This window comes from Polyodon spathula, chromosome 16, assembly GCF_017654505.1.
Source record: "Polyodon spathula isolate WHYD16114869_AA chromosome 16, ASM1765450v1, whole genome shotgun sequence".
Taxonomy (NCBI): Eukaryota; Metazoa; Chordata; class Actinopteri; order Acipenseriformes; family Polyodontidae; genus Polyodon; species Polyodon spathula.
The window spans coordinates 16,188,981-16,261,069 of record NC_054549.1 but is presented as its reverse complement, the minus strand read 5'-3'; the positions used below and the strand labels follow the sequence as shown (position 1 = coordinate 16,261,069).

Genomic DNA, 72,089 nt, shown 5'->3' with positions numbered 1-72,089 from the left:
GTATAGATTTGTGTTCCTCTGTGTACATTTGATACCCCCTGGCCATTGAGTGACGTGCTTTTCATTTTGTATCAGCCGCACGCCAACCCAAATGGTCCAGTATTTCTGATGTTTCCAAAGCCCCTCAGAAAAAACAATCAACTTAACAAACACATTCATTATATTACTAAGACTCCATCATTGTTATTTGTTCGGGGGCATCTGTATTCAGGTTAATAATACCACAATGTCCATGCTTGCGAATTGGGAAAAACTGCTTCTGGAAAGACTCCTCATGAATTATGTGGCGAGAAAGTCTACTCCTATTCATCTGCTCAATGAAAAGTAGCAAGATAAACCTTTTTAACTAAGTTTGTCTAACTTTCATACAAGTTAGAGGGCATTTGTACAGTAAAAATCTCTTCTCAGCTATCTGAGTTGTAATTAGCATTTACTGGCAACTTTATAAATGCATGTTTTTCTTTTAAGATCGTTTTCTCCAGAGTAGTACTGTGTAAGGAAAAACACTTAAACTCTGTCCCTTAGACAGACTTTAAATTAAAATTTCTAAATTGCTGGGGACGTTCAATCTGATTGTAATTAAAGCAGGGATCCCTGTTAACTGAAGGCTGGATGCTTGGGAGATGTCATGTGAAAGAATTATCTGAACAGGAGGGGCCAGGCTGATTTTGCTTTCCTTGCCCATGGCAGTGCCAGAGCAAATGCACTGCTCCATGTGGAAAATCCCAGGAAAGCCCTTATAAAAGTTTTGCATAGTAAAATCATAGCAAAGTGGAATAAAACACAGTGGAAGTATGTTAAAGCAGAATCAAATCATGGCAAATCATGATAAAGTATGGGAAATAAATGGCAAATCATGGTAAAGTATGGGAAATACAAATAAAGTATGGACGGGTTAGAGGTTGGGGTCTAATGTGCCTTTAAATGAAAAATGTTCTATTAATGCAGAGCTGCAAACTTTTTAGGATTCTAGATCCTCTGCACAGATATATCATGAATAGTTTATGCATTGGGGAGCAGGGTGTATGCTTAAGGATGTCTCTGCTGGAATGAGGAACACCAGCAGACATGAACTTCTTGGCACTGCTGTGATCTAGTGGGATGTAACCCTTTCAGTCCTGAATAATTTTTGTCGCCCTGAAGAATAAACACCTTTATTGAGTGTAAGAAAAGGACACATTTTTTTCCATATATTTTGACACTACCTCAGACTGGGACCTAAGAGTCCCGTGAGGTCCCAACGTGATTTCGATAGCATATGTTAACATACGGCGCTAAGATAAGATGGGACAGGTCTGAAAAGGTTAAATACTCATTGTTCTATGGACTGCATTAATGGCTAACCAATATAAACTTTCTTAGTAGCACTAGCATTTGTTCCCTAATGCTTTACGTGTGATAGGCTTCCGGTCTGAAGGATCTATGGAGTCATTTCAGAAGTGGCCCTGTTTGAGAGGAAATCAAAATTGAGTGGACATTATAATTTTGCTCCCAGTGGGAACAAATACAACATTTCACCAACCAGCTTCACCTAGTGACTGACACCTAGTTTCAGCCAGTAGCATGCTTTGACCCCAAAGACACAGCTGTAACAGATTTCTTGGGTAAGGCGTAGAAACTGAGAGCTTTAAACCTACTGTATTGTAGCTGATAAAAGGAAAATGACATGTGTTTCTTTCAAAACTGCACAATGTAGACCTATGTAGCTAATGGAAGTGTAAAACAGTTAAGATGTATCTCCTGGAAGGTGATGCAGAAAACACTACAGAGGCAGAGTTATTAAATGATGCGCTACTGTATGAACAATAAGAGTGTATCCCACCCTGCTTGAACTGACGAGAAGGTAATTTGTCAAGTGCAAACCTGCTTGGCTTTCGTATTTGAATTTTAATTCATGTTCTGTTTTGTTCAGTTATGCAATGTTGCTTAGGTTAATACGCACACAATGTGCTTTGTTTTTTGGAGTTCAAATTATTATTATTGTTTTTTTTAGATTTCAAAATAACTCCCTTAGCCTTTGATGACTCAACTGTAGTTACATAATCTTTCTTTGTTTGAGCACAATGCAATTTGACCTATATTTAAAAGATAACAAGGAAGTGTATATGTATAAGTGTATAGAAATAATGTATTTCACTAAATCCAAATTCTTTGGTGTCAATTATCTCAACAGGAACACAATCAGCCAAGGCAACTTGATTTCATAATTATAGGTAACAAAATCATCCCATACAGAGGGGCTCCCGAGTGGAGATCGCCTGGAGATCACTGGTGAGAGTCCAGGTTATGCCGTGGACAGGAGTTCCCAGGGGGCAGCATACAATTGGCCGAGTGCCATCCGGGTGGGGAGAGGTCAGGGTGGCAGGGTAATCCTCGGTTCACCGCGCACCAGCGACTCCTGTGTCCAATAGGGCACCTGCGGGTCTGCTGTAGAATCCACTTAGATCTGTGTTGTCCTCTGGCACTATGGGTCTGGTGGCTTCACTGTAAAAAAAGATGGCTTGGCAGGACACATTTCGTAGGACATGTGTGTCTGCTGCTGCGGAGAACTGGAATAAAAATCATAATTGGGCATTCCAAATTGGGGAGGAAACCAGGGTAAAAATCATTGCTGATAACTAAATTTCCCGTACATCTTTTGTTAGCTACAATTACTTTAAAAAATACAACGGCCATTGACAATAGTCTGTCGGTTCAATTGTACAGCACTTCATGGTTGGCTGGATATAATTAAAAGATGTAGGAATACAGACTTGCCCTGGAATTGCAGCCTATAGCAGGCACACTCCTAAAGACACCCTGTTAAGTTTAACTCATAATACTGTAGAGTTCTTAAACATGCTCTGCCACAACGTGCTCTGAAAGGCAAATGAGGACAGATTTTATAACAAACACGAGAGGAGATGAATTCTAACGTATAGCTGCATATATACTGGGGAATTATCCGCATAATAGTTTTCTGAAGTATCAGAGGGTAATTCAGCTCATACAGTAAATCTCTCAGCAAAATGAAACCGTGGAGTAATTGAGAAAAAGAAAGAACACACTACTCTCCATTGGTATGCTTTCATGGGCATCACATTAGTTTGAATTAAAAGTCACATGTCGATTCAGAGGACCTGAGTGCATCTTATTAATAGTATGTGTCATCTTGTGCAAATTACTTTAAAAGAATTCTACAAATCTCAAACATTCTAGTAATAACAAAGGCTTTGAAATCGAAAAGCACAATCCATATTATTACACCTTTGAAAACCTGCTTTCCCTTTTATTAATTTGAGAAATACAGCACAAAGCTATGGATATCTTTAGCTAGACCAACCAATCGAAAGAGACTGGCCCACGCAGTGCACAAGGAGGTTCCAGGAGGCGTATGTGTAGGTTTATATCTTGAATAAAATAATGAACAAAAAACTCAAAGACCTTCAACACACGAACAAGGGGCGGTATTAATGGAAAATAAGAGGCAAGAACATTTGAAAGTTTAAGGTAGAAACCTGTTGTAACAGTTTTCACAATTTGTTACAATTTACAATATGTTTGTGGGTGTGGTAGGATGGCAACAACTGTTTAATGTTCTCTTGTGACATTCAATCAAACAGTATTTATTATGCAACTTTGTATGGATATGAAATATTACCTGAACTATAGTCCTTGTTTATAATTATTTTATATATCAGTCATCACATCCATCACTGAAACAAATAATTACCGTTTGCTCGGAGTCTGATCTACACCTGCATTTGTATCTCAGGGATACAATTTAAGTGGGTCGATACCACAGTATTAAGATAAAGCCGCTCAGTAATTCCCTGCTTATCCTCCTCAGCTCTGTGAACGTGACTGGTTAGAGGAGGCCTCCATTACAATATCCAGCCTTGTCAGAAGAGATCACGTGTTGAGAACAGATGGAGAGAGAATTCTTTACACAGCTCAGGTGTTGACTGAAAGCTGAGGCAAAGCATTGAGGAGGGAAGGCTTAGTCAATAGAATCCAAAGCTCTTAACAATATATACAGAAAAGTATAGAAGAACTGGCAATGAATAATTGAAGCAAAACATTATTTAAGATGTCATTAAATGTAAATAAATAAGGTGTTGGGATCATTGTAAAATATATTAAAAAGACAGTTATGGGAACATTTTTATTTTGTTTTCTCAGTGTGCAAAAATGTAATAAAGATGGATGAATAAACAGACAGAGAGACACCTCTACATATCCCTATAATCTATTAATCTCAATATCTAATGCTAACCAATGTTAAGTCTTTGCCATGACAATAAAGTCTAACTAACCTTGTATTAGTGCAACGTGTCTTTGTAAATCTGCAAGCTGTTAGAAGGTCAGTGTTACTGATTTACTTTACTCCTGGTATGGGGTTATTAGAAGGCCCGTTCCTACACGTCCCTGACACGGGATGTGTCTTAATGAACTTATCTGTCTGTCCCCTGTCTTTAGGAGGTGTCTCCCTAATGCCTGCCGAACACAACTGACTTTCATGACTTTAACTACATGTATGTGTAAATAAAATCAACAATGGTTAACTATTTTTTAACATAGTAGTTGCTTAGTAAATACATGTGTACTTGTACATGATTACAATGTTATTATGCATAGTTACAATGTGTGTGAGTTTTAGCCTCCGTAACCATCTCTCTGCTCCCCCAAAGCTGTAGCGTAATTAATCCTGAAACAGATTGCAATTGTATTTTAATACATAATTACGTTTATTTAATCAACCCAAAGCTCATTAATCAAGTTCTGAAGACAAAGCCTCTATGGAGTGAGTTCATAATCAAACTATTTTTAATGAGAAAAAAATCCTTCTCACATAGCACAGGTATATGCATCTTATTATGAGGGTTATTCAATTTACATGAATGTTGAGGTTGTGTGTCCAATCAATAATAAGTATGGAATGTTTTCTTATATTACTGCTCTACAAGCAATGCAATGCACTTTGATGAATATTTTTAACACTGGCTCTATTTCATTAAATAATACATTAAAACCAAGGCTCTAAGTGACAGGAATTCAAAGGCAATTACTGTAAACAAAATTATTGCATTCATTTTTTACAGTATAGTGTAGATTACAATATACTGGAAATCAATATTAAGCATGCAAATTAATTGCAAAATATGTGCCAATGTATTCAATTATATAGGGTCTCCTATCTATTAGGATTCATAGGCAATACCATATATTATTCCACTGCGCCGCACACCAAAATGATCTGAATTCCTCCTCCTTGCTTAAAGACATTTCACAACTGAAAGAAACAGACAGAAATATATGCTATTCCTATGATGCCCCTTTCTTTTTATAGCACATGACTCAGTGAAACACACACACTTTTTTTTAAGTAAGCATCCTCTTATTATCTGTAATTAATTATAGTGCAAATATGCAACCAGAGGCGATGGACAGAAACCTCTAATTCTAACTGCAAATACATCTAACTGCACAACAAAGGGTTCTCATTGAAAGTCTGAATCCAGTCCTGAAACACTGGGGGCCAGGAAATGCAGTTGGCTAATTCACTAGAATGGATTCAAATCAGGATCAGCTCACTAGTGAAATGAATAAAGACAGAGCTGTTCAACCTTGATGTGATTGAGAGTCCTATTGATGACCAGAGACTTCTTAAAACCATAAAAAGGATTTCATTGGACTACAGCACATATCGATTCAGGGTTTGTCAAACATGTTTAAACACTTCCACATTTGTTTTTGCACTTTGGCTTCTTCCTAAAACTACCCAATATCCAGCCTTCACCTCTGAAGAAAGATTAAGTGAAGCGGTGGTCCTGGCAGGGAACTCTCTTTAACCTTAGATCAAATCTATCCTGCCTCCCTGCCCAGGGCTTTTCTACAGTCAGCCTCTCCACTCTTCTGCGAGCTAATTTATGGGCAGGGTTACCTTGAAAAGTGAGGTCAAAGAATGTAATTTAAAATATGTGTACTGTAGTAGTGTTGTCTGTTCTATGCTTTAATAAATAATATAATGCATTTCCTTACTGAAATAATGTGGAGCTCAATAAGCCTGTTATAAAAGTTTACCATTGCAAAAGCATAGAGTATTAAAGTATAGGTGAGCATTGTACCGCATATTAAAAGAATGGTACAGTACACTATGGTAATGCAGAGTAAAGTGATGGGAAAAGCATGAGAAAACTGCAAAGCTGTCATGCGAATTTACTGCGGTAGAGTTTTGTGAGGGTCAGTGACCCTTACATGGCGAAGCAGAGTTCGCATCATAAAAGCACCACACAGTTTTGATTGTGTTAGTTTTATAACATTAACATTATAAAGGTTATATTCCTGGTGCCCTCTCTTGAGTTGTTGTTGGTGGTACTAATGGTATCTACTGAATGTAGCTAGTTTCATAGCCCCTCACCTCTCATATCTGCAATAAAATCACAAGAAAATGAAAGAATAAGTCAATAAATTAATGCTCCCTTTCTTTTAATAATCTCCAGGTCAGGAAATATGAAGTCAAAGAACCCTTAGGGAATTCCAAAGTTCCACTGCTGGTGGGTCACCGTGATGTATATTTCATGAAAATGTAGTTATGTGATATAAATGTTTGATGAAAACCGAGGCCAGGAGGAGAATATTGTGCCCCATGAGGTGTGAGTGGTGATGAGGCTACTAGCATTGCAAACAACTAAATGCTCTTTAAAAACACTGGAAATTATTTATGCAAAAAGTTAGCCCTTGCCTGAATACGAGAGAAACAAAACCACACACACGTTCCGAGCAAAGAGATGCAGCATTGGAACGGTGGCACCTTCTGTTTTGCAGTATTTTGAACCATGAAATCGGTATCTACCCCCTCCTCCCAGAATCTACCCCACCAGTATGTCTTGAAGGTTGTAATAACTGAATAGAGCTTACATAATCTACCCCTTCCCTCAATCTCTCCCAATACCTTGATTTAGTGTAATAATAACAGCAGACAACTCTCTTTAAAATGATTTATTTGAAAATAAATGCAATTCGTAAAAACATTTTAAATATACTGTAGAATATATTTAAAAATAGCAAAGAAAATATATGATATAAACCTGAAGACAATATATCTAACAGTTTCCAAGCCATGTTTGATATATACACATCCACACATGCACATACAGATATATAGATGAAATAAAGAGTAATTCTAAAGTGGGTACTGAACCCCCAGAAACGATGTGGATTTTATTTTGTGAATTTCAAAACAGATTATCATGCTCTCTCAGTAATTCATCTCATGTTTGGCTTATGTGTTACTGTTTAATAATATTTCCTCCTTATAGGTGGGGTAGATTCTGGGAGGAGGGGGTAGATACTGGAAGACTTCAGACTCTACCCCGGGGTATAAACCAGAGTGTACCCGGGTATAATCTCAAAGGAGGTATAATTGAGGAGGTTGCACCCGGACTGAACACCCTTCTTCGTTCCACTCAGACCATGTGATAGTGTCACTTTTCAACTCTGCTCAACATACATCTATAGATTTGGACTGACAGAGTTGAAAAGTTACATTACTCTACCAAGCATGCACATTTAAATTTGATTTAGTGTTTTTTTTTTATTTCCATGGCAACGGAGACTATTCACATTAATGGATTTGCATAAGGGTGATATGGCCATTGCTCTTTGCAGGATCACTTGAAGCTGTGTTTACCAGCTTTCTGTCTGTCATTGCCCAGGTTCTTCTGCGTTTGCTGGCAATCAAAATGAGAAAAAATAAACTGAGGATTAATAATTAAAGAATTTGCCTAACCCAGTTTCCACCTTGGAACTCGCACAAGGGATTCTAGAAGTGCTTCCGGAACATTCCGCTGTACTCAAGATTCATTTTGAATGCTTCTGTTTCATTTAACCCCCTGTTAAACCCCCTGTTAATAATGTTCTTTTTTTCACAGTAAATGTACATACCATTACACTGCTGGTGCAATACCATGTCAATATTATAACACACAAATAAGACCATGGACTTAGCTATGTACTGTTTCATGTAAAAATTCAGTTGCTTCCCGTGTAAGCTTGTGCAGCTGTCCTCTTGCACCCATTGCTGAAGATGAAAGGGGCTAAGATGTTTATAAAATCACATTATTTTACAACAGCACTGGGAGTTTTGTTTATAAAACTGTTCCGTTAACAAGCCAATAGGCTTATCACTTTACAAAAGTGCATGCCATTATACAGTATGCTCCTCTCCTTGCTTTAATTTCATTTGTTCACATTTTTTAATTCACCCCTTCCCCTGTCTAAGCTCTCCTGGTTGTATGTGAGTCTCTCCATCAAACCATGACCACTTTGTGCTTATGGCAACTGATTTACGATTATGTTCTGCACACCAAAATGAAGGGAATTTACATTTCAATTACAGGTTAGTTTTAATAAAGCTCCAAAATAAATATGTTACTCTAAAATGCAGGTGATTTATTATGGTATTTTGTGAGCCCTGAAAAACCGATGACAAAATGATTTGCCAATAATGTACAGATGGAAAGGTGATTGCACTCCATCGCTCCATCATCAAGGACATGCAAGTCCGCAGAGGACAATTTATATCCTATCCATACTGCAGTTTTTTGTGTCCAGAATATTGATGGTGAATAAGCTCTTTTAAGCTCGCAAGCCTTCGTTCAGAAACTTCAAACAAAGAAGAAGGACTCTGATGGTGTTCAAAGCTCAGCATGCAGATAAAAGTTTCAGTCTCTGTAAAGAAAGTGGCCTTTGATGTCAGCAAGGCCTAGAGCCAGATAAAAAAAAAAAAAACACTACCAAAACAATGACTGCCCCTCTAACCTTTCCAGTGCTGACGTTAAGAGACTGCATCAATGTGATGCTGGAGTCATGAAGTCCTGCTTTTTAAGCCTTGCATTGCTCGAAATGCATGCTGTGCTTCCGGGGCTTTTATGAAAACACAACCCTTTCCTGGTCGCTTGGGGTCCTGCTTTGATTCCGTTTGGCACAGCATGCCTTTGCTATTGGCAGGTTATCGATTTGTACCCTGAAAAAGGCTTTGGTAGCATCCACAATTCCAAGGGCATCTCCACAGAAATGTATCACTCAGGGGTTTTATTATTGCGGTGAGCCTCCTGGGCTTCTTCCACTGTGTAAAACAAGGTTCCTGTCTCGGTTGGGAATGTGATATTCTTAATTTAGTTTGTATAAAGCCTTTATATTACTAAGAGTTTTGATATCAGTAAGGGTCTATTCTACAGAAGTGTATTGCCAGCAATATAAAAGCATCCCAAGAAAGCTATAGCCCTTACTTCTATAATGACACTTTGGCTGATCTGGATAATGTTAGATGTGTCTATGCAGACAACTAGAACGGGTGAGCAGCTTCTGTGCTCAGGTAAAAGCACTTTGACATAGATATATCATTCACAAATTTAAAAAAAAAATGTTAATATCTTAGAGAAGGGAAAATGTATCCTTAATTATTGTACTTAAAGTATATATAACTAACAAAATAATTCTGGTAAATCATAGCACTTGGCAGATCTTACATTTTCCCATATGAAGGAGGCGCACATTGAGTTAAGCCCAACCTAAGGAAATATTACTGTTCACCCACAAGAATGAAGTTCAATATAAATAACAAGGAAAAATCAAGCTGCACCTGAACAAACAGCAATTTTAAGAATATGTGGTGCAGTTTGAGCTTGAACCTTGAAAAACAAATCACTGAATCTTTCTCCAAGCCTGTTCGTTGGTTTTGGATTCCAACTGGATATTGGAGCTTGCATACTCCCTGCCTGAGAGAGGTGTGTGTGGAATACGGATGGGACAGGTTAATACCCACTCAGATCAGGAACTCTACCCTGGGAGTGGAGAGAGGGATGGGACATACTAAAAAAAACGCAACAAAATATGAATTGCTTGAGTTTATTTTACTTTTTCTCAATTTCTGCATTTTAGGCAATGGGGCATGACTGCTGTGTGGTGGTTTCCTGAAAGCCTTGTTATTTGAGGACAATGGGAGAGACACGGGAGACTGTATTGATGACATAGTTGTGCACTACAAATTTAAATACAGGTCTAGTGGATCACATAACACCTTGTGTGATCATATTTGTGTGCAGGACCTAGTATATCTTAAAAGGGAAAAGAAATCTGCTGCTAAATCAACTCTTGCAAAGCCGCTGGTTCAAATCTAACCATCATCAATCTACATAGGATAATTACTTAATGTCCTATTTTTGTTCTTCATTGCATAGTGTGCACTGTGCAGGCTGGCATTATATTATACCACAGGCAATAGCAGGTTGAAGGAGGAAGCTACTTAAATGTGACAAGTCTGTGATCATACAAAATTATACACTTTTTTATGCAGGCAGATGAGCCAGCTCCCATAAATAATAACAGACTAGCTGTTGAAAATGATTTCTCTAAATGCTATTCCAGGCAGCAAGCCAAATGAATGCACTTAAGTGCCATAGCATAATGCACAGGGTATAAAATATGACAGCCTAATGGGCAGAGTAAGGCTGATAATGAATAGGTCAAATTGGAGTTTATTTTGCATAAAGCCATTAAAATAAAAAAAAAATGATTAGGGATGTATGTTTGAATATTACATATATATATATATATATATATATATATATATATATATATATATATATATATATATATATATATATATATATATATATATATATATATATGCTCCCTAAATTAGCGTGCATCCACTTCTCCACTGTCTTCTTAGAAACGGTTAAACAGTGAAATCACAAAGTCGTGTAAGCTGCTTCAAACAATCAATCGAAAGACTCAAAGTAAAAGGAAAAATGCCCACTCTGCAATTTAAAATATTTTAGAAACTGAATTTAAATGAAAATTACTTTAATTATTTAATTACTTAAAATCCCTGGATATGTTAGAACTTAGTAAATGATATACTTTTAAGCAACTAAAAAGTTCATACTTTCATGTAAAATCCAGTATTTCAGTAACCCAAGTATTTCCTTGATTGTAATCTATTTGTATGCCTTTTTCCTTTAATTTGTTATAAAGCAGCTCTCAAGAAGTTGCTCAACATTTGCTATCTCAAATTACTAAAATATGACCTCGACAGAGCAAATTAACACAGAGCCTCAAAAGACACTCTGTAAGAAAATCTAAAAGACAGACTTTCGTTCAAAGTTGGGATTCTAATTTTCTCAGTACTCTTTATCACTGGTACAATCCCTGTTAAAAAAACCTCCCCACTAAATCTAATCTTTGCTCTGGCTGGTACCATTCATTTGGTTAGTAACACGCTTGTTCAATAAAGAAATATGATCATATATTGAAGAGCATGTAAGACATTTTGAACATTCATCTACAGGCTGGGTAATGAATTTCCTCACAGCAGAGTAGCAAATAAAAATTGTAAGTCATGACATTAGAAAAATGAATCTGATTTATCACTTGCGCTGCCCCCAGTGAATGGATGTATTTATATCTTATTGAGTTCAGAGAAGGATTGGTGTGCTTTCAGAAATAAAAATTATTCTTCCTGCAGAGTCCCGCTAAGGGGACACATCTGCAGCCTGTAAAGTAGAAATGAGCTCACCCTTCAAAGCAGGCAGGTGCATGCTGTACCCTGTATAATCTGCTTATCAGAAAATACCCCCCCCCCCCCCCCCCCCCAAGGCTAATAAGGGTTCCCTTGTCTTTTCTGAAGTTTGCACTGTTGATCTCTGTGTTTGCAGATGCATTTCCATGGCGACTCTTATACCTTCCTCTTGATAAGCAGCCTCTTTTTATTTTCAAGCAGCACCTTCCTGCATATGATATTTTAAAGTGGAAAATAAAATACTTCAGAGTGCACTTGCTTTTTAAGGATTGCCATAGGTTTTGTTACCTCACTAACCAATTGCTGCTTTACCTATAACAGGTTTCAAACGCTCTCTGTGTTCCTTCATGAAATCTTTTGAATATGAATGTGGGATGTGGAGGATGAACAGCATTGGAATATCTGCAAGGAGAGATCAGTACATTCATTAATAGCTTAAAAAAACCACATTAAAAACACAGATGTGCGTTTACCATATCGTGAGGTAATTACATAGGTGAGATCTATGTCACATGTTGTTTAAGGCAAGAAAGCTTTGAAATACAAGAACATACATCATCCAAGCACTCTCAGACCTTATACAATCAATCAAAATCAGTCTATAAATAAAGTTTAAGTGTTAAACAGGCCCCCTGTGTATTTGTGAAACACTGTAATTAGACGGTCCTGGAAGAAATTAAACCTCATTACAAAGTAATTATCAGGAAAGACGTTCTTGAGCCCAAGTAGATGGGTTTATCTTGTGACACTGTTGCGGTTTGCATCCACCATTCTGTCAGGGCCTGTGTCTACCCCCACCCCCCCAGGGAACGGGCCTGTTTAATGGGAAACTGGTTTTGATTTGGTAGTGAAATTTTTGCTCAAGAGAAGTGCAAACTGCCAGCGCTGGAATGAAGAGCCATCTATTGTGGAAGGTTACTGTGGCTTATCATTATTGTAGTAAAACACAGTAAGGAGAGAGTTGACTAAATAGTGGATAGGGAGTTTCTGTGGTGTATAAACTGTGGGCAATCATGTGTCATTTGCACTGCAAATGTTTCTCAAAACAATAGTTAATTTAAAAGAATAATCAAAATACCTTTAAGAAAAAGAACCACAGAACATTTAACAAACGAGAAGGCCATTCCACTCATCGGTTCCTAGGTGACTGATTGATAGCAAAAATGTGTCAAGTTGCATCTTAAAAGATGGCAATGATTCAGTAGCAACAACATGGCCAGGTAACCCGTTCCATACCTTCATCACTCTCTGTACCCTAAGTCTGTCTCCACTTACAACTATGTTCTCGGATCCTGGTTTCTGCCTTGGGTTAATTATGTCAACCCCTTTTACAATGTTCATGTTCTAGACTAAATCAACTGAGTTCACTCAATCCATCGTCATCGATTACCATTACATTTTACTTTCTACATGCCTAGTTTCTTTCCACCCACTTCGAAGGATGCAACCCACTCACTTAGGAGAAGGGAAGAGCAATGGGTGAGCTCAGCTCTTACTGTGGCTTCTTTTCAACAGCCAAATGTCAAGCTGTAAGGAAAGAGTTAACGAAAAGAATATAAGTACAACACCAGGATTGAGATGCAGCTGTGCTGTTATTATGTGGGCAAGTTGTGCTGCCATCAAGGAAAACATGCTTTATTGCCTGGGAAAGGGGCTATACAATGAACAGACCTGACCTGGTGCAAGTAAGAGTGGTCTAGTCAAAATGTTGGTAACATACAGAGATAAGCCAGCAACGAAGTTGTGCATGCAAAGAGAGACTGTATAAAACAGCAGCACTCAAAGATATATCCAAGTTACATACCTGAGTCCTGACGATTGACCATCCCGTGCTTTTTTCCAGAGGGTTAGGTTATTGATCACTACATGATTTCTGTTTATAACCAAGTGCTACAGTAATATGTACAAATGATAATGTGTAGGCAATACGTGTGTAACTTTTTTTTGTGATTAAATCCTTGTTGTATGTTCCTTCACATACACATCCATAAATAATGTAGTTTCATTGCAAAGCTACTGAACCCTGGAAGTAAGGACTAGCCTGGACCAGCAGTGATTGCTGATTTCATTTTCCTCTCTAATCCCACAGGAGCAAGAAGTGCAACTTGGCAGCATCTGGTTTTATTCAATTTTTGTTAACTGAATTACTTATAATACATTCAAAATAAAGCACTGCTATAGAATTGCTCTTATACCTTATTTATGCTGTAAGAAATAGGTCCTGGCCAAAGACAGGCTCCCAAATACAAGTTTAGTTGTTTTTTTTTTTTTTTTTGTGACACAGTATTTGAGATAAAAGGAAATTTGGCTTAAATAAAATGCATTAACTGTTGCGATATCAAAATTGCTAAACTCTGTGCACTATGCATTCCTCATACAGAACAAACACTCTACTGTAGATTATATCGTTTTTGCTGTACACTAATTATTTGATTCCATTTTTTTTCCATGCATGCAATATTAAGGCTTGCAAGCAGCTTATCACAGTTTGAAAGTAGTTCAAACTACAGTAACATTACTAAGAAAAATCCTTATAAAAGTTTACCATTGTAAAAGCACAGCAAAGCTTAATAAAGCATAGTGGAAGCATAGGTAAGAATTGCAAGGTATAATAAAGTATATTATTCAAGCTGGCAAACCAGTGTAATGCATGGTATAACCATGGGAAAAGCATGGAAAAACAAACCTACCTTGGTAAACTTTTCGAAGGGTGGAGCTGAAGGAGTTAGGGCTCACGAGCCCTGCATTGAACAGCACTGCTGTAATCATTATTCTACACCCAGCAAACGAGGAGAGACCATTAAAAAGTCAAAAAGAACGATTGGCTGTACAGCCTCAAACAGAGCACAGAGATTGAGGTTTACAATAAGGGTGTATAATGCTGGTGATACCACACACTATACTGTGTTCAGTTCTGGTCCCAGTACTACAAAAGGATATTTTGGAGAGAGTTCAGCAATGTGTGATGAGAATCAGTTGTCAGACAGATAAATGTAAGTGATATTAACAACAGCGTGATAACAAGTGATGTTATCACAAGCTTTGCCCCATTGACTCCTATTTTATTGTGCCCCGGACTTTTCAATTTGTGACATTAACATGTGACATGAATCGGGTTTGTCCAGCGGGGACACTAGGAAAACAAGCTAGCAGAAAGGGATTCAAATCTCATTAGACAATAAACAGTTTACAAAGCTTGCAACAATACTCAAGGTAAATATTTGAAGCCTGCTTCCAAACATTGCTGGTGTTTAGTTTTTCTGCAGAACAATGACCCAGGAAGCTGTTCTTTTAAATCGTATTGTGTGTGTGTTTGTGTTTTGTGAGTTCTCACCGTCATCCTTTGAAGCTTTTATATAACCCTTTTTTGGGCTTCTTGGAATCTCACAGGACTTAGCCTTTATAAATATTTAATACAAATGATAATACTAAGAAAATAAACCGGCAGGATTCCTCCCCCAACATCAGAAGCTGTGGAGAATCTCATCTGTCAGGAAGTTTACATGACAACCAGCTCAAGCTTGATCCCTAATGAATTGCCTTTGTTTCTGTAGCTAACAAAATACCTCCATAAATCAGTAATGCTCTACTGTGTATTTACATGCTAGTTACTTAGTAAATACATGTGCACTTAAGCATAATTACAATGTGATTAATGTGGAAATATTTGTGAACGATATATGGAAGCACACAATCAGAAAAGGGTTGGGGTTAGGGTTAGGGTTATAATGAGCAAAAAGATATACCTGTTGTGCACTTGCATTGACTATAAAAATCATAGCAAACATGTGTTTTCATTTTAAAACATCTGCACTGCACTAGCTAAAAGACTTTTGTGCCTCCAGGAAATGGCCTTGCACTTATTTGTTTTCTAATTAAGCTCAATTGTAATTGTTTTTTTACATTTCCCTTGCTCCTTTATTGTTTCTGAGTGGTTCTGGGTTCTGTTGCTTCCATACTGAGTTACTGTCATAAAACACTACTGTATAAATGACTGATATGAAAAGGATCATTTTTGATACGGTAATTCCATTGTGCCTGAAATTTGCATTCAACCCAACCCCCAGCAACAGTTCTGACAGCATTCTCAGCTGGGCGACTGATGTACTGTCAATCTTATTTGCTGTTTGCTAATTACTTGACATTGTTGCCATCCTAATCAGATTTGCTTCATGTTTGTCTCATTAATGTTTAATATGTGCTGCCAGATAACGAGAGTGAGGTTTGTACAGCAAGATAGTGCTTTGCTGCTTTGGGACTAAATCTATTCGAATCATGTGACACTGTGACTTGCCAACTCTGCCGTTTTATAAGCTCAGTAACACACTCCAGGGTGTTCAAAAAGTCCAATATCTGAGGGGTTAACGACACTTGGCTTCACCTTGTGAGAAATCAGTAATGGATGGACGCCTGTCTCTCTCTGGTTCCTCCAGTGATGCAGTCCTAGCTTGCTGAATCACACTAACCCCAGGAGGGAAAGGCTCTGACCTTATCTGGAAGATAATAGAGTGATTCACTGCTTGTTACTTCCTCATTTTCTTTTATACAGACTCTTGAATGTCGTGTGTCAGCTTGGGGCAGAGCTGTTTACAGTCAGCAGCATGTATAGGGGTGTTCAGGTTAGGATTAACATGCACTATTTCTCTCTCGCTTGCTGTCTCACTAGTTGGTGCCAGTGTACCTCAACTATTATAGAGCATGAAACTCAAATGAATAATGATCATAAACAGCAGGTTACATATCTCCTTCAGTCACTGTGTCCACAATTGTACCATGTTAAGTTTCCTATCTATGTATCTATTTTATAATGCATATATGTAATTTTTTTTAAAGTTATGGCAGGGCAACTTCTCAAACTCCATAGAGTTCACACAAACTGTTATAGTTTACATTAAACAAAAATGTATGATTTTACATACTACCCGCCCTATATATATATAGGGATATATATATATATATATATATATATATATATATATATATATATATATATATATATATATATATATATATATATATATATATATATATATATATATATATATATATATATATATATATATATATATATATATATATATATATATATATATATGTTGTCCAGTGGTTAAAGTCCAGGGCTTGTAACCAGAAGGTCACTGGTTCAAATACCACTTATCCCACTTAACAAGCAAACTCTCCCACTCACTGTGTGATCCTGAGCAAGTCACTTAACCTCCTTGTTCTCCGTCCTGTGGATGAGATATTAAATCAATGTCCTATTGTAAATGACTCTGCATATAATGCAGCCTACCTCTGTAAAGTGCTTGGTGGTCCACTATGTAAGGCACTGTATAAAAATAAAGATATTATTTGCCCCCCTTTTTGTGCCAAATGTCACATACAGACAGTTTTGTTAATGGTATCATTAATCACCCTCTATAGCACAAAGCCTTTGGGCTGGTTTCTTCATTACCTAATAATCTGTGAATTTAGCATTTGGTTAACTTTCTCTGTGTGTGTGTTTCTGTTATTCTTTACTTGATTTTGATTCAGAATCACGAGTCATCGGGCCGCCATCTAATGAGGTGCTGCAATACTCTTGCTTTTAAGTCAGTGAGCAACTGTTTCACTTGCTTCAGTAAGCAGTTTGATTGCTTAAGTTTTCAAGTGTACATTAAAGCTCCCTGTCTTGTCAGTATTTTTTTTTTTTAAATGATGAATTAGTGCAGAATTGAACACATTTAAATGAAAAGGATCTTTAGTGGATTCAGTTTGGCTCAGGTCTGAACTAATACTACAATATCTGATACAATGCCAAGTTCTGAATACACTCTGATGGAAATATTTTAAAACTTCAAACTAAACTTGAATCATTTAGCAAAGTGTTTGTCGCTGTCAAAATAATCGCTTCCATTAGTTACACAGGGCTCAAATGTGCGGTTTTGAAAGAAACACATATTATAGTAAAAGCAAAGTTTATTTTAAACCTTTGCAGGTATCTTTCCAGTCATAAACCAACCAGCTGCTTTCCCTACTGACTGACGTGCTTTGAATGATCCAGGAAGCACAAGTATAACAGATGACCTGAGAAGTTTCTTTAACCTGTTAAGATGTAGGGATATTATTTTACTTTAAATTAATGAACCAAATTAATGAATTATCCCACTGTGAAATAACTGGAATCCACTATGTTTGGTACCTTATTTTGTAACTGTATTAGGAAGAAAAATGGGGAAGATTGAGGAAGATTTCCACTGAGGAAGATTACCAATGCAGATCCATAAAATGTGACAATACAGAAAACCTCAGTCACAACACTGAATGCTTTAGTGAAATTGCAGGTTTGTTTGGTAAAGGTGATGAAGTATATAATTACATTGAAAGTATATTAATTGTGCAAATGTAGAAGAGGTATAGACCGTACCGTACTGTTATTATATATTTGCTAACAGGGTTTGAATGTTTTTCTAATGCAAAATACTTTTTTACAGAAATCTCATATTAAGAATCTATACAAAAGGACAAAAAATAGATCTGCTTCAACCAGACTACACTACAGTATCTCTGCCACATCCCCTTCTCAACCCTCAACCTTTCAGCGTTTTAATGTAGCATAACCACAAACACATCAAATACATTGCTTTAGGCATGTATTGCATTGTCCTGATCTATCTATCTATCTACATATATATATAATGCTAGCTGTGGTAACACTAGATTTCCATGACTGTAGTCTGTGCCAACTTTGTAGACTGAACTAGGCCAAAAGAAGGACACTCAGCCTAGCACTTTCATTTAGTTTCTATAGCAACAGAAACTGTAATTTTTTAGTTTTTTTGCGGACCTGCGTAAAAAGTAATACAAATAGTTTTCTGTGCAGTTTATTTGTTTTTCTTTGAACAATTTTACATTACAAAAACATTACAATTTGGGAATACATTATAATTACTATCTGACTCTTCCCTGAACATTAATAACAGGTCTGACATTTTTAAGAATGGATTTATGCAGCAGCATGGATTTTATTATTTAAGAGTAGGAAAATATGCAGATAATTATTATAGTTAAAGTCATTATAGATGTAATATTCCTAAGAACATTTCTAAATGAGAAGAGGCTGTTCGGTCCATCAGTGCTCGTCCGGTTCCTAGTAGCTGGTTGATCTCAAACTTTGTCAAGCAGGTGCCACCTTGGCAAGGACAGTCACGTTGGTCGGCTGCTCCAAGACATCAGTCACCACAGTGTATCAGCAATGAGTAATCGGAGGGAGAGAGGTCACCAAGAGACAACCGCGGCTACAAACAGTTAGTGGTGTAAAACACTATTAGAGAGGCTTGTCAAATATTAATGACTCAATGGATTAACATCCTTCGAGATACCTTCCAGCACCGTATGGAGTCTAGGCCATGTCAAGACTGTAATCAAGGCAAACAGTTACCCAAACTGAGGTTAGGTACAGGTCCTAATAAAGTGATCAGGCACTCATAAAAATATTAGGTAAGAATATGAGTCCTGCGGCCTTGGTTCTAACTTTGTTAAAAGCACAACACATTGGTGCTGAGGTAATGCCCACTGTCTCTAGGACTGAGGAATTGTGACAAACTGAAATCCTTGCAGTCTTTATCTGATCACAAGAGTATATGCAATGAGAAGAGGAGCTTTGAAGAAGAGTCTGAATCAGGCAGACTGCTCCCCCCCTCCCTCACCAGAAGACTTCATCAGATTAGTACTGATTGATAGAGATTCTCTGGGCGGGAAATGAACATTTATTTGGAGGCTGACAAAGCCAAAAGATGAATCAAAGCTATGTCATTTGATCTTGTAAGCAGAGAGCTACAGAAATGGGTTCAGACAGGAACAAACTTGCAATGGATTTTCTTTAGTACAAGTTATTGACAGTATCATAATCTGGGTCTATCTGGAGACCGTCTGTCGAAATGTCACACTTCCATTTCTGCATATATCTAGAGACCCACTAGTCTTGTCCAATGAGAAAGGAACTTGCTAAGGACCTTCTTGAACAAAAGTTATTGAGTGCATCACAATTTGTGATTGGATGAAGGCTGTCTGTCTGATTACCTGTCTCTATGTCACACCTGTGATTTTTACATATATACATACAGCCACTTGCTCAGTTTTAATGCAACTTGTTAAGGACCTTCTTCAGTGCAATTAAGGTTGTATGAATGTGTGTCACACTTTTACATATATCTAGAGAAATGTGCATTGTCCTAAAACATGATGTCTAGTACAGGACTTACTTTCAAGTAGTCTTGCACTTCTTTGGTCATTTTACCTGAAGATTGAAACTGTCCCCATCTCTTTCAACATATTCTTTCCTGTCATTACCCAGACCGCTGCTTCCTCTATTGACTGACATGCTTTGCAGACAGTAACAGGATTTGACCCAGAACACACTGCTGAGGAAGTAAAGCAGTAACAGACTTCTCGGACGTATGGCAAGCACACTGAGACCATGGCAATGGCTTGGGATCTCAGAGCCAAGGCAAGCACACTGAGAACTGGTAATGGCTTGGCATCTCAGCCCATTGAATTGAATTAAAAGGCAAGGAATGGACATGAACCGGTAACCTCACAGTTTTAGGAGAAACATCTTATTGTTCAGTTAACAAGCAAACTCTCTAGTGGAGAGGCAAGTACGTGTCTTCTGCTGATGTCAGTATTATTAACTCATCAACCACTAGGAGGAGATCCATCACAAACGTCCTTCAACCTTGTCTACTGCCAGATACCATGTTTTAAATGTTTTTTTACAACTACGTGCCCATTTGAGCCCTTATTGAAATGCACGACAGGTAACAGGTAACAGCCACTTAGTCTACATGCAGCACTGGGATCCAGAAAGAGGAAGAATCCGTTTTGAAATTCAACAGTGCCTGAGGCAATACTATGTGCTTTAGTGAAGTAACTGCAGATTAGATGTGACATCCTTGCTTTACGGATAGGCCAGTATGTGGCTGGACGAGAAGAACATTGAAGTGTCCAGTCAATAGTTATAACCAAATGACCTCTTGAGTGCTCTCACACCATTGGGCTGGCTTCCTAACTGACAATATGATCGGACAAAATAGGTGGAGGGACCTTTTATCATTTTTGATATATCTAGTTGTACCTAGTATATCGATCATAGGAAAATGTATCATTTTTGGAAAGAAAAAAAATATTCTGCATACTGAACTGTAATTGCAAATTTTACTGAGTTGTAATTGCAAACTGAACAGGCGGACTAATAATTCCTATGCCAAATCCAGTCTTTGTATCTAGGTTGGTATAAAAAAGTTTCATGAATATCAAACTTTAAATGTGCTCATGTCTAAAAAAAACAAAAACAAACAAAAAAAAGCAACTATTAAAGAGAGCCTGGAGTAAACGCCTTGGCCCAGAATTTGCAAATCAAAAAACATTCCTCACCCAGTGTTGTCCTGTGTTGTCTATTCTGCTCTGCTGTCTTATTACTAATTCTTTACAGGGGTGCTGTATGAGGAACAAAGACCCAAAGTGGCAGATCACTCATTTGTCTGTTTCAAGGGTTCGAACGTGTACAGGAGAATGATCATTTGCATATCGACTCCGGAAGATGCGAAACTGTTTCCATCATAGTATGAAGATGGAATTGTATTACCTTTCCTTCTCTGGGTTTAAATATCTTATTTGGGAACTGCTTAGAACCCCCTGCCAATGCTTCTCCTTCAGTTCACATTAACACACAGATACGTCTTATTAACACACAGATATGCCTATATCTATGGCAGGCTACATACACTCTATCTATGAAGCTACTAGCTCATTAAATTAGAGGCGCCAACAATATTCAATTATTTCCCAAATGAAAGATAGAAACCAGGTTCCACCAGGAACAACAAAAGAGAGTCTTGGTATTCTGTAGATTGCTGCTTCAGTGGCTGCTTTTAAAAGCCTCTAGACAGACAGGAGGACCAATTACCATTGACAACAGTGGCTGATTTTGAACGGCAATTTCTTCTGTCTGCTAGGAATAGTTTCACTCTTAGGCCTCAGAATAGCGGAATCTTTTCAGCCAGGACCACTTGCTTTAACCCAACAGTGTGCTGTGGTGTTCTGTAGTTACACGTTTGCTATCTTGCATGTCAGGGGAGTGCCCCAGTTTTTCTCCCCTTGTCAAATGTGAATTGTCCTAACAATTGTTAGCATATGCCCGGCCACTTTATTAGGATCGGTAATTAACATTAGGTCTGTTCCGTGAACATAACATGACAATGGGCTGAAAGCTGTCAGGAGGAAATTGAATCTATTCAGATTGATATTTTAGCCTCTAACCGTCTTTTCCTGTGTCCATCACTAATTGTTTGCAGCCACAGTTGTCTCTCTTGGTGACCTCTCTCCCTCTGATTAGTCATTGCTGATACACTGTGATGAATGATGTTTTGGATTGATCTGTTCTGTGGAACCTGATTGACAAAGTTTGCGATCAACCAGCTGTTTGGAAGCAGATGAGTACTGAGGACTAAGGGGATGAATGGCTTCCTCTCGGTTGTACATGTTTCTACTGATCTCATGTTCTTACGACTACCTCTTACTTGCGCCAGCTGTGTTTGTTCTTAACTGCACATGTTTCTGAACCTCAGTCACCTCACCTGGCCAATGAGCTTATTCTTTTTATTTGAATGGGAGTCGTGTTTCTAAGCCCTGAATTTTTAATTTTTAAATATTCAAAGTGAAAAGGAGGTAAATCAAAAGCAAATGACCTGCTTTTGCATGAGTCTGGTTTTCAGGTATTAAAAGCGCAGAGCTCTTTTGTTTTTTATGTCTGATGGATCTTAAAGAGTAAGCAGTGGGGTTCTGAAAAATATAGCAATAATATTGTTTATGCAGTGAGAGTGAGCGGTGAACACAAGCAGATAATTAATGGGAGTTGCTGAGCGAAGAAGCTAAGAAAGCCTGTAAAGTTGATAACAGGCAGAAAGATGTGGTAAGGGATTAGATGGAACGAACAAATAGCTTCTTTAGGAAGAAAAGTAATGAAGGGGCCTTCCTGGGAGATAGAGGTTTTCTAATATCTTGTTCCCATAGAAAAAACAGACTGCAGAAGGACTGAAGATCAATGGACTACCTTTGTTCCTGCTGTCAAACCAATCCTCATTTCATCCACTGAACCAGAGCAATGGATGTAACCAAGCAACAGAACCCTGGAGGCCAGGCCCAGACGGGAATGTCTCTAGCTGGATTAGTCAGGCAACTGACCACTAGGGGTCGCTGTCTGATATAGGAATAAGCTATCCCCATCTGACCTTCCATCCTAACCTTGTAGGGGTGCACAGACCAATACAGGGCTCAATAAAGGTTCAGAACAAGTTTATATGACTCTGGTTTCACTCTAAATAACAGTGCCTTTACAAGATGAATAGGAGGCCTCTAAAAAATATCCAGTCTTAAAGATAACTCACACCTGTAAAAAACAGAAGTTACAGGTCAGAACTGAAGCACTGGAAAAAACTGAAGCAAGACACCGACGGTGTTTCTGAGGATAATTTTATTCCAATACACTATGAGAGCAGAAGATTGCTTCCAGCTGCACCCCAGTTCATTGTGACGAGTCACTGCTCAGTTTTCAAGGATCATTTGCTTTTGGTTACATTGAGGAGAAAGAGTGACAGGATGTGTCACTCCAGGCAAATGCACATGCAAACAAAAAAAACAGCAATGAGATTATAATGAAGGACATAGTCGATATGACAAGCCATGCTCTGTGAAAGTCCTTCCAGTTAAAGCACATTATTGCAACATGCTAACAATATCACTGGAAATTATAAAACAATACCACTGGAAATTATAGAAATGAGAGCAGAGAAATGACTAGGGGAGCAGGTGACGGAAAGCTGATGATGGTCATTAGGGTGGAGGAAGTCTCCTATTGCCTCTGCTCCTCCGGTAGCCAGATTACATACCAGCTGAGGGAGGGTTGGGTATTTGGCTGGCACATTGTGAGACTGGCACAAGTGCCACTGTGTTTGCCAGAAGCGACTTTAACTTTATACCATGTAGATTATTTTTATTTTTTGTAGTTGTAGTAGTAGTAATACGAAAAGAAATTTGAACTTTGAAATAAATTTGGAGTCATGTAATCGTCAGGGTGATGTGAACTCCACCCCCAAGGAGTAGCGTGTGAAGGATCTCTTAATAGTCACATTAAGGGGACTGTGACTGATTTTGCACCTGTTTGACATGAACCTAGCAGTGGTGTGCATAGGGCTGCTTATGGCAGGTCATGCAGAAAGGAACGTGGAAAAAATAGGTAGAATGAGAAAAAAGGAGAGAGGATTGCACAGAACTGTAGGTTTGGCGATCCCTTAAGTGGCACTATATTCTGGTATAATGCAGTTATTTTGTTAATTCTGAGAGAACTTTATGTTATTAATATGTTATTAATTGTTACTTTTATAGCTGAGTTCACCATGTTCCTAGGCATCTTTGATATATTTTAATCCTGCCTGTACAGCTGCAATATATCAGATCATATGCACATGTGCTTGATGAAATTCATTAGAATTATTTAGATTAAATTCTACTAATTATGTCAGCTGTGTTTTTCCATTAATAGCGCTTTCATTTTTCTTCTAAATCTGGCTAGCCTGCCCCTGAGCCTTTAAAGTCCTTCACATCCTATCTCACAGTCGGTCAGTCCTTGGCTGTCCCTTCAGGATACATATAAATAGAAACGGTATAGAGGTTCAGCAGAGCTCAACAATGTGTGCTCCTATTAATAGCAGGGTAACTATCCAGGCTTTTATTGTATTGCCCTGGGTTTAGTTTTCAACTGGGTATTTAAAATGTCAAACAACATTTCATGAATCTGACCTATTTTGCTATTCCATTAGCTGTGTAAAAGGTGCCCTTCTGAAAGAAACACATGCTTTAGTAAAAAAAAATCATTTTAAAACATGATATCTGACACTGCATTAGGTTAAAGAAGGCTCTCTGGTTCCATGCTTTACTAACAGGAAATCTGTTACACATGTGAACGCTTTAAAACGAATGAAAGTGCAATGTAAGTTGTATGAAATAATCTGGTTTACTACAGTCACGTTAATTCATTGCAGTACTATGATACTATATAGGTAGCAATGTGCTGCTGTGTAAAGAGTGTATTGTGCAGTATTATCCACTCTGCCACTGACTAACTCATTGTGTGACCCTAAGCAAGACACTTAACCTCCTTGTGCTCCATCCTGTGGATGAGATGTTAAATCAATGTCCTATTGTGAGTGACTCTAAATATAATGTTTACCTATGCTTTCACTGTGCTTTAATACACTTTGTCATACTTTTACTATGGTTTATAAGGGTGGCCCCAAATGAAAGTAGTTCCTAATGTGTCACTCCCACCAGGTTTATGTGAGGACCACTTGATTAGAGTGTCCTTGGTGACAAAAGTCATGTTCCAGATGTCACGAGAAAACAGCAAAAATAAATAGCTTGTCTTTGTACACCATGGGGAGGGCTGTCAGCTTTCTCTCTGCTAATATTCATCACTGCACATCTACATTGCTTCCCTGCAGCTGTATTGCTGCTGTGAGAGAGACAGAAAGTGGAGGGAGGCCTGCTCTTGCTCCAGCTGCCCAAGGTGTTCCTAGACATGTCCAGTGTGATTATTGGTGTTGTTGGCTGGCCTGTACCCTGGCCAATGTTGCAGTGCATGATGAGATGGAGTCTTATTTTCCACCAGTAGTAAGACTCAAGAGTAAAACCCGTTTCTCTTCATCGCGCTACAGCTGACCCTAATGGTCAGGTATTTGGTGAGCACAAGTGGACACCTGCAGGGCTGGCCTTTGTCCTCCAGAGGCTGCTAGCTCCCTGGCATCGGCTCTCAAGGTCCTGGGTGCAAGGAGGCTATTTGCTTGGTTGTGGGATCAGAGGGCAGCCACTAAGCTGGGTGGGGAGTTTCTTGCCATGAGGGAACGTAATTGGAGTTAAAGTATTCAGGCACGCTAAAATTACAATACATAAATAAATGAATAAATAAATAAATGTGACGTTTATGTTCAAAGAAGTTTGGCATTCTGATCTTCGGCTCCTGCCATCTCTTCCATTTCAATGTATTCTTTCTGTTCAGATTCATTTTGAATGACTTTTCGGTTTCAGTCATCACAGCCTGGGCACTTTTTAAAACTTCGAATTCTGTGGCCTCAGTAGAGCTTTCAGAATCATATCTCAATTATAAGTACATCGGGTACACCTGAGTGTACGCTGCCCCTAGTGGATGTAATAAGTATTGCTCAATGTTGTAATTCGTATTCTTATAGAACACGTGGCAGTCCTTACATGCACAAGGGGCAGTGGGGGCAGGTTAACAGTTACACTAGAGTGTTCCCACTGTAATGTTAGGCATGATTTTGAGAGCTCTAGCCAGCAGGGCTGCTTTAGAGATGGAAGAAAGTGTTGGTTATCACCATGTGAATGGATTGCTGATGACCCCTGTGAAGTGTCCCACCCAGCCCATTCCAGATGGTTGCCATGCTGAGGCGTCAGGGAGGCCGCAAATAGTCTGATCCCTGGAGCCAGCATGACGCTTCAGCCATCAACACAGTCTTGCTTAGTCCCCACCACTATCTCATTTTATCATGGTGAAAGCTGAGTCCAATATTAGCATGAAGTTGCTGTCATGTAATGAAAATCCTCTGTTCCATCCATAGATGGATACCAATTTCATGTAGGTATTTTAACCCAATCCCTGCCAAACCATATACACAACATATATCAGGCATCTCACTGCCACCCTGCTGGTTTACTTTGTTAAACTATGAATTAAGACTGTGACCGAAGAAGCAGCAATGCATGTAGATGCCCATTGCATTGTCATTGAAGATGTACTAATATAAAGGGCAATGGCATCACAATAGCAATGTAGTGGTTCCCACTTAGGGGATAAATGCAGTCTTTTGTAATTGGATCCCAAATCCTGTTATTGATTTGTGTTGTGTGAATTGTGTCGCTTATTGTATAAGATCCTCTTGTGCAGTTGGGGGAGAGAACTGGGAATTTGAGTACCTTTATAACTATAATGATGAAATGATTGGAGGTTATCAGTCTGAGAAAAGAGAGCTCTGATTTGATAAACAGGTTTCAAGGAAGGAATGGACGCATCTGCAGCTTGAGCTCAATAATCTTACTTTAGTCAGGAAATATTTGCCTCTGTCTCTGTGCTTGTTCTTTATTGGTGCCCCTGCTTGCTTACCTCTTTCAACTGTATCTGATGCCAGGGATGAATCCATTTAAGTGCAAACAGTGCCATCTTGTGGCAGAAGTAGAGCAACACAGTTTTTTTAATCAGATAACAATTAAGTTTTTTATGAACTCCTACATTTATCTGGTTTCATAGACCCTGATTAGCAGTAAACATGAATCACCTAGCCTTAATCTAATTAAATTCACAAACCAGATAAGCACAGTGAATGGCATTAAGGATAAGGTTTACCACAGTTGTACATTTTAGAGCGACAGCATTAGGATGCAGCACTGTTTGGATCATTAAAATAGCCCCCAGCAACAGACGCATATGGTCAATTGCAACAAGCTACCAGTAGCGCACTAAATGTGGATGTTCCCGTGGTTAGTACAGAGGACTGTACTAATGAAAGACTGCAGGATAGTTTCAATTGTAAAGAATCGAGTGCTTCTGAGGCAGCAGATTTTAAGATGTTCTCAATTGCAATGAATACAGTGTGTCAGTCATCTGCCCCCTAGGGCAGTGGTTCCCAACCCTGGTCCTGGGGACCCCCTGTGTCTTCTGGTTTTCATTCCAACTGAGCTTCAATTACTAAGCTAGTCCCGTAATTGAACTAATAATTTGCTTAACTGGACCTTTTCACTTGTTTTCAGCTCTTAAACAGTTGCAGATTTCAAGTCAGTTTTATAAGTAAATTGAACTCTGCAATTTTATAGGAGCTGAAAACAAGTGAAAAGGTCTAATTAAGCAACTTATCAGTTCAAGTGTGGTTCTAGTTTCTTGTATGAGGTAACGCCAGATTTTGACATGAGAAAACAGGTAATGCTGTAATCTTTAGTGTCACATGACTAATTTATACCCTATCCACACTGCCTGCATACTGAACAATCAACACCAGCTGCCTATGAGTTAATAATACTAACACCAGCAGAAGATTCGTACTCACCTCTAGACACTGCTGATCCCTGTGAGCTAATCAACTTTTTGGTACAATGAAATAGGGATCATCAGTGATGCTAGTCTAGGGATGGCCAAAGTTGGCTCTTCCACTCCTGGTCTCTGTTCCAACCATGTTCTAAATTGTTTAATTGAACCAAGTAAACCTCCATGTTACCTGTTAAACCTGAAATGGAATGACCCTCCAGGACCGGGATTAGACAGCTCTGTACCAGTCCAATCAAGTGGATAAAAATCCCCCTTTGGGTGTATCGAATGGACTAATTGACCCATAGAGGCCTTAAAATAAAACCGTTTTCACACTGGCTCTTCAGAGCAATGCTGAGTGTGCACAGAAGCAAGACTTGCAACCTGCTTTTTTGCACACACTAATGCGTCTTTGAGTGCAAATGGCTACTGGACTCATCCACCTCCTGGAGGAGTTTTGACTCCACATTTTACCCCCATAAGTGTGGGCAAACAAACTAAGCCCCATTAAAACAAAACATTTTTGATTTTTTGGGGTTCCCCCACCCGTGTGTATTTTATGTTTTATGTGGTGTGTTATTGTAGGTATGGATGTATTGGACGGGGTGTTTTGTTTGTTTGTATATTTTTGGCCCTTGTGCCGTTTTGTTTATTCTGTGTTTTGTATAAATCTGCACAGCAGCACCTTCACTCAACGTATTGTGTCTCTGCACTTCCTGGCATCCCCCACAAGCTAGCCTGTTCACACGCTCCCAAAGATGCGATCTACACATACGCAGATCAGAGAACTGCACTGCAGAGTCAACTCCAGCTTAGTGTGCCTACACTGATGAAAAACTAAACTACCATATTCCTTCAAATTTAAGACGCAGACCAAATTTCCCCCCCTCAATTTGAGGAAAAAATAAAACATCAAATAAATAAGCATTTACAAAGATACAACATCAGTTACACATATGGCGGCAGTCTGCGGCCGTCTGCTCTCACACAGAGCATTACAGTTATGTGCTGCTTCTCATTTCCAGTCGTGATTACTCACGTTTTTCTCCCAATTTGAGAACGGTGGTATTGCTTGGCACGTCAAAAAATACAGGGGTCTGATCAGCATTTACGATCTGTCCAAGCTGGTACTGTGTCAGAAATATTAAAATTGTTCAACCTTCTCTTCAAATTCCTCAGGAAACTAATAAGCTTCTTTGAAAATTATGTCTTTGTTGTCTTTTCTCGGCAGTCAGTCACTGTTTGTGTACTCGGGCAGTCACGTCTTTTGGGACTGTGTTCGAATTTAAGAGGCAGGCTATTTTTGAGAAGCAAAAAATAGTTCAAAAAGAGCATCTTAAATTCGAAGGAATAGGATACATCAAACCTGGCATTAGCTTCTAGTGTGAACAGAACAGGGAGCAAAGCCACATTAACTGCTCCTGGATCTGATCACCAGATTCAACTCCTGGATTAATTTTGAAAACAGAATATGGGTGTTTTCAATCAAGAAAAAAACAAACATTCTCAACAAAGCTCACTTAAAAAAAGATGAAGAAACAGATGTAGGTCCCTGTGTGTTTTTTGTTTCTGTTTTATTGTTTACAACACCAGACAATTGTATCTTACAAAAAACAATCAGCACAGCAACACACCTTGGCACATTGTTCAAAAAAACACCTTCTGCTCCTACGGCACACACAGACTTATTGTTTTTATAAGACACTAATAAATTAAACACCTAATAAATAGTTTTATCTGTCACTGGTACCTGCTCAAAGCTGATTACATTTGACATTTTCTCTATTGTTTTTGAGGTTCTTAAACTATGGAAGGCAAAAAGACGGTGACTATGAAGCGTCTACATTGAAAACTGGTGCTGTACACAAAACCAAAAGCAAATTTACTTACATTTGTGGATACAATCTGTTGCTATTTACAGTACGGATCTACAGTCAACACTATAAAAAATATATAAATACTTAAATCTATACACAAGAAAAGCAGGAAATGTTTATTGAATTATTTTCAGTCACGACTTCATGATTTTAGGAAGATGAGATTTATGTCACCATGGAATACATACGTGTGTAAGAATACAGACACCAATAAGTTTCCCAAGTAGACTCGTCAATAAGAATGTCAATACAGACAGTGCCACAGACTCTTACAAACAACTCTCTTGCTCTACCTTGGGAAACTTTTGGCACACATGTCATGACTGCTATGCATTCTACAGAGATCAGACTGGTATACAGTGTTTTACTTTTCTCTCCAGTAATTACACAAAACACAAACACACATTTTATATATATATATATATATATATATATATATATATATATATATATATATATATATATATATAGAGAGAGAGAGAGAGAGAGAGAGAGAGAGAGAGAGAGAGAGAGAGAGAGAGAGAGAGAGAGAGAGAGAGAGCAGATTTCTTTTGTTAAACAATCATAGCCTGTATCACAACACAGGACACAATGAAGGCAAACTTTGGGGAGGGAAGGCGGGGAGGGTTCCTTTTGAATACAATCGGATTTCGGAAAGATTGCTCTGATCAAACCAGAAGTTCTTAGCCTGTCCATTAGATAACATTTTGATGCCTTTTTTTTTTGAAAACGAAGCCTGTTTGATTTGTGTGTTTTAGTTATAGCTGTCTAACATTTGCATATTATTTAAGAAAAAACTGCAAAAACAAAGCCTTTGTTACATTGTGTACAGTATACTAGATGCTGAATTTGGTGTTTTATAAAAGTATGCTGTATTTAAAGGTATTATACAATGTTTGAACTATGAACACTTACATATTACTTATTAACCCTTCAATATAAAAATGATTTGTAAGCCTAAGAAATGTAAATTTCATTATGGTCACAATATGAATAGATTAAAAGGTATACAATGAGCAGTTAACATTAACTCCACGTTCCTAATTTAAATGACATTTTGATTGAAATTCTTGACTAATGTCTAATTGAATTCAGAATTATAGCGCAGCTGCAATACTGCTGTAAGAGATGCATGTTTGTGTCACTCAGACTTCAGCAGCACTTGCATGGAATGCAGGTTTGCAGATTTAAAACAAACTGACCTTCATTGGAATGCAGCTGCAGTACAGAAGCATGCTTTCCTATACCGTGTGTTCATGCCAGACACAGTTTTATGTCTGATCAATGCCTGTTTACAAGAAAGGCAAATCTAAGAGGACAGCTGTGCATCTTGAGCTGCATTAGTTACGAACACAAGCGCTACAATTATGTCCTAATGCCAACCCCCAAAGCTTGATCAAAGCTGGAATCCACATTCACTTTTGTCCTGATAAGATGCAATCCGTTTCAAATTTAAGGAGATTTACATTCACTCACATTGTTTATTTATTCCGAGATTGTATTCCTTTTTTTGTTTTGCTGTGCTACTGAGGTAGCAAGTGTTCAAATTTCAAAGAAGTTGACTACTTACAAAGAATTGTGGGAATTGTAGTCCATAATCTGGAGCTACTTCTTCAAGGAGGGAAAGTACAATAACATTTTATATAGGCCCCACTTACAGAAACTACCTGTAACGTTTTGTAACCTATTACTTTAAAATAAAAATTAAAAATTAAAATGTACAATCTAGGATACTCGCTTGAAATATGATATTTCATTCCTAAACGAGTCCTGTTTTTAATTTATTAACATTATTATTATTATTATTATTATTATTATTATTATTATTATTATTATTATTATTATTATTAAAATATAATACTGACTGTACTGGAATTTTGCCATCCCTGCCCCATAAAACTCACGCAAACTTTAGCTTTCAGTGAGAAATAGGCTGCTTTAAAAAGAAAAAAAAAAGCCCTCATACAGCAGGATCAATTCAATAGAAAATGAAATAGGATACTGGTGTGTATAGTTGTAGAGTTTCACGCAAGAGAGACACCACTGCGAAACGGTTTTGTGGTGTGTTTGTGAGTTCTTGGGATTTCTGCTGGTGTATTTTAGGGCAGCGTGTAAGAGTACTGCATGGTTTATTAGGGTTTTACATTTTCACTTTCTGTTTATTTTTAGCATGATTTTAATTTTGATATAATATTCGTGATGGATTGTCTATTTTCCATTATTGCTCATTTTGAAACATTTAAAAACAGCATCGGTGCCTCACCCCATCACAAAGTTTTCCAGACACATTTTGGGGTTTCCGTAATAGCCAAGGATTTCAAATCAATGTTCTTATTATCAGTATTACCTTTATTATATGATATCATACCCTCCCCCATTCTGTTTTGGTAGTTCACTTTTCTGCAGATGTATCAAGGGCAACGCTATAAACATGTAAACTTCTGCTGCTGCTATTGCTGACTGCAGGTTATGAGAGTGAGGTTGACCTAAAGCACAGGATATCAATCAGACAGTTTACATTGTATCTCTTGTTATATTTATATCCCACATCACATTTTAAAAAAAATGAAAAACCAAAAGAGCACAAAAATAAGGGGTTTGAATATAAGAGATTGATTTTAGAGACTTGGCGCAGGTAGAGGGAGGATGAATTGTTTTAAAAAATGTATTAAAAAATACTCTGCACTTATAAAATCTATAGAAAAATGTATGGCTCATCTATTAGCACTACAAAGGAAAGCTGGGCTAGTGTGTTTTCTAAAGAGCTGCAAACATAGCAATGTGATGAACTACAGTTCTGCTGAAAGAGTCTGACACTATCATCTCTTGCGTGTTCATGCCATTTTCTAGTCCAGAAAAAAATGCATGGGGTTCATCATAAAAGCGTATGTATATATCTATCTACATACAGCTATAAAAAATAAAAACAATAACATTCGTTAATTCCTCCTTTCAGGAACGCAATGTCCGACTTTTATAAAAACGATATTTGCATAACATGAAACTTTAAAACAGCACAAAAAAACATGCCATTGCTATTAGCAGTAGGTGCCTGTAACCGTAAGGCTATCAGTCCAGCCCATGACATTAAACATATTTCCCTATAAACTCGGAATGTAACAGTTACCACGACAAATCATTTGAGCCAATCGTTGGAAAGGGGTGGGGTTTGTAGATTCTTGTGAATACTCAAGTGTCCTTGCACTAGGGGAAAGGTAGAGGAGGGGTCAGCCTTTGCCTTTTTTTTTTTTTTTTTTTAATTCTTCAAAATCCTGATGACTTAAATCTGAAGATTGACTTTCTGTAACCACAGATGAACGGGCAGCAATTTTACATGACAAATTCTGATGGTTGTATAAAAGCAGCCAGCAAAGCTGAGGTTATACAACAGCAATAAATTGCAGTAAAAATGAGAACCCACTACACAACCACTCTCAGCCTCACCCTTCCCACACGTATGCCAAAAAAAATAGTGTGGACAAACCCCTTCTTTTCCCCAGAAATGTCATGACAGCAAGTCTCAATCTACCAGCAGTGTAGACAATCACTCAGACATACAGATAGGAAGTCCGCTCTTCTGTGGTGCTGTTTCTTGTGTTTAGTAAGCCCGGGGACAGTGAGGGATTAAAGCTGGGAGTCAGCGCCCAGGCTGTTGAGCTCTTCAGGGGAGTGCTTCTCGCTGGGGTTGGAGCCCGAGCCTTGGCGGAACCCGGCCGAGATCTCGTCGAACGTCCTGCCCTTGGTCTCCGGCACTTTGAAGTAGGTGAACACGAAAAATACCAGAAGCAGGACGGTGAAGATGACAAAGACATAGGCCCCACACCATTCCTAAAGAACGAAGACAAAGATGAGGGAGGCGTTCTAGTGGTCTAATCCAGTGATATTTAAAATAGCGCTGTGTGTGTAGCAAGGTTTAGTCAGACAGTAATGCTGCACTGCAGTCTCTCTGTTATATTACTCCCTGCTGGTCCCCTTTCCTTTTCATGATGCTTGCAATCATTCTGAGAGGTTCATAGTCATGCAATTAGAGTAAAGCCGGCCATACTCCACTGCACTGGTTCACTGTGTAAATGTGTCATATCTCAGAAGGAGTTGTGACATTACATTGTATTGCTTTATTAGCGTCGGGGCATTATTATTAATGAACAAAGTCAATACATCAGTGTGTCTAAAACTACAGTACTCAGCATATGTTATACAAAGAAAATCAGTGAAAATTAGTGCAAAACAAAGATACAAAATCTGTGTCAAAGTGATCGGTATCTTTTTTCTTTGCATCGTGTGTGTTAACAAACTGGCTTGGAGGTCAGTGCAAAAATCTGGTTTCAGCTTTTAACAGTACAGTAATTCCATTAACCCCTTGTTTTCATTTATTTAATATGGTTAAACTGGGCAGTTACGTGAAGTGACAGCATATAGAAAGTGAAACTGAATCCCTAAACGCACCGTCTTTTCTTTTTTATCTGCAGCTCAATCCATTCTGACCTGCTAAGAGCCGAATTTACTGCAGTGCTCAGTTTCAGTACCGTTCACTTGATAGTGGCATGTGAAAATAACACATGACAAAGGTCCATCAGTTAATGAAGGGGCTTGTATCTTACAGGATCGGATACGACAGGTTCTACTGTACTCAAACACTGCTCTTTAGTCCTTTAGTTCTGCTCTTTAGTTACATACAGCTATGCAACATTGGCTAGACCTTAATAAAAATTCAAAAACACAGTAATATTAGCAACAAGAACCACTTGACTGAAAATATCCTGTAAAGGTAAGAAGCAATAAAAAACAACAAACATGTAATTTGAATTTAATTCTAACCCTAAGATCCACCGCTGTTAAAATCTATTGAGTAAACCCCAAAAGGTTAAGCTGTGTAATAGTTTTTAATTAGGAAGCGGGATGTACCAACGGGCTCGGTGCCCTCCCTTACCGCAAGATATTGGAAGCCCATGCCCACGATGAAGTTGGCCGTCCAGTTGGAGAAGCCAGCCACAGCAAAGGCAGAGGGCCGGGGCCCCTGGCTGAACAGCTCGGCCACTATGAACCAGGGGATGGGTCCGGGGCCAATCTCGAAGAAAGCCACGAAGCCGAAGATTGCCACGATACTGACATAGGACATCCAGGCCACCTTTTCCTGTTAAAACACAATGAATACAGTGATGTGAGCCTTCCACTTACACACACCCAGGCATAGCAAGAGGACAGACTTTAAACAGAAGCCACCAAAGTTTGATATTTTCAGATTTTGCCAAACCTAAACTAAATTGAATTTATGGAATAGTAGATCTCCAACAGAAAACTAGTATACGGTATACACATTATAGGTCTGTCTATAACACACTTGAGGAGGGTGCTCTTAATCTATTTATGTAAAAGGTAATACACACACACACACACACACACACACACACACACACACACACACACACACACACACACACACACACACACACACAGGATGATACCGGAATGCAATTTAAAAGGTCTATAGGAGGCTATGACAAAAAAAAGTATAACAGACGGATGGATGGACAGACACGATCACTGTCTAAGAGTCAACTTTTTAAAATGAGGACCCATACAAGCGTAATTGGGATTGCCATTTCAGAGCCAGACGTCTGATTAAATACAGCTCCAGTCAGACTTTTTATACACATAGAGAAGGAATTGGCTGCAAAAGGGGTTTGATTGATGTTGCTTTTTCAAGTGTGATTGTGTTTTTGGTGCGGTTTTGTTTGTGTTATTTTTTAAAAGAAGGCACGATGATTGTTCCTTTGTGAAAGAAGCCAAGTCCAGGGAGTGGTTTAAATTGTAGGCTTAGAACTGAAGATCCGTCAAGGCATCAAACCCACCCAAGCATGGCATCTAGTCAAAGGCATTCCTGACCAACTGTACAATCACATCCTGTGAAACTTCAAAGACTTTTTGTCTTGCGCTGATTGATTCAATTGTTAAACTGCCAACACACTGCAAAAGGTTACAAGAAAAAGAATAAAGTTCTAGGATGGGGAACATCAATCTACAAAGAATATTGCCAGTGGGTCGACAGTCACTGAATTCTAAAACCATTTATCACAAACTGCTTCACTATTATTGTGTACATTACTAATTCCAACATGCAGTGCTTTTATTGATAATAAACTTACAAATAATGCTGCCATATTTGGGTTTCTTTCGAAGGGAATTCCATTGAGTGGCCAATTGTGACTCTGCCACGGACTTTTCAGTCCAAGGTGCATTCTGGGAGGGCTTGAGATTTCTCAGGCAGGTGACGTCCGCCGCAGTGATATTGAGAATAGCAGCAACTACGCTTGATGTAATGAATGGGTTTGCTTGTAGTTTGATTGTTGCAAAGCACCTCAGCAGTAATGTCATTATTGAACTTACCAACAGAGCCAGCGCTATGGTCATCAGAACAGCACAGCCTGCCATGCCTAGAAGTCCAATGAGATGCAGAGACCTACGGCCGGCACGCTCCACTATGAAGAGCTGGCGAGACAGAGAGAAATGGGTTAGTGGCACTGCCACCTAGGAGAGCTCACAAAAACCACTCTTTGGCCAAGGAGTAAAAATGATTTCTTCCATTTGATAACCGGAAATGTGTCTTTTGTTCGTTTCTAATTATGTAACAGTAACCATTTATTTTCCTTCATAGTTCAGGGACTAGATTTATTTTACACCAAAATGGTAATTCTCACCCCCCCATCAAGCTAATTTGAGTGCTTTTCTGGATTGCTTGTTACAAGTTTCGTAACGTAAGAAATAAAACAATTTGAACTCTATAGAACTAGTACTTATTTAGAGCAGTCTGAATTCAGAGTAGTGTTTTCCTAGCTTCATTCTGATAACATCATTGCATTTGTTGGGTTTACAAAACTGAAGGCTGAAATTAAGTCTCTAAGGCAATGTGATCGGTTTTTAAAATGTGGCCATTTGACACAAATGTATCACAGCTTTTGAAGCTCTAAAAGCAATTATTTTAATAATAATAATAATAATAATAATAATAATAATAATAATAATAATAATAATAATAATAAATAACCAGGATAAAGCTCATTGAGGTGACAAAGCAGTTGGATTTGTAACAGTCTGAACTTACCGAAACGATGGTGAACGCAGTGTTGACGACTCCAGCACCGATGGTGGCATACACTGGCTGTGCCACTCCGGCTCTCCTGAAGATATCAGTGGAGTAATAGAACACCTGGAGGAAAGAAATGCAGTGTGTGGGTCAACAACCCAGCAAACATTTCACTGGTAACTGGAGCTAACAAAACTATTACACAAAATCTCTCTGCCATGCACAGCTACTCACTATACATGTTTCAAATGTGCCGTTTTGCTAAGCGTTGTAGCAAAAAATGCATTTTCATTTTAAAACAGACATGTGGTACGACACTAGGGTGAGGGAAACTCACAAGCCATGCTTTGAGACTGGTTAATAACCATTCAGCTGCTTCCCCTATTGGCTGACATGCTTTCAGTCAGTAATACACTTTGACCCAGAAGACACTGCTGAGGTGAAATGACCCAGGAAGCGCCAACAGATAACTAAAGAATAAGGCATAGAAACTGAGAGCTTCTTTTAACCTAAAGTAGCAACAGAAATCGTGTTTTAAAATGAAATGTGTGTTATAATATGTGTGTATTTTAAAACTACACATTCAAGACATATGCACAGTAGCTCATGGAAGTGCAAAATGGCTACATTATATGGAATTATTTTGGAATCTACAATTACTTTAAAAATACACTATTCATTCAAAATACAAGTTGTGCTCTCAGTGGGTTTGTGATACTAAGTGCTGATGCTAGACATAGTGATGATACTAGCCTGCCTGTGCAGTGCCTGTGTGTTCTGGTTCATTGATACTCACTGTTGATGCTAGCCTGTGCAGTGACTGCTATAGGTTCTTAGGACTGGGATACTCACAGCATTAATTCCTGACAGCTGTTGGGAGAGCTGCAGCACGATGGCGATTAGGATGGGCTGTCTGTACAGCGGTGAGCGGAACAGCTCAGGGATGGTCACCTTCTTCTCCCTCATCATCTGCCTGCTCTCATCCTTCATCTCCTGCATGTCAGCGCCCACGTCCGTCGTGCCACGCAGCTTCTTTAGAACTGGAGACAGGCAGAGTTAGACCACAGCACGCACAGCAACATGCTTTCAAAACAGCATGCAGCATTTTAGGTACCATCATTCTGGCAAAGAAAATGCAAACCTGATTACAACTGGACTGTGCTTTCTTTAAGTCTGAGTCACCTGTGATCAGGAGCTGCTCTTATATGCATCCTGGGCTACATTATTCTGTGTAAAAGATCTGGAAAAAGACCCAATACTGCATATGTTTATATATAAAAGATTATTGGTCCAGAATCAGCTTGCTATTTCTTCCAGGATGTACCAGCAGGGATCTTGACTGAATGGCCTGTATTGCGTTCACTTCTCCACTCACCACTCTTTGCCTTGTTCTCCTCATTGCGGATGATGAGCAGGAAGCGAGGACTCTCGGGGCAGAAGGGGAGGATGGCACACTGCACCACGGCGGGGATGAAGGTGAAACCCAACAGGACAGGCCAGAGAGAGGCACTGCCCATAATCTCCTCCATCCCGAAAATCTGCCAGCAAAAGAGACCAGGAAAGCATCATGTTAGTGAGTTGCATTTCTAGAATTAAATACATTTCCAAACTGCACTTCTTGCATAGGCTTATTGCATGAAGGGACTGGCTGTCAAGATAATGTGAAATCTTTAAAGTCTGGCTTTACTCCTTTAAGCAACATTTTGAACCCCTTTGACAAAGTCTTATTATGTTGTTACCTGTGCCATGAGGATCCCGATGACTATGCCCAGCTGATGGAGGGTGCCCAGCGCCCCCCGGAGGGCAGTGGGTGCAATCTCACCCACGTACATGGGCACAAAGCCAGTGGTCAACCCGCAGTACAGTCCCACCACAAAGCGGCCAATGATTATCATCTCCCAGGAGGCACCCAGCTTCGAGAAGCCCATCAGAGCAGCAGCGATGAAGGCCAGACAGTTGGAAAACAGCATGGAGTTCCGCCTGGAGACCATAGAGGGAGACATTGAGTTAGACTCACTGGAGAAAGACTCCAGATTCCATCCAGTGTAATGTTTATAGTGCAGCACCTCGTTTATTGAGCTCCTGCAGAATGGGATTTGAATCGCCTTGCCCTTTAAATGTAGTTTTTGTTTTTTAATGAATAGCGCCATAAAATATGGGAACAGTGTGGGTGTTTCTGGATTGAATGTTGGCTTGCAGAAATATATGTGAGGGGGTGGGTGGTTCTTCTCTTACCTCCCAAAGCGGTTGACAAAAAGTCCGACAGAGAAAGATCCAAAGATGCCCCCGACTGAGAAGATGGCGACAGAGACAGACCAGAGGGTGGTGAGGGAGGTTGGAGGAATGGGCTCCTGGTATCGGTCAAACCAGGTATCATTGTAGAAGGATTCAATGACCTAAAAGAGAGAGAGAGAAGGCATTAGAAAAATAATCACTGCACTACTAACTGTAGGCTCTTGTTCTTTTTGGTATAATTCATTTCTCCACTAGATGGCGATATAGTGTTTTAGAGCAGAGATTGTATCAGCTGGGAACTCATACTACACAGCTTAGTGTTTACAAACAGAGGATGATCCACATTGCAGAAAGGTCAAAGTCCCACAATGCACTGGGAGGGAGTGTAAACAGATATGCCTGAACCGCTACCAATCAAAATCAGCTTTGAACAAAATGAGCTGTCAAGTGAAAGCTACTGACATTTGGAAACTCTTAAAGATGTACTGTATATCACAAGGCAGGGTGGAAATAAGACTCCCATTGCATAGCAATTTGACCCACTTCATGTTTGAGGAAGTGATCCGCTAACATCAAAAAACAACAGGGTGGGAAATACTTGAGCACTTCAAATTGTATTCCTTTACAGGCAAGCTGCATGCATATATTTTTTCGTTCTATCCTGTAAATGGTTTAGTTCCACTTTCTTTGTATCATAAACCAAAGCTGAAAATCTATCTATCATCTATATTGGGCTTGGTGCTAGGAAGAACATGTGTTTTTCATATTCTTTCATTTTGAAAAACAGAAGTCTAAAACATACCACATTACATTAAAATAATTACTGATTCAGTCTTTTTTAAATGATGTTGCACGAACGAATATGAAGCGACTTTTGCAACCTAATACATTTCAAGCAGTGTTTGTTGGAATAGACGAATACATTCCATTGACTTAATGTTTCATTATTTTGAATGTGCTACTGTCAGTACTGAACTAGTGAATATCTTGCCTGATTTTAAGTGGTGTCTGGCTGTTTTATAAATGTAGCACTGCTGTGCCGATGACAAGTTGCAGAAGAACTTGCTGGCCTGCATTCCTGAGAGCCCTTGAAGCACAGTAATCTAATCACCAAGCCTTTATTTATAGTCCCAGCGTAACAACTGCACACTACGAACGATTTTCAAATGCACTGTCACCTTAACTACGAAGTGGAAGATAGTGAAATCATCTGAAAACTTATTCAAATTGTCTTCACTCATTCCTGTGGCTTGGTGGTGAGAAACCACAGATATATGCAGTGTAGGCTTGTTCAGCCAGTTTACATTAGTAAAGGCTATCTAGTGCAAAGCAGTGTATTGCAGGCAAAACAAAAGGAAACTTGTTGCCAAAGTGGCAGATCACTAGATGACGATGGCTCTTACGTCTATAAAGATACCTGGGCTGTTCTACATATGCCCATGACAGACAGCTAGAACTGAAGAGCAGCTCCTGAATTTGGATGAAAGCACCTATGAATGGACATCAAAACATTTTAATAAAAAAACACAGTACTGTATTTGTGTAATTTCAATGTCAAAAAAACCCTTTTGAAGATACTTTGTATTTATTTGTCTTCCATTGGTACAGTTTAGGACCATTTCCACTTGGGTCAGTCTGAAATATGTTACTAGATTATGTTTCGTTGTTTATTTCTAAGTTTTGAAAGTTTTGACAATATACCCTTAAACTGCTGTTGAAATCTGAACAAGACTGTGGGACGCTACAGCTTTAAGATCCTGCGATCACCGTATGTCTTCACTATCGCTCAGAGCCGACCTCTGTAGCCTGGCTGGCAACCAATCGGCTGCCGCCTTCCTTTCCCTTTGTGCCTGTTCCGAACCAGAAAAATTTCCACAACGAAATGAAGTGTGAGCCAGGTTTATACAACACAGCTATGTGTGTCAGCTGCATCGGCTGAGCTGCAGACACGTGATCACTGGGCTTTGTGTTCTATTGAAAAATGATGGGAATATTAATGCTGCAGCATGACTCAGGGGTTTCAGCAGCACTCTGTAGTAACACTCTACATGCCACTGTACAAGAGCTTTACAGTCATTCTGTGCCTGTATAACTCCAGTTGTTGTTATTCTGGTAACTTTTCAGCTGTGCCTCAGTGAGTCTCATTTGAATCAGAAGGTTGCTCATCAGCAAGTCATTGGCTTGCCAGTTTGGCTGATAAAGGCTTACCTAATATTATATCTTAATTAAAAGTTGCTTATTCAATCAGTACCCATTTCACAGTTAGTTTGGCTACAGTAGAACCTGCAGGGCTGTGTTGCATTTTACTTTGCTGCTTTGTGTTTTACCAGGCCTTTACCATACAGCAGTGCATCGGGACGCGACCAGCAGCAGGGTGATCTTTCATTCCTTATATGTCCCATAATCAGGTTTTACGCTGAAATGTAATATCATGGTGTCTGCTGCTATTGAATGGCATTTTAGTTTAGTCTTGTTGATGGTCCAGTTGGTTTATATTGTCCTCCTCGATCACTTTCACATATTTACGTGGCTTACTGGAAGCTACTTCTTCACTTTTAAAACTGCAGAGTCCCACAACCAATTTTACATAATATGAATAGCCAGTCCCTGCCATGTATTTCCTACTGTAGTTACAACTACAACTCTAGTTTATCAGAAACCTTGTTCCCAGTCCAGTTTGTTTATATTGTCCAAATTCATACAACTATGCTACATAACATATATGAACTCAGGGTTTATGGGGTGATGTATTGGTGAAAATGGTAAAAACTTAAACTACAACTATTGACCCAGGATTAATAAAACATAAAAAACCCTACAAGGTAAAGGGAGTTGGTATGAGACTGACCCCTGTGGTGTAAAGAGGTAGTGCATGCAGTCAATACTTTGTCTCTATAACTGCCTGTCTAAATGATCCTGGCTCCTTTGTACTGTTGTAAAGTCACTGGATGGCAAACACTTAGTATGGAATTCACACCCCAGTCTCTCTGTGCATCTTCTTTTGAAGCATTGTCAGATCGCTTCAATATATGCTATACTATACTATACAGTAGTATGCTGTTAAAAGGAAACACCGAGAACAGCTCTTCTGTAACTCAGAATGACTCACACACGCTGCCTCACCATCACGGCTCTATCCTCATATAACAAAACAGACTGAAAAGACCATGTGGTTGACGTTATCTTAAAAGATTATATGATTAAACTATGTAACACAATTTTTGTTCCTGGGTAGTAAGTGTTATTTCCTAATTGCTTATGCCTCAAAAGTATAGAAAATGGCTATTATTCCCCACAAACTTTGCTTTTGTGACCAGGACAGTGATATTTCAAAATATCACTATTTCCAGTGGGAAAATGGGCAAATGTGTGTCTTTTCGTTCACATAGTCAGAATAAAACAACATATGAATCCAAATTAACATGTATTTATATTAAAGTAATACAAAGATGACTACAAAAGATTTAGAAGTGAGTAGTTTTTTGAGATTTACAATTATACTGTATTTACCATTGGAAATAGTGATATTTTGAAATATCACTGTCCTGGTCACAAAAGCAAAGTTTGTGGGGAATAATAGCCATGTTGTATACTTTTGAGGCATAAGCAATTAGGAAATAACAATTACTACCCAGGAACAAAAAAAAAATGTTTTTTTGTTACACAGTGTTATTAAACTCAAACAGGCACATCCAATCCCAGCTTGTTCTCAAAGCCTCTGAGTCGGAAAGTCTTTCACACATGAGCTACTGTAAGCACCAGCACGGTCCCAGTTGTTGTTGCAAATGTCAAATGAAAACTTCAGACTATTTCGGTTTGCTAGGGCTGTACTCATCCCATAACAGCAACTTAGTTTCAATTTCTTCACCTGATTTCCACCCCCTACCATAGATTTTAACCCTTTTGTGCATGGCAGCCTCATATGAAGACAGATACAAAACCAAACCTCTCTTTTAGTCTTTATATGGGGTCATATGGACGAGACAAATGTATAACAGCCTCTTAGGAGGATGACATCACCCCCCACCCATATAAAACAAAAAAAGGAAAACATCTTCAATGGAAATATATTAATTCTGTGTCCAAAACGACTTTTTTTCCCGCAGCTATTTTCAACATTTCATGCATGTAAGGGTCAGACATGCAGACAGAGACACATTCTCCCTGTAGCCTGTAAAACAGGCCATTGGTCAAAATAACTGTAATCTCATTTATGGCCATTCAGAAGCTTTACCGACTGAGGGGCGTTGATCACTCCAGTGTTGTACCCAAACTGCAGGGACCCAATCACAGCCGCTCCTACAGCCAGCATCAGCTGCAACGTGACTTGCTGGAAAAAAAATAAAGAAATAAACAGGTTAGCAACTGTGTTCAGATTTATAAATGTTTCCTTCCTGTGCTTGTAAATGCAGTGATCATGTGGCAATGGCTACAGTCAGGTTTGGTGCTGGGAGACACCATGAGAGTATCCCATCGTAGCTCAATCAAGACCTCCTTAAGGAGAGCCAGACAGTTAGAAGATGTGAATTAATGTCCGCTGGCAGCTAGTTTAACACCACCAAACTCATTACACAAGATTCAAACCCCAGGCTTAAAGGTAAAGAGAGGCTACTCAATAAGCCTGCTGTGCCACTAATCACTGGTGTCCAATCCCATCCCTGGAGGGCCACTCCGCCACAGGTTTAACAGGTAACATGATATAATTAACTACTTCAGGGTCTGGATGGAGGCTTAATTGATTCAATTGCACACTTTAGAACAGGGTTGGAACAAAGACCATGAGTGGAAAGATGAAATATCTCCTACATTTAGATATTATCTCAAACAGCTCTACTGTTTACTGTACTGGAGCTACCCACGTAAACTAGGATGGCTATATTTTGTGAACAGCATTTTAGCTTGTGCAAGTGTGCGCATGTCGAAATGCATATTCGTACACATCTGATAATCACTCTGACCACGATGCCTCAATGATGTGTGTTGAAAACAAGACATCTCTTCAGGTTGCATGGGAATCAGCTGGCTTTGACAAATGGTTATGGCATTGATCACGCACAGGAATTAACTCAATTACTTGATAAGGGACTTTTGTTAAATCCAGGTGTTTTATATAGCTGGTAATGGAGAGGCTTCTTTGTTCTGTTTTTCAGGTGAACTTTGTCTATGTAAAGCAGTATTTACCAGATGCACAAGTACTAATATTAGAAGCAGTGTGTTATGTGTTGTTGGTAAATATATGAAGGTAGTTGCAGTGAAAACCTTGTCTATTGACTGGGATGTTCTTTGATCAAGATGCAGCATCTGCCTGTTTTCCCGGAAGAAATTCCACTAAGAACATTTCATCTTGATATGGTAAGATTCAATTTGAGTGTGCATAGTTGTTTACCAGTTAACTTTTTTTTGTCTGTTAGTTAAATGCGTGGGCCCACAAAACTCTGTTTTGTAGATTGGTCTGATGCATTTAAGAAAGGAATTTATATGCCCTTATTTATTGTTGTGCTTAATGCAACAACAACAAAATACATGTTGGCTCCAGTTTTCCTGTGTTACCTGATAGTGGTACTAGTCCTTTTAGTTTTACTACATTTTAGTGATTTACTGTGTTTTTTTTTATTAGTTTTGCATATGGCTATGTAATTGTTTTTGTATTTGATTTACAGTCACATTTCAAACTTATGAATGTAAAAAGTACAGATTTTACAGTTGCTTGGGTGTCTACGAAAATGTACAACAACAATGTCCAGAATGCCCTTCAACAACTTTCCTGTCTTAACCAAACAGCTGCTACTGAATGACCTGCTTTGCAGAAAGTGTGCTTTGAGACCATGAAGTCCCAAGAAGTTGACAGACTTCCTGACTTAATAAGAAATGCAAACTGAGACCTTTTTAAACACTAATGTATAGCCAGATTGAAAATGTATGTTTGCTGTGGCATATGTTACTTTCAAGAAGAAAAATCCTAAAATGCTTTTTAAGGGAATCTGTCCTTTCTTGAAGGTAATCTCAGGTCAACCTAATTCTAGATGGATGAAAACAAAGTCCAACAATCTGTCTGATTAGCACAGAGTGCAGCACAGCTAGACAAAGCCTTGTATTTATCCACCAGATTCACTGTTACTCAATCCCAACATTTATGAAAAAAGAATCCTGCATTCACAGCCTAATTGGCAAATGGTTTACAAAACATGGCAACATGCTTAATCTAATGTAACAATTTCCTGCTTGTTTTCGCTGATCGTTTGCAGAGTAGCTATTGGTCAGCAATCTGAATGGGCCAATTGCATATTGCCAGTAATTCTCTAATTCTGGAATCCTCCACTACAAAACCAAGCATTAACTTAAATTCTTTTAAATAATTTGTTCATTTTCACACAACTTTGTGGCTTAAGCTGCTTTGAAAAAGATTATAAACACAAATCTGCTTCCAGCTATTGATGAAGCTGGATGGCTGCTAACATTTTACCACACAGGTGTACTGATGCCTTAAGCAGGAACAGCACCTATTTCCTGTTAAAAGGCAGCCCCCCCCCCCCCCCCCCCCCTTCCTGGGCAGAACTTGCTTGGCATTCATAGCCAATGTTGCAGTTATCAGGGCTGTAACTGGCTGCTAGAATAACCAAATGTAGCTCAAGCTACTGTACTGTGCAGTTTACATTCCTGTTGATGAGAGAGCTACTATATATGGGTTATGATGGAGCACTGTATCAATACTCTGACAGACTTCCATACTAGGTGCTCCCCAGGGGGATGGAGGGCAACAAGCAGCTGTTGTGTCCTGCTAGCTCAATGCGCTCTCTAGTTGCCGTGGAAAAAGCATTTCTTTGAAATAAGACGTGTAAAATGCACCATTGAGTAAATGACGGGGCCTGTACTAGGCTATAGGTCGCTGCTATTCTTGTCTTGCTGTATCTCAATGCTGTGGTTGGACAAGGGCCAGCTGCCCACAAGTGCTCTCCATTCCTGTAAGAGACACATCCTGCCCTGTAGCGGCTGTTTTACTCCAACACACGTGTTCGGAACAATACAGCGGGCTAGCTCGCTCATTCTTATCTCCTCTAGAGTCTGTCACCAGTTCAAACTGCAAGACAAACACCAGATTGTTTGGTGCAATTGGCAGCCCAGTACAGAATGGTAGGCAGGAGGTGTTCGGGTCAGGGTTGTGCTTGTTTGAGCTGTGATAAGAGTGGTAATCATTAGAATACTTAATTCATACCATAAACACATAGATTCTTACTAACGTTAATGAGAAAGTGAGTGCAGGCAAGAAGTAGCAACCTTTAATCCTATTTATTGGTGTACAGTATGAGCACTCCTTTTTAAATTGAAATTATGGCAATCCTTCACTTTACAGAATGTCTGTTTCAGTTGTAGGCTACAACTGATGGCTAACACTTTTTTTTTTTAACTGGAATTTACTTTAGAGTCTGAATGACTAAATGAGCCTTCAGAGTGCTTGGCAATGGGTTCTGTTCTAACCCTGGTGTCTGGAATAGTCTCTCCTTCTATTCTGTCTGAAGGTTAAAAGAATATATATTTGTGGGTGTGACCTACACTTGGATTATCAAGGGTGAGGTTTCCAGAGAACTGGCCTTTGTGTTCCACGTATTAAATGTGTTGCATTAATTGTTGCTATGACGGCACAACCCAGAGGTGTCAAGTTCTCTCGTATGACTCCTTTCGTAATTTATAATGGCCATGGCACCGCCTTTTTTATTATATACACAAACTTATTTTGTAAATGTTTAAAGGTGAATCCTCTAAGGTGTTCTAACTTGTTTCCCTATCATTCATTAGCTCTATCTTCTCCATGTTGGTCTGCAGGTTACTGGAGTCCCCAGTGGGTTCTGTGCTGGACTGGACCCTCTCTGTTTCAGTACAGCAGCAGGAAGCCACAGGATGCACAGAGTCTCATTCTAACAGACCATATTATCCCAGGCTACATTTTTAAAACCACTTTTAGTAAGGGACATTTTTTCAAGCAATTTTCACTAGGTAGCTCAATGTCACCAGAAAACGTTGCTTGAAAGTGAGCTGGTGTTGAACGGGTTTAATGCGTACAGGATACCTTTTCGGATTCAGTTGCACAACTTTGTTTAATACTACCAACATATACAGTATGTAATATTTCTCCCAAGTGCAAAAAATTACTAGCTTTGTTTGTAATCTTATGTAGATTTTATTTGAGGTTTTGCAGAAGAGCAGTGGAAAGGAAAATACTGTATGTACAGTAATGCCTACTGTGTCCTAAGGTAGTCTTTTTACTTGGAAATAAGTTCAGTTAGTGTAGGTCTGAATGAACTAATATAAAGCACGCTGGTACCCTCCACCCCTGCAAACCAGCTTGGAAAGTACATTTCAAAGTAGAGGTTTATACAACCATTCAGAGTGAAACAGCCTGGACGACAGCCACCCCAAAATGAGTAATCCTTCCTGACACTCCCGTAATAAAAGACCTGGTAGGGGGAAAAAAAAGTGCATGTCCTGGCTCTGTGTGCTAATCTCGCTAATAGGGAAATGTACCTGCTCTTGTTCACAGGAATGTACCGTGTACCAACATGTACAGTGGACAAACCTATGAAGCTGGTATTACAATGGGGCTCTGTTTCTGAAAAGCAACTTGGTTTCAGAAATAAATTTTTATAAAAATCATGCAGGGATGGAAATAGAACTCCCATTGGTGCATAGCAGTTTTGAGCCGTTGCAAGTTTTCAAATTGTTCTCCGACTTCTTGCTTTCTTTACATGGTGACAAGTTCCTAGTAACACCAGGAATGATTAAAACAGGCAACTATTCCCATGTTCTTTTATTTTCTTCTCTTATTGGATAATTCTGTATTCTTCCAATAAATACCACACAGAAATGGCCAATAGCCCTGGTTATGTGCTCTTTGCATATCACACAGCAGGTTACTGTCGAAGCTACAGTTTACTGAATCCCTCCTCTCCCCTCCAGCTAACATTATCCCCACTACAGAATACAGACCTGATGTGTAGCCTATTGGGAGGGATGACACCAATAACGTGATTGGCTCCAACTTTTTTCCAAAACAGAGATAAGCCAATCGGAACCCAGCAGACCACCATTTTAGGTCCTCCTCTCTGGTGAGTGACGTTCCCAGCCAGGTCAACGAGTGCATACAGCCTGAGCTTGTGCAACAGGATGTGACACGCACACATGCAACCCCTCTGGATTTAAAGGCGAGTCTTAAAGAAACACTACCATCTCTTTATTTGGGTCAGTTTTTCTACTTTTTTAGCTCTGAAATCGCACATGTAATGACTTATTTTGGTTAAGGCTGCTTTTTAAGTTTAAAATAGTTTAACAGCATTAACAACTCTGTCGGTAACAGGGCTGTGCATTCAAAGTGACATCTATCAGTATGACCACACTGATGACCATGACCAGATCTCATAAGCAAATGAGGCGTTAGGAAAATGTTTCATTTTTGCATCTGAATCGTGTTTTAACAGAGAAGTAGCCAGCTGTATAGTTGCCTGTGATATCAATCCATCCAACATCTGTGTTTAATTTTTTTTTTTTTTCTATTTGCACGCTGTTTCAGCTCTGTCAGTGTTTACCCAGTATAAAAAGCATTGAATGTAAAGGTAACCAATACTAACAACTGGGTTAGTTAAGCTGTTTCTATTTGTGGCTTTTTTAAAAAAAAATAATTTGTAACACACAGACCCATTTAAGGCTTTACTCCAAGTTGCTATTGAAGAAACACCAATGAAATATTTTAAAACCGACCATTTTAGACTTGCTTTTCTTTCTGAATGTGCCAGTGAAAGACTGCTTATTAAAAAGTTTAGTCTTATTTGTGAGTAGAATACAGTTTGATATTAATGAAACTATTCTGACTTGCCTTTGGCATAAATAATTAACTATTTTATATATGGGGGGGTGACAAACGACCTACTGTCAATTACTACTCCTGGGTTTGCGCTTGGGGCCTGCAGTTGAGTGTATCTCCAGTTTAAGTGTGTGTGCGTAATGCTTTAACACTGGTGTGTCTGCTTCTAGACCAGTCATAATTTTTTTTTCTCATTTATCCTTGGAGCAGTATACTGTGACATTTACCTTTAACCCAAATACTTTACAGTACAGCCCATAGAACCTCCCCTGCTCAGCTCCTCAGACTCCTTGTCGTTGATGAGGAAATGGGTAGACAGTGTGGAGGAGGGGAGGCAGACTCTCCACATATGAATACTGTGCAATCTTTTTCCAGCTGGTTTTGCCACTTTTCAACAACACTTTGCTGTTTACCCCCTAAATCAAGTGCGAAATTTAAAGGTAACAAAGAACAGTTTAAAGTAGCATGATACAATATTTTTTAAATGTATTTATAATTGAGTCCCCTTGTAAATGACTTTTATGTGTGGGGGTGGGGGAATATGCTTGTAGCTTTATATCATTTTGCTTCTTTAATGCCATTCGAGATAGCAATGCAATTTTAGAATTTGTGCCAAGAGTGTAAGTGAAGGGAAGTTGAGCTGAAATTATACTGTAGAATACTGAGTCCATTCTGTCAACTCGATACAAAAAAATGCACCATTACGTGGCGTAATAGTATAGTAATCCTAGTACATTCAAAGTTTAAAAAAAAAATAAAATAAAATCCAAGTCACTTTTCTAGAACATTGACTAAATGCACAGGATATTTTACGAAGCTGTAGCAGATCAAATATCTCGTGTTTATTTAGCAGACACCTTTATCCAAGTTGACTTACAGAGACTAGGGTACGTGAACTATGCATCAGCTGCAGAGTCGCTTACAACAACGTCTCGCTCTGAAAGGAGGTTAAGTAGCTTGCTCAGGGTCACACAGCAAGTCTGTGAGTGAGTCAGGATTTGAACCAGGGACCTCCTGACTACAAGCCTCTTTTCTTTAACCACTTGGCCACACAGCCTCCTGTGTTCTTAACAGGTAGGTTGGGGCTGTTGGTCATTAGTTTTAATAGTTTAAGTGGTTATCGGGAATGGAAAGTTAGGTTGGGAAATCCATTATATGTGCCGCTTATAACTTGACCTCTGTGCGGGTCATGTCTACAGTGTTTCCTGAGCAGCCAGTGAGCTACAAGGTTTCATTGAGTCCATTGCAGCATTGCTGGGGATTTCCCAGATGTGACACATGGCATCACAAGACAGTCCCACACATCTCTGCTCAAACTCTCTGAGAGTTTTTCCATCCCATTTTGATAACCTACTGCCAAAAAAACAACCTAATTTGGCATACTGCAGGGACTAGGAAAAGAGATGACACCATGGATCTATAACCTTTAAAAGGTGGAAACCACTGATTTCTAATGAAAGCATAACCAAGAAAACATGGTCCTGTTTATAAGGAACTGGTAGCTGATTAATAAAGAGACTTATCTGTTCTACATAAGGAAGTTAATTACATTAGCACTCCCTCTTGAAAACCCCTTTTTTATTATTTGAAATAGCCTATGATACACAGTTATGTAATTACAACATGGAAGCAGTAATAACGTGAATGCTGGGCACACAACTTTACAACAGTCAGTCTAATTTCTACGTTTTCTCACATTTTTGTATTTTTTTTTTTTTTTTTTGCATAATTTTAAATTTGAACTAAATTCTCCTCCAAACCACATTTCAAATCTGATTGACAGGTGACTAATTACTGGGTAGAATGCGTGATCGTATTGTATTACAGGAGCATTATATAAGGCTGTAAACTACTGTCATCTTATTAGTCATGTATTGCTACTAAGTTTGTATTTTATATTTTACCCAGATCCAATGTTAACCTGTAGATCAGGGCTGTGTCCAAAGGTCCAATGAAAAATCTGAATCGTGCTTACTCTCTCACTATACAAAATGTGACAGTTTGGACTCTTTTCTGTAGTTTGTCAGTCAGTCTCAATCTGAATGGCAGACTCCTAATTTAGATGTATATAGAATAGTACATCCCTTTTCACACATGACTAGAAAATTACAATTAGGATTGAAATTGTAAGGCTTAAATGATCTTGTTGTGACTGCCCCTGTCTGACACAAGCTGTTGCAGTGTTGGCTTACAGCAGGGATCCCTCTAGAAAGTTCAACTACTGTCAGCTGACCTTTGTGTGAGGGGAATGTCAGGGGCCACCACTGAAATGTGAATCTCTTCAAAATAACACGTCGATCTCATCTCTTGCAACCATCTCTGCTTTCTATCAATACCGACCTGAAGTTGCTATTTTCTACCTAAAGCCTGAAAAACGTTCACCATTTTCCAAGGCTAAGGGCCCAGTGTCGGCAAATGTAGTTGCAGGTAAAAAAAGTTTAAAGTCTAATGCATAAACGTTTAATGCACCAATACTGATGTGGTTTACAGTAAAATTCAGATGTTGACGCTAATGTGCAGGCTTTCTGAATAGCTGCTTCCTGGTTGCATTGGCATTTAACTGCGCCAAGCAAACAAACGTTTGTATGCAGTCGACCTCTTCCTCTTGTTGCCCAGTACACTGTGCTCCGTGTCACGTCTCCAAATGTTTTTCGCCCATCGTGTTTCAACTGGCTCATCAAGGAAAAATGAGATCACTAGCTGGTCTTGCCAGGGCACAGCACGGAGCACTGATTGGTAGATCTTGTGAATGGTGGGAGGGCACATAGGGGAATGTGTCTGTTCCATTTCCCTATTCTGAGTTCTAACAGAGCGACATTATCGGGTGCGACCTAAGGAAGGAAAGAGAATTGAAGTCCTTGAAATAAAAGGTGTAAAGCCTTTTGGTTTCTATGTTTAAACCTATCCTAAAGTCTACGCTGTAGCACAGCAAATTTTATTTCACAAGTAACACGATATTTGGGTACTTGCATCATTTGTTGTAGCTACAGTATTTATTTATATTTAAGTAAGCTGCGCCTTGTATCTTTAAGAAGCTGGGACATTCATTTTGCAACCCACTGTGGGAAGGCTATCAGAGGAGACATTCTGCTTTTAGCTTGGGAATACTTTACGTGTTCCCACTCCTCCTGGGAATTGCAGCCACTACTGGAAAAGTTTCCTTCCAACTTCGCTTTCCCCCTCCCACGTTCTGCCATGCCTGTTTTAATCCCCCAAGACCAATTCACACCAAAACCAAGATAAACCACCGCATTGGACCAATCTGCCAGCTACAGTAAAGGACAAATCCACATGCAGTAACCCATTCGCATAAGAAAATTTATAATTTAAAGCACTGTCCATTATCCTTCCAATTTTCCCAAACTGTAACAGCCAGTTAATTCCACCCATATCCTGTCTATTGTGTTCCGTGCTTCTAGAAGGCATTGCATTGGCAGGAATGTAAGCTTCTGCAATTGTCTAAACTTTACACTGCTATCACTAACCTAGTAGGGGTAAGGGGGTTCAAATATGTATCTGCTCAGTTTAGTTAACGTATTCTTGCTTTATTTCAGTATGTTCTGTGTTGAATGGGGAGCACTGTTCAGCAGGTTATCAATTTCAAAATGTGCCAGTTGATGATGCTGGACACCCAGGCTAGTCAGTGTGCTGTTGGCAGTTATCTCACTTTAGGAGAATAGGGTACGAGTTTAAATTCTGGACAGTTATACATTTTATAACACTGCCTACCCACCTGGCATGACTTCATAATGATGTAACTAATGTTACCCTAAATTTCTTAACTTTATCTGAAAAACCTCCCATTTCAAAGCTGCCAGTAAAACAACGGCATGTAAAATTGATAAATGAATGCATTGCATACTTCTGTATGGACTGTACAACTCCTGGTCTTCCACTCTTTAAAAATTGTGACTAGGAAATTAAACTGTTGTAATGTTATCAAACTTCTAACAAAAAACCTGGCCATGATTGGTGAAGGAGGTGCTTTGCCCATGAAAGGCTATCTGCAAAATGTAGAAGTTTTAACTTTTTTTGTTTTTCTGTCCCAATTGTTTAGTTTTGGCTTTGTCTAGTGAATAAAAACATCATTTTTCCAATAAGACATGTGTTAATTTAATAGCATACTTAACCCTTGCAGTCCTGAATAATTTGTACAGCTGAAGAATAGGAAATTAAGTTATATAATTAAAAAGGAACTCCTATAAGTATACATGAACTGGACAAATATTTTTGTTAAGAGACTTCAGTCCTGTCCGTACTCTAATCCCCACACGTTGTAAAATAACTTGTGTAATTACAGCTGAGGAATCTTTGGCCTCAAATGTCAAAGCATGTTTGTACTCTCCTTGTACAAAAATACAGCTGATAATTTTCCATACTTGCCTTTTATCGCTACTCCTACAGAAACCTAGGTCGCTTCTGTGTCTTTCCTTCTTGCAGGCCATGCTATTTGAAACTGTTAAGATAAGACAGGACCTTGAGGTCCTGCCAGGACTGAAAGGGTTAAATTACATAGGTTGGGAATATTTTTAAACATAGCTAGCTGAAATATTGCCCGATTTAAGTAACTGATATACTTGTATTTTAATTAAATCCTTGTTTTTAAATACTGCCGTAATCAGATGTGTGGGCTTGACTAGGCAAGATTGATTGACTGTGCTGCCTAGTCGCCCCCCCCCCCCCCCCCCCCCCCCCCAAAATGTAAATGACTTTGCTGTAGTTGATTCTACCTAGGTGCACAAAACCTCTGATTTGCCGTTTATGCTATTAGGAGTTTGCCATGGTTGTATTGCTGTTTTCCTGAGACATGTCAGTTGTGACTGGGGTTTTGGAACAGGGCTGAAAAGACTGGAGTACATCAGCTGAACTGCAGTCTGATGCAGAACAGAAACTCTAACCCTGTCCTCATTGCTGTATCCTCACAGATCTAGGCAGGAACTGTGCAGTCAGAGCTGGTAAACCACTGGTGACGTGTAGCGTAGACAACCACACATGTTAAAACTGCCATGCTGAACACCTTGGCAGTCACGTCCCACTTCTCCGTAGAAGCACCTTTTTAAATAGGCACTTTTTTTTTTTTTTTTTTTTTTTTTTTTTTGGAAAGTCTTGCACTGCTAGTTAATGCAAGCACAGTTCTGCACCTTGTAAAAGATATGAAGGTTACACGTGATATACTGTCACTGTCCAGCTATGGTTTGATAGCAGATCTGCTATAGCCTAAAGATTTGATGCCAAACACTGCTCTTAGTCCTCATAAGTGGATATGTTTCCCTACCCAAATACAGTAGTGCAGAAGTCATATAATTTCTATACTACATTAATCTATTTTAAATATTTCTCCTCCACACATGCAGGATAATCACAATTTGATTTCTACTCAATTAACTGATTCATTGTATTTGCCTAGGTCTATATGTGTATGAACTCCTGAGGTATTTAAAAGCTCAAATGGGGAGGGGGCCAAGACTTGATGTATATTTACTGTAAAATATCAATGTAAATCTTTCTGGAAACCTCTATGTAAAGAATGACCTGGCTACAGTCATGGCATCACAATTCACTAATCTATACACTTCATTGAACTTGCTATTCTGGTTTGCTAACCAACTACAGCTATAGATTTCAAACACATTATCTGATGCACAACAAATATTAAACAGATTAATAACCCTGATTTTTTTGTTTGTTTGTTTTATAATAAGGTTTATTCCATTCCAAGAACTATTATAAAATAAATCCAACTCCCTTGTGTATTGAAACATAACCATTAGGTGTTCTATTTTTATATTTTACTGCTGCAAAATGTACAACCTAAACAATAGCTTTTTATTACTAGTTCCAATGCACTGCCGTTTTATAAAAGCCAAATCGTATACAGTAGTACTACTGAAACGTATTTTACATCAGTTTGCATACTCTGAGCGAGCCTGTCGTGCCTCCCTTTTGCGTGCAATGCTTACCAACAAAACATACTTGCATTACTGTATACATGTAATGGCAACATTCACATTTTTGGACTCAAATATAATACCAATAGGTATACTGTATTTAATTAAACTCCGGTATATATAAATCATTTTAGCCTCCTAAGTTATGTTTACGATTCTTTAACAATTCCCTAGACTGTTAAATAGTTAGATTTAAACTTAAACGCACATCTAAATTGCCAAAACCTCATTTTGTAAATACTGTGAATTTAATATTTTACACGCAATGGTGTAGTGCGATATTTAAAAGTGAGGGGTCGGTATATAAAGGTTTCTTGCGGTTATTGTATTCTTTGCTTATCTGTATGTGTTATACCTAATATCTCCACATAAATAGGAGCCCAACAGCTCCGTGTTCTACACGTGAGGTACGGAAGCGGTGCGCTCCCTGCCCAAGAGAAGTGGGCGAGCGCGACCCCCCAGCACTACAGCGCCTAATTTTGCACGTACACACGGCATCACTAGTAAGATTAAACCGGTGTTACTGGCAGCTACCCACAAGTAAAAACATTTTATAGTCTAAGTTTTACAGGCAATTCGTAAGATCTTAAAAACGACTATAGGGGATTACTCATATATGCAAAAGACTACTGCGTACTTCCTTGATTGTGCACTGTATAGTACCTGCGTGTTAACCCAGATCCATATTCACTGCCCATACGCTTTGCGCAACCTGTGGGCTGCAGCCCATATTTTAATAATCAGTTTAATATTACCTTGCCGCCTGATTCCATCCTTCCTGGCCCTAATGTCCTCTTAAGATTACTTGCTGTAGAAAAATCAGAAACCGATGGTTTTAAAAGTCCGATAACTTGTATTGCTGGTGTGTAATGATGTCGTAGCCTATTTGCTTATCTGAAGAAAAAAAGTTACAAGTTATTCTTATAGAAACGATCCCAGTTCAGTGTCCTTTTTTCCCGTTTAACATACACCGCCTTTTTAATTAAAAAAAGGCTGAAAGTTACAAAGCTGTGTATCTGATCGCTTCCTGTCCTTGTATCAACTTGCACCGTGATTATTCCTCGATGTCTTTATCGCTCTGAAATTGATCTTACGGGAAAATAAGCCGGTTATAATGGTGTGTGTATAGCTGGTGCTCCGCTGATTGGCTGCCTGTAGCGTCATTGGAGGTGTGCGAGGAGGCCTGTGCAGCTTTTTTCCCTTCCTAGAAACCCGATTGGCTGTTCGCTCTGTACTCCCTTCACCCCCCCCCCCCCCCCCCCCTTTTTTTGTGACGAATTTGAGCATTGTCTTTGCTGAAATTGACGCTTTAGCAATACGTGCGGGGGCGGGATGGCGACAAGACACGGAGAAATGAATGTAAAAATGACCAAACCCGTTTACACTGCACGCAAGGCTTTATTTTTTTTAATCTACTCCTTGAACTACAGACGACTGTTACTGCTGGGCACAAACCCACTAACACATTATATAATATATAAAAATAAATTACGTCAAATTTTAAATCTCCATATTTAACAAGTGATATGCTCACAAACTACTGTAGTCTCACGTTAGTCCGACCTTCCTGACCAAACTAATCGGGATAGAGATTTCAAATAACATTTACAAAGTCGATCTATCTTTAAAACGACAGCGCAACTTCAGAAAATGTCTCCACTGAAAAAATGCATTCCCCCCAGTCCTATGGACATGCGCAATACCAGTTTTGGTAATCCTCGTCTGTTTTTTTTTCTCTTCCGAATTTCAGTTTATTTTATTTTTAAACTAGCGAGGTTACTTGGGAATATTTTGTATTTCCACACGTTTTCTTTTGTCTTACGCTGTAGGTTGATTTCTATCACGTTATCTTGATAGCTTTGCTAGAACATTGTGTTAGCCAGTAAACGTATCTCTCTTTCTGTCTGTGTCTCTGTTCTCTCAGGTAAAGGGCTGGATACGGGACAAATTAAGTCGTTTGATAGACCACACAGGTTTAAAAACAAAACCACGAAATATTAAGTGGTCACGGTTTTTAATTTAATAGCAATATAAATTAACACGTATTATTATTTATTTATTTATTTTTTTTGCGTAACATCAATAAATAAACCATACATAACTGTGTGTAGGAAAATGCACCCCTGGTATGTAAAATTCAGTATGCCAACGTCAAAAAATGCGACTGATGCATTTTCTGACGTTACACGGGAGAGCAGAGTGTCGAACCTTTCCTTCCACCTCCGTTACCACTTCTACCCGCTGCGTTCACGATCTCGGTAAATATTGACGCGGTAGTATATTTACCAGCTGTGCCTTGTATAAGAAAGCAGTCAACAATGTAAATTTAAATCAGCAATCCACGTGTATTAAGTCAGTCAATCTTTTATATAGCCCCACCATCACAAAGCGCTTTACAAGATATGGTAAAACAATTCAGAACACATTAAGTACACTGTATTACGCACAATAAGTTTCCAAGCTGTAGGTTCTTCACCTTTCTGTATCGGTTAAATTCCATCCGTCCATTCATTGCATTTACAAACATTTGCACCACAAACGGTTTGTATCAACCATAACACAAGCAGGGACACACGCCCATAGCAGAAATACAAAGTACAGCAAAATACACTACAGCTTTGCAATTTGCACTGAGTTTAATAATTTGTTCATGGGAGAAAAACAAAGGAGGGGGGGGGGGGGGGGGGGGGGGGGGGGGGGGGGGGGGGGGGGGGGTTACAAGGTTGAAATCGGCCCTCCCCTTGACCTGATTGCAACACTGCCCGATGGATTTTTTTTATGAGAGAGCCAGAGATAACAAGTGACTAAACGCTACAATTCTACTAGTCTCGGATCATTGCATAATTAGAACACACATGGAATTTCACTCCATTCCAGACGGTATCTGACCCAATCTAGAATGGGGAGGGAGTTTTTATCTAATCTGTTGTAGAGCCTCAGGTTTTTTTTTTTTTTTTTTTTTTTTTTTATTTATTTATTTATTTATTTATTGTGGGGCCAAAATTGGCTGCCCTGACGGAAACTCTTAAGATTAAGTACAGACGTCTTTACGTTCGGTTCTAAAAGATAATTCAAAAACACAGATAAATGTTGATTTAATTTGTCAAAATATTTATTTACTGTTCGTTTGTATAGAACGGCTTGGAAGTCTTATATAATATATATATTATATATATATATATATATATATTATATATATATATATATATATATATATATATCACCCAGTGCCTTGCAAAAGTCTAGGGACTGGTTTTTCTCTCCAGAGTATAATTTACAATGGGTACTATGTTTTTCCCATGGAACTTTAGCAAAAAATACTAAAATAAACAAACTCAATGTTATTGTAGGTGAACATTGGTTTTATCTGTTGGGAAATAATTTAAACTAAAATAAACTGAAATCTTCCTTGCATACGTATTCAACCCCTGTGCTGTGGTTGCTCCCAGTTTGCACCGATGAAAGCAATTGCCCTAATGAGGACACAATTACCTTACCGTTGGCCTCCACCTGTGAACCATTAAAGTTCCTGTCACATTTTCTGAAAAACCCCACTGTAGAATGATCTACAGTAAGGCTGTGAATCTGAAGGAAGATGAAGACCAAAGAGCATTCTACAGAAGTCAAAGATAAAGTGATACAAATGCATAGATTAGGGAAAGGGTACAAAATAATATCCAAGTGTTTGGATATCCCAGTGAGCACAGTTGGATCAATAATCAAGAAGTGGAAGCTGCATCACGCCACCCAGGCACTGCCAAGAAAAGGCCATCCCTCAAAACTCCACGCTCAAACAAGGAGACTTGTGAGAGAAGCCATAGAGAGGCCAACAATCACTCTGAAGGAGCTACTGAGTTCAGTGGCTGGGAGTGGAGTAATGGTGCACCAGTCAACCATATCAAGTGCTTTGCATAACACTGGCCTGTATGGGAAGGTGGCAAGAAAGAAGCTGTTACTCAAAAAGTACCATCTGAAAGCATGTCTGGAGTTTGCCAGAAAGCATGAGAGTGACCCAGCTGCGATGTGGGAAAAGGTTTTGTGGTCAGATGAGACCAAGATAGAGCTTTTTGGCCAAAACTCAAAGTGCTATGTGTGGCGCAAACCTAACACTGCCCATGCCTCAAGACATACCATCCGTATGGTGGCAGCATCATGCTGTGGGGATGCTTTTCATCAGCAGGGACTGGGCATCTTGTTATAATTGAAGGAAAAATGGATGGAGCAAAATACAGGAAAATACAGCAAGAGAATTTGCTTCAGTCTGCTAAACCGAAGCTTGGGAGGAAATTCACCTTTCAGCAGGACAATGATCCCAAGCACAAGGCCAAAGCAACATTGGAGTGGATCAAGAACAAAAAGGTGAATGTCCTACAGTGGCCCAGTCAAAGTCCTGATCTCAATCTGATTGAGAATCTCTGGCATTATTTGAAAATGGTGGTCTACAAGTATCGTCCAACCAATCTAAACAACCTGGAGCAAATCTGCCAAGACGAATGGGCCAAAAACACTCCGATACTGTGTGCAAAGCTGGTACATACTTACCCCAAAAGACTTAAAGCTGTTATTGCAGCAAAAAGTGGCTCTACCAAATATTAGTGTGGGGGTTAAATACTTATGCAAGCAAGATTTCAGTTTTTTTTATTTTTCTTAAAAATATTTCCCAACATAAAACCAACGTCACCTTACAATAATTGAGTTTGAGTTTAAGTGTTTTAAAAAAATATCAAACGGAAATAAATTTCAATGTACCATTTGTAATTCAGTGATGAGAGAATTGGTCAGGGGTCTGAATACTTTTGCAAGGCACTGTATATGTGTGTGTGTGTGTGTATGTATGTATGTATGTGTGTGTGTGTGTGTATATATATATATATATATATATATATATATATATATATATATATATATATATATATATATATATATATATATATATATATATATATATATATATATCTTTGTGTGTGTGTTCATACTTTGGAGTTTGATAGTCTAATACATCTATGCAGATTTAAGGTTTTACAGGAAGTCTAAATAATGGACAACCAGAATGGTTCTATTTAAATGTGGCATGTCATAACAAATGAGTGTTCATAAAAGTACACTTAAATTAATATAACTGATGCCAAACAGTTATTCCAAGTTTTTATCAATTAATGTTTGATCAAGTACAACCACACATGACCCAGCATGTATGCCTAAAAACATGGAAACAATGGAGATTAAGTTTTTAAACACATCGCTGTAACAAGTTCTTAAGTACTTTTAAGGCATGTCAAGGTTTGCTATCATTGGTTGGAAGGAATGACAAGGGTTTCCTCTAATCTCTGGGCTGCCTATCACCGTACTGTGCCTTTTTGTAACTGGTCTCTAGTGCACAAGGTTGAATAATGTGTATCTAATTATCTAGGGCTGAAGTGTACCATTTTTAAATGACAGCCAAGAACAGTGTATTGAGAGTCTGTGTTCTGGAATAACCTTGACGCATTGTACTGACCAGAAACAACCTCACAAATGAAGTGGCACTGATAATATGAATGTTTTATTTGCAAGCAGTATTGTATGTGGGGATTATGTTGGCGTTTTAACTGACTGCTCACATTCTTCATTAAAAGAGTAAGATCGTCTTCACTAGTATTGAACTATTACTGTATAAACAGTTTTATGAAGATCCATTTATACAGCGATATTCTGGTTGTATGTTAAAGTCTTCTACTGAGTAGCCTATATTGCAAGGTTGTGGTCTGAAAGGACTAAAGGTCACAAGAACCAGGATCAATTTCCATTTAGTGCCCATTAAATCAATCCCTGACCTCGGGGCAAGTATCTTTTTATACTTGTGCACCAATTTAGTTGTAAATCCAGGAAAAGCATGCGCACACACACTAGGAGCACCATAGATATATTTCACATGAGCTGTTCAGGCTTAATACTGTGCAGATGGGCTTAATATTGGGCCCTATTTTACACTGTGCTGTAGCTTTAAAAGAAAAAAAGACTACATTTTATATTTTCATAATGGATGTGTCTTAAACTGGACGAACTATATTGAAGTACCATTTTCTTCTTGGGGGGGGGTGTAGGAAATCCAGTCGCTTGTGGCTTAAATATTGTCTAGAATCCTAGCTAGATTTTTAGAGAATTCCACTAGTTAATGTTAATTAACAGGAAATCTTACTTTAAAAATAAAATGCAACTTTACATAAGTGTGCTGATATGTTTCAGCTATTGTTTAAACCACATGAACCTAAAAAAAAATTTTTTTTCCCCAACCTAAACTAACTCTACCTCCCTGATTTTTCTGTTCTCCCCTTAAACACTACTTCAAGGCATACAAACATTTAAAAAACCTATAACCTGCAATGTAACTATCCCAGTGCATCACTATTTCTTTATTTACTAGAATGCTTTGTTCAGAAGAGTAGCACTGGCTTTTTACATTAGTCCAACTCATTCTTAAGTCTTCAGTAGGGCAATTCTAAAAGAAACAGAGGTCAATGGACATTTTGACAATGTCTCTTTCAGTCTCCAGCAATGTAACAGCCATTGATCTACTCCCCTGGAATGTTTGGAGGGAGTGAGATAGGTACTCGTGTGTGTGCACTCGAAATAGCGGTTTTAAAAATGTTTCTAATTGTGCATTAACTGCAAGTTTCCAAAAAGTGCTGCATCATCCCTGATCCAATTGTGCGCTCAAGGTGACACACAGCGTCACACTGGGATAAAGAGCCTTTTCAACTGGAACCCCAGGCTGGTAAAACTGCAAACAATACAGGCATGACTTGGCTACATGAGGCTGCTTAGCAAGCAATACTTAATTTGCAATACAATCAGTGGCAACCCAAATAAACCCTCCTCTCATCTGTTGAAGGCACAGATTCAAACTACGTTGTTCCTTTATCACTAATCTTGGTATCTTCAGTACTTAAGCAAGCTGTTTTTGAAATGCAGATAATTTTTAAAGAGTTAAACAATACAAGAAACCTTGTAGTCTATGAAATTGCTCTCGCTGTCCACAGAGCAAGGGGGAGGGGGGGGGGTCATTTTGGTGTGGCTGGAGTTAGGGGTGTTTGCACAATACAAGATTTAACATTATCTATCGAGTGGTGTCATTTTAAACAGAGCTGGGTTGAAAGTGGTTATTGCGCTCATTATTTTGCTACCTGATCTTTATATGTACAAATTGTCAATAGAGGACCGTGAATTTGTGAAAGAAGCTTGCACAGTATAGTACCTGTACAATTTCCTGTCATGTCCTAACTGAATTAATTGCATGGTGAAATAACTTCTCTCCATGTTGCCTGTGAAGTTAGTATTAAATGTATACTATTTGAATGGCGTAAGACTGTATCACTGCTGTAAATGCAACCATGTCTGTTGCTTGTGACCGGTTCTGTTTATCAATGCCTTTTCTTTCTTCACTCCCACACCGGCCATATCAGAAGCTGTCATAACAGCTGGCTTTTTCCCTTCACTAAACTAAATATTCTCCATCTGATTTGATATTTTACATGGGTGTCATGCATGGTCCATATTTAATATTGGTATTTATGATACCACACTGGTGTCAAATCCTAAGTTTAAAGGGTAATTAAGGGACTTTTTCAGCCTGAGAAAAGAAACAAGGACCAGGGGTCACAAATGGAGATTAGACAAAGGGGCATTCAGAACAGAAAATAGGAGGCACTTTTTTACACAGAGAATTGTGAGGGTCTGGAATCAACTCCCCAGTAATGTTGTTGAAGCTGACACCCTGGGATCCTTCAAGAAGCTGCTTGATGAGATTCTGGGATCAATAAGCTACTAACAACCAAACGAGCAAGATGGGCCAAATGGCCTCCTCTCGTTTGTAAACTTTCTTATGTTCTTATAAGGACTTTTTATTGTGTTGCATGTTCCCATGTGTTGCTACAACTGTTTACGTAAGGTGTGTGTGTGTGTGTGTGTGTGTGTGTGTGTTTTTTTTTTTTTTTTTTTTTTTACAGTTTGATCACTTTTAAAATTTCATTTCCTGCTTCAAGATTGTGTTGCGTGGACCTCTCAAAACTACATCATCCTCCTGCTCACACATGTAACTGATGGATTTACCAGGAGGATGATGGGAAATGTAGTTCTGAGGTACATGTGAAGCCATCTTGAGGCAGGGAATGCAGTTTAAGTTTTAAAGTGGTCAGTTAAAAATAAACAAACACGCACCTTACATAAACAGTTGTATCAACACATGGGAACATGTAATAAAATAAAGGTCCTTATGTACCCTTTAAGTCTTCCTCACACATCATTATTTCAGAAGAAACTACTTTTGGAGAATGTAAACAAAACGGGTTAATCTGATTTAAACTAGAAATCCCAGGAGACATTGTTTCTTGTAATGACAATCCAACATGGTTTTTGTATTCTGCACATCTTTTGGAAATTAAACCAGTTTGATCCTCTTGGCTATTTGACCTATCCTAGCAGCTAAAGTCTTTCTAAAAAATGTTGTTGTGCCGGAATCTGATGCATTGGTGCCAACCTGTTCCTGTTCAGGATAAGGGTGTTATTCCTATTATGTAATTATTGCTGAAGGTGTGGGTTGTGGGCTTAATTATATACATGTATGAATGTTAGTTTATATATTTGAGCTTGTTATAAGGCTGCATGTGTTATTTAAAAATGTAATATAGTAAGACACAAGAAAAATTCTGAAGTGGACAGATTTTCATGGCCATTTCAACTAAGCGACTATCGTTGGAGCAGGCAAGTCCTGTATAATGTTTCTTTTCATTTACTATCTGTTGGATATTAGAAAACATACCTTACTTTATTTCTTCAGCTAATGGGGAGCTTTTGATAATATCAGAAAATAAAATAAGCTGGCTAACCTTTTGACTCCTTTCAATGTTTGAGTAGAGAATTGCAATGATAGATATCTCCACACCCAGTGCAAAGTGCTACTGTGACTAAATTGGCTGTCTGACAATTTACAGAGCCTTTTTTAACCTTGTCATGGTGGCTGATCTACATCGACAACCTATTGCATGAATTGAGTTCTTGGGACGCCCTATTGAAGGAATTTGTTAGCCATGTTGAAGATTATTAGAGCAAATGTTTGAATTAGTTATGTACATTCCACATACTATTATGGTGGCTGCAATTATTTTTTGTTATTGGTGGTTCTGGGTATGTTATTAAACTTCCTCATTCAAATCAGTTCACAATATAACCATGCCCACTCGCTTTATGGAAAGGAGGTGGAGTTGATTTTCATCTCTAGGACTACTTTCTGTATTGACTTTTTAAGGTAAAACTACTTTGAGGGCATTTGAGTGGCTTTGACTGACTGACCTCCTATTCACTTAGCTGTGTGGCAAGGCTTGAAATGAAGAATCTAGACGAAGCCTTCCACTTGCATGAAGTTTTCAGATTGTTACAACTGTACAGTATTTAATTGAAGACTAGTACAGGGATGTAAAATAAGACTCCTATTGCATAGCAATGAGGGGGGGGGGTTACCCATTGGCGTAAGCAACACATTTTAAAATTCACAGTGAAAAGAGTTTCACAAGGTCATTTTTCCTGACTGCCTTTTCAAATTCTGACAAGTTCCAGCAGGATCTATCAAGAACTTTCCAGCCCTTGACCGCTGCATATAGAACTTTCCAAAGGCCTGTATTTTTCAACTTCTGAAAACCGTACAAAGCTGTGCAGAGGAAGAATGGTTTGTGTCTTTGTTTTCCTTTACAATTGGATTCAGTCCAGGATAGACACTTGACCTGTCTCCGCTATCTCAGCTCTGCCCATTGTCTCCCAGTCCCACAGTTCTACCCACCAGGACACTGCCTACCGTTCCCTCCGCTCCTATCGTACATCCCTCCAATCCTTGTCTCTGAACAATTCCCAGTCCCTCAAACATAATCTTTACTTCATCCTTTTAATGTTTTAAATTTACACTGGGTTCAACCCAGTCTGTAGTTTATATTTCTAAGGCATAGTTTTGAAATCCTTGTGTGGCAGGATGGAAGCAGTGCTGGTGTACAGGTGTGTGTGTGTGTGTGAGGAATACTGGGTGGCAGGGAGAGTGTTCAAACAGGTGGGAATGTGGAGAGAGCCGCTAATTGAATAAATAAATAATTGGGCTCCAGCCACATGTAAAAAGGATGATCACGGATGTTCGTTTAGAATTGTGATGGTACTGCGTGTTGTGATTTTGTAAATAAATGAGCAAGAGTGCTTAAACTGTAAAGTGCTGGTCTCTGAGTCTCCTTGACAACTCTAGCCGGTCACACTGATATAATTAGTTGTCATGGTGCAGATGAAGAAATTGCCTAGGTACACAGTCCTCTGGTAACTCCCTGCCCTTGAATGGGTTTTTATTTTTTTGTGGCAGAAAGTGGACACTTCTAATAAGAACTTTTTATTAATGTGGTACTGTGTTTTGCAGTGTTGTATTTCTGTATAACGAAGATCAGTCTAAACAAAATGACACGTATATAAAACTTAAAGCATATTAGAGAGAAACAAACTGTAGTACTTCAATTGTAAGACTTTTGCAGAGGAACAGAAAAAGCAGAGGCAGGAGCTCATGGAGATGCAGAAGGCTGCAAAACAAAAACTGCTAAAGTCATTCACAGATGTATTCCAAGAACTGAAGAGAATTTCTTTGGAAAGCTTTATTTTATTTTGCTGCACAAAATACCTGCATAAAATGGAAACATTAATTGCAAGCATCTACTGCACTGTAGCCACTTTTTTTTTTTTTTTTTTTTTTTTTTTTTTTTTAATTGGTGATTACAGGGGCCCATTTTATACCAAACCAATGGAAATGGATGTCTTAACTATCAGTGGTTTCATCTGACTCATATACCTAATATTTACTCATTCCTAATTTGTTCGGAAAATAAAATTTAAGAAGAATCCAATGAAATATTCAGGCTGCACAGGGTTTTTAACCTGCAAACAGTCTTAACCTCAAAAGCTAGATATCTTCTGCAAACAGGTTCCTTTTAGAGCTTGGTGACACTCCTGTGGGGATTAAAGCTTCAGTTAAAGACAAACACACCTACACCCTGTTTTCCACTGTTGGATTGGATCAAAGAATTGATCCCAGTACCTCTTGCACCACAGTGATTACTTCTCACTGTAAAGAATGTAAACTTGATCCACATCAATCGTCTTCCTAATCACAAACTGTTTACATTGCTTGGGCAAACCAAGAATGGCTACTTTATTTATGGCTACTTTAAATAGAAATCTATTGATTTTTAACCCAACAAGTCACTTATTTACACTTAGTCAGGAATAATAAACAGTACTTTAAATACCTAGATAAGTTACTTGACCTTGCTTATTTATAATCTATACTGAACAAAAATCTAAAAGCAACAACTTCAAAGATTTTACTGAGTTAATTCATAGAAGGAAATCAGTCAATGGAAATAAATTCATTGGACCCTAATCTATGGATTTCTCATGAAAAGTGAAGACGACAAGCACGCAGATGAGCTTCCGAGACAGTTTCTGCAGAAATTCTTCAGTTGTGCAAATTCAGTTTTATCCTCTGTCTGGATGGCTGGTCTCGGACGATCCCACAGGTGAAGAAGCCGAATGTGGAGGTCCTGGGCTGGCGTGGTTAGACGTGGTTGTGAGGACATTCCTGCAGTCAGCATGCCAATTGCACGCTCCCTCAAAACTTGAGACATCTGTGGCATTGTTGTGTGACAAAACTGCACATTTTAGAGTGGCCTTTTATTGTCGCCAGCACAAGGTTCACCTGTGTAATGATTATGCTGTTTTAATCAGCTTCTTGATATGCCACACCTGTCAGGTGGGTGGATTATCTTGGCAAAGGAGAAATGCTCACTAACAGGGATGTAAACAAATTTGTGCACAATTTGAGAAGCTTTTTGTGCTTATGGAGAATTTATGGGATCTTATTTCAGCTCATGAAACATAGGACCAACACTTTACATGTTGCGTTTATATTTTTGTTCAGTGTTGTTTGAAATGTTGACTTTTCCTTTTTTAGAAGAAGAAAAGAAATGAACAAAAAAAACTAAATTCAGGGGCAAAAAAGAGCTGCTTCTGAGGCCAAACATAAACTCCTGCTCAAAGTGTGAGCGTTGTGTCTCTGGCCTTCCTACAGAAAACTCTCTGTCCAAAGTGAGTGTGCTGCTTGATCATGTGACACACCTATCGCTGACGCAAGCTCGTGAGTGGGCCCAGCTGAGACGGGCAACCTGTCTTCAGACCTCCCTATGACCAATCGGTGGTACCCTTCTGGATGCGTATTTTATAACCATTTCTAAATTGTGGCTATATGGACCAGCAGGTTTAATTCACTGCCTTTTCACCTTGTCACAGCAGAGTTGTAATCCTAGCTGGTTAGGCCACAAGTAGAATGAGTTTGGGTCTCGAACTAGCCCCCGGTGGACAGTAATGTCCACATCCCAAATCCTCCACACAACTGATTTTGAGTTTAGCAAGTCTGCTACAAACTCGAGTTTCAAGGAACTAACTTCCAGTTACATAAGCAAGCAACAATGCACCTAGTATGATTGTATAGCTTAATAGGCTTCACAATCCAATGGCACTGAATGTTAACAACAGTACAGTGAGCCAGTATAATGAACTTCCTAATGAGGGAAGCTTGTCCCTGGGAAATGAGTTCATAGTTATCCAATTAAAGAAATCTGGTTGGAGGAAGTTCTTATGCTTGGTGTTGAATCTAAACCTGCAATGCTACATTCTCTTGTCATGGCAATTACCAGTGTCTAAGTTGTTAAAATACTAGTAAATAGTTTTCTGAGGTTTTCTTGTTTTTAAGATATGTGGGTTGTTGGTATTGTAATACTAAAATATACTAAGTTTCCTCATTCCTAATCTGCTTTATTTGTTTAAGAAAATTAATTCTCTGAAGCTAGCATAGGTGCACGCAACCTTCCCCAAGCATTGGCAGCCGTCATCAGTCATATAGCTTGTGAAATACAAGACTTTTATAGGACCTCCTGTCATAGTAGTAGCTGCCTGACAACGTCTCTACATCCTTATTTACATCTCAAAACTAAATCATGAGCGTTGCTCTGCGGAAAGTCGTTTTTGTTAGTATTTTAGCTGATCAGAAAAAGCTTCAGAGATGACTGAAAACCAGTATAATCTACTTTTAGAGTATACTAAAATACTAAGACACACTGAATTGATAGACACCTCTTTTAGTTCATGACGCCCATGTGGCTTACTCTGACCTATTGACCAGCTGATAAACTGAGCAGATGTGCACCATCAATAGAAGATTACATTGCTATCCTCACCTGTCCCAGAGGCACTCGCAGATTTGACTAACTTCTACACTGATTTAATGCAAGAACATACACTGGGGAGTAGTGTTAGGTGCTTGTTAATATTGCATTATTGTTCTTTTCCATTCATTTATTGGGTTTACCATAGAAATAAGTAACTGCTACATATATAGACATCAATTAAATCTTAACTGAGCTTATCTATATTAATCAGTCTCTAAATGGAAAAGTTGTACCCTATTCATAGTACCTTCATTATGCATGATCCAGTGAATGTCAATCAGTGGTTTCAACATGTGTTTGTTGCATTTTATTGAGGTAGGGTACTGGAACTGAAATTGAATAAACTTTGAAGGTACAGGAAGCCTGGATCTCTTGGATGAAAATTGATCAATCCTTAAGAATATGCATGAAATAAAATATTAAATTAAATTTACAAAGGGTCTGGGGAAACTGAAATTATTTTAACAAAAAAGAACTTCATGGTTACCCATAGAAAAAGCACAGCAAAGTGCAATAAAGCATATTGAAAGAATGGTAAAGCATTGGTAAGCATTATAAAGACCAATGTAAGCTATGGCAATGCACACCTTTGAAAAAGCATGGTAAGACTGCAAACATACTGTGCAGGAAAACCGGGGGAAACTTTGGGGGGGGTGGGGGGGGGGGGGGGTGGGGGGGGGGGGGGGTGGGGGTGGGGCTCAGACATTAAATGGAAGACCTATATATCGTGTACTAATGATAATTCTTGGTTTTAAATTGATTGATCTGCCCAGCTGTACCATAAAGGGTAAGGCAAGTTTTTTTTTTTTAGATGTGTCAATGTAAGCAATGGCCAAAAACACTTCCTCAAAGCTGTGCCTTCAAGACTAGTGTGTTGTGCCTGTGATGGCAATTCATCTGGAACAGTTAAATACTGATGTATTGCTCAGGGAACTAGAGAGAGGGAAGGACAGAGTTGTACTGGATATAATATATATATTATCTGTGTGCAATGCTGAAGCAAGCACCTCTATGGATATTGGTGTAAATAGTTACTGTAGAGTTCTCTCTCGCAGCATTTAATATCTGCAGCCCCGTGTCCATGACAACCCCTGATTTTTAAAGTAGTATTACAAATCTGTTTTGATATAAAGTATTTTAAATCTCATGGCTTTTATTTAAGGAAAAAAAAAATTGGCGGCTGTACAGTTTACTACCAAATTAAACTATTAAAACCTGAATAGGATTATAGTCCCTTTGCAAGCATGGGCATGCTTAAAGGTTAAATCCAGCATTTCAGCTTGATCAAAGTGGGCAGCAAACCTTTTGCAACTCTTATGTAACCCAAATTAAAAAAAACAAAACAAAACTGAACAAAAAATCAGCAGTGGTAAAATGAGTAATGTACATTTTATAGGATGGAAGTGTGCACACAAAATGAATAGTTGGCACCTGTATTAGTCAAAGTCGTCTAAAATATGCCATGAAATGACTTGAAGAAATCATTTGCATCATTTATATTAAGTTTTAGTCTACAGTAACCCGATTCCTGTGACCAACAACGTGCTGTATGCATCAAAGTTCAGTGTGCACGGCTACGTCATAATGGTCTGTGTGGACGGTCTCATCATGGACACAGAACAGGTTAAAGTCCTGCAATGCAGTACCATGGAGGAGGCAACACTCATTTCAGAACAGCAGCATTGTTGCAGGAGGCAGCATGCTAGGGATACACTATGTTCCTATTTATATTGCACTGGTTTAGACTGAGCTCTCCACAAAAATCAGGAGCTGTCAATTAGGTGGGGGGGGGATGGGGGGGCATTGGTGTTGATTGGGTTAAATTACCATTCCAAGTGAGACGTGAAGAATCGGCTGCTTGGGTTGGTGTTTGATTGCTGCTCTTCACAGTCTGAAGAACAGAGATCCACACAAACCCAAGCAGCATGTCCCCTTGTTTCACTTGGAATGGTAAATGAGTCCAACACCAATGACCCATTGAATAATGGGGTTTGTACAGCCCTAATATAGTAGTGGCCAAAACACTCATTTTCTATAGTAAAGAATTGGATCCGTGGTTTAACAACTCTTAGAAATAGTGACAAGACTCAAGAGGAAGCATATCAACCTCTGTGCACATCTTTAATTTGCTTCAGCCAAAAAACCTCAAATCAAGTTCCAAGCCAAGAAGCATCGCTTATCTATCCAAGCGCGGGAACTGGGTTATTTCTTAAACATGTGCAAGGTACATCTTTTCAAGTAGTACAGTATGTTCTAGTGGAGCCCTGTAAAAGCCTCTATAGTACAGAGTACATAGTCAACATTTTGACTGTAGCAGATGTTCCAGCATGTTTACCTTTTGTAGTGTAAACTCACTCTAATCCACCCAATTAGATTAAATATAGAAGATACGTCTTTGTAATGAATGGAGAATACACCTTAAAGCCTTAAATTGACAAAGATTAGATTGAGTTTAATTTACTTTAATCAGATTAATGGGTGAGCTAAAGGCAGACCTTGAAAAGACAGACACTCCTTTACCTCAAGTTCAGAAACCGTGGGTAGATTTAAACTGACAGGGGCCATGTACAACCTGTGGTGTTGCTATAACCTATGTAGTAATGATCAATGAAACTGTCCGGACTACTGCATTGATATATAGACCCAGTAAAGTGAGGTGGTACTGTATTACAGTCAGAGTTAAATTAGGGTTGTCTTGCTGTATTACTTGGTGAAACAAGAGTTAAGTAATGGAAGGAGCAGCTGTCATTGGAAAGGGAACTATGGTAATGAAACCAGGAATGCACTATCTGAAGCAGGAAGCATGTCTGAGATGAGTCACAGCAGGTATAACGTATACCAGTGAGGCTTTTCAAAATGCTACACCATATACCATACAACATTTACAATAATCCTTCCTTACAATTTTATCTTTTTAATCCTGTGGGGATTGTCTTCAGATTTTTAAAGGTATTTCTCTTTCGTTATCAATTGATCACATTATGCTATTCTTGTTCCACCCTCCCTCCCATGTTTCGTACTGTAAATAGTTTCCAATGCAAACGCAAAGTAAAATGCCAAATACTGGTAATTTGATAATTGTAGGAGATCATGAACAATCTTTGATTTTTTTTTTTTTTTTTTTTTTTTTTTTTTTTTTTTATTGGATGACGGGACAGACATCTGTGCCAAAGCTTACAGGGCTTGATCTTATCAAACAGTGAGATAGCATAGTTTAATGACAAAGAGAACATAAGAGATCATAGCCTTTTTCAAAACTATATCTATGCTGAACAGAGTTGCAAATTTCTTTTGACACTGTCCTTTTTAGAACGTGACCGAACAATACATCATACAAGATGTGTATAGGTAAACCACCTTATTGGGATTTCAATAGAAATCTGAAACCAGTTTAGTAATCGAATGTTAGGCAGGTAATGAGGAACCATAAGTGCATTTTATTATATGTAGTAACTTTATTGAAAAGGAATACACATGCAATTGGTTGGTGTTTAATTGAGGTTGGCAATGCTTGTGTGCCTATTTGCATGTATATAAAGCACACAGTTTTTCCAACAATTAGGACAGATGAGTAAATACAGACACCTTGTTCCCTACATTTCTTGGCATCCCTGAATATATAATTGAACATGTGCAACAGATCGAAATGAGCAATCCATCTGACGGTGGCAGCCCAAAATGTCATACTTTTTCTAGGAAGGTAAAATGACAGAGGATAGGACATTAATTACCCATTTCGCCCACTCAGACCTCAAATAGCTGTATTCAAACAGTGATTGTCAAGGCTGGTTCACTATTTAATAAATGTTCAGGTCCTTGGTGATCTTAATAAGAACAAGGATGTCAAGTCAGTGGAAAGCCATCCTATAGCTCTGCACACAGACTGGGCAAAATTAATCAGAAACAGTTTGAATGTCAAACAGTATAAAGGTAAGGACAAAACAGAAAAACAGTTAATAAGCGCAATTTAATCTTTTGCTTAAAAATGAATTGCCAAATGATGGTTGATATACAGTAAGTGTGACAATATTCCTATGTAGCCTGGTCAAGCGTCGGCCTACGACAAGACCATGCTAAGTGTTCTGTATATACCCAGTCACAGGGGCAGATGGGTGGG

The 72,089-nt window shown here is 38.7% G+C and overlaps 1 protein-coding gene across 1 annotated transcript; it reads right to left on the bottom strand.

Annotated features, from left to right (window-relative positions):
* Positions 1–30,193: 30,193 nt before the first annotated feature.
* LOC121329043 (solute carrier family 2, facilitated glucose transporter member 1-like) lies at positions 30,194–55,791 on the bottom strand. The gene is made up of 10 exons (XM_041274307.1): positions 55,448–55,791; positions 43,126–43,221; positions 38,892–39,052; positions 38,396–38,636; positions 38,032–38,194; positions 37,509–37,696; positions 36,675–36,779; positions 35,960–36,061; positions 34,503–34,706; positions 30,194–33,400 (listed from the first exon to the last, which is right to left on the bottom strand). Exons 1-10 carry the CDS (start codon positions 55,463–55,465, stop codon positions 33,197–33,199), a joined length of 1,482 nt encoding a protein of 493 aa, XP_041130241.1. The 5' UTR covers positions 55,466–55,791; the 3' UTR covers positions 30,194–33,196.
* Positions 55,792–72,089: the final 16,298 nt, after the last annotated feature.

Excerpts from the sequence above, each read along its gene's own strand:
- LOC121329043 (XM_041274307.1), bottom strand. Across the intron at positions 38,637-38,891 it reads TTTGTCAACCGCTTTGGGAG|GCGGAACTCCATGCTGTTTT; the intron begins GTAAGAGAAGAA and ends TATGGTCTCCAG. Across the intron at positions 33,401-34,502 it reads TGGGCTTCCAATATCTTGCG|GAATGGTGTGGGGCCTATGT; the intron begins GTAAGGGAGGGC and ends TTCGTTCTTTAG.